The sequence below is a fragment of the Callospermophilus lateralis genome, chromosome X, assembly GCF_048772815.1.
Source record: "Callospermophilus lateralis isolate mCalLat2 chromosome X, mCalLat2.hap1, whole genome shotgun sequence".
Lineage (NCBI taxonomy): Eukaryota > Metazoa > Chordata > Mammalia > Rodentia > Sciuridae > Callospermophilus > Callospermophilus lateralis.
In genome coordinates, this window is record NC_135325.1 from 36,327,578 (window position 1) to 36,399,666 (window position 72,089).

The 72,089-nt window shown below is 35.2% G+C and overlaps 3 pseudogenes; all 3 read right to left on the minus strand.

Moving 5' to 3' along the window:
* Nucleotides 1-27,836: 27,836 nt before the first annotated feature.
* Nucleotides 27,837-28,744, minus strand: LOC143638441 (ribosome biogenesis protein NSA2 homolog pseudogene; annotated as a pseudogene).
* A 20,695-nt stretch (nucleotides 28,745-49,439) lies between these two features.
* Nucleotides 49,440-49,609, minus strand: LOC143639406 (small ribosomal subunit protein uS14 pseudogene; annotated as a pseudogene).
* A 1,012-nt stretch (nucleotides 49,610-50,621) lies between these two features.
* LOC143638464 (transmembrane protein 230 pseudogene) lies at nucleotides 50,622-50,981 on the minus strand (annotated as a pseudogene).
* Between the last annotated feature and the right edge of the window lie 21,108 nt (nucleotides 50,982-72,089).

Sequence of the window (72,089 nt, forward strand, 5' to 3'; positions counted from 1 at the left end):
TAAAAAGTATATAGTTAGATCTTGTTTTTCAATCCAATATGTCAACCTATATCATTTGATTGAGTTGTTTAGACCATTTACCTTCCATGTTGTTATAGAGAGATGATATTTTTCTTGCCATTTTGATTTACTTCTAATGCTTAATTGAGACTTGACTTTCCTTTAATTGATAATTATTATAGTGTAATTCATCCCCATGCTGGTTTTCATTTTTAATTTCATTTCTTCCACATGAAATATTTCATTGAGTATGTTTTGCAGGGCAGACTTAGTGGTTATGAATTCTTTAGTTTATGCTTTGAATGGAAGATTTTTATTTCATCTTCAATTCTGAAGGAATGTTTTTCTTGGTTGGCAATCCCTGTTTTTCAGGGCTTGTTATATATCATTGCATATCCTCTTGGCTTTTAAGGTCTGGGTTGTGAAATCACTTGAACTCTGAATTGGTTTATTCTAAATGAGACCTGCTGTATTTTCTTGTGGCTTTTAAAATTATATCCTTATTCTGTATATTAGCCATGTTTGTTATAATGTATCATCGAGAAGATATTTTGATCTTGACTCTTCAGGGTTCTAGATACAGCTTATATATTGATTTCCATCTTGTTCCTAAGATTTGGAAATTTTTCTTGTTAAGATTGTGCATCCTTTAAATTGTATTTTTCAGCCCTTATATACTCCAAGAAATCTTAAATTTGGTCTCTTAATGTTATCCCAGATTTCCTGAATATTCCAATCAATGTCTCCTAACATCTTTTGTTTAATGTTAACTTTATTTTCAAGATTAAATACTTTGTCTTTAAAGACTGAGAATCTGTCTTCAAAGTGATCTAATTTATTGGTGATCATTCTATCAAAGTTGTAATTTGATTTATTGAGTCTTTCATTTCCAGGATTTTTACTTTCTTTATCAGTGTCTCTCCCTCTATTGAAATTATCTTTCATTTCCTGTATTTTCTCTTTAAGTTCATTTCTTACAGCTTCTTTTAGCTCATTGAACTTTTGAACTTTAAAATTTCTAAATGCTTTTGCCAACTTTTCCTCCTCTGTGATGTCAATGGGATTAGTTGTTGAAGCATTATGGGCTTTTTGGATGGTTTATTCTCTTGCTTTTTCATATTTGTTGTATGTCTATCCATCTGCTGGTATGATTATTGCTTCTATTTTTATTCAAGGCACTATTTAGTGAGCTTCTTTCTCTTAAGCACCACAAGCTGGGCAAATATTCAGGTATTCATACTTTCATTCAATGTGTATCCTCTGCAATCTCCGGTATCAGCACCAATTTCAGAGAAGACACTGAATACTATTTTCTACAATAACTTCAGAAGAAAACCATTTACTAATCAACTTAGGAAAAACAAAAACTTGTTGATAATGTTATCCACAGTTTCTTAGTCTAGGTATAAAATTGTAGTTATATTCTGGAATAGGTTGAAAAAAATATTTATTAAATGTTATTACATTATATAAGGCCTGATATGGGGAGGGGAAAAATTAGTCAACAGAAGTGAGGAAAAACATTTATTGATTGTTTTTTTATGTTAAGATTTTTTAGTTCTTTATATATCCTAGAGATTAGTGCTCTATCTGATGTGCATGTGGTAAAAATTTGCTACCAAGATGTAGGCTCTCTATTTACTTCACTGATTGTTTCTTTTGCTGAGAAGAAGCTTTTTAGTTTGAACCCATCCCATTTATTGAAATGGGCCAAGGAATTGAACAGACACTTCTCAGAAGATTATATACAATCAATTAACAAATATATGAAAACATATTCAACATCTCTAGCAATTAGATAAATGAAAATCAAAACTACTCTAAGATTTCATCTCACTCCAGTCAGAATGGCTACTATTAAGAATACAAGCAACAATAAGTATTGGTAGGGAAAAAGGCATACCCTTACATTACTAGTGAGACTGCAAATTGGTTCAGCCAATATGGAAAGCAGTGTGGAGATTCCTTGGAAAACTGGGAATGGAACCACTATTTGACCCAGCTATCCCCACTCCTTGGTCTATACCCAAAGGACTTAAAAACAGCATACTACAGGCACACAGCCACATCAATGTTTATAGCAGCACAATTCACAATAGTTAAACTGTGGAAACAACCTAGATGCCCTTCAGGAGATCAATGGATAAAGAAACTGTGGTATATATACACAATGGAATACTATTCAGCACTAAAAGAGAATAAAATCATGACATTTACAGGTAAATGGTTGGAGTTGGAGAATACAATGCTAAGTAAAGTTAGCCATTCTTGGGCTGGGGTTATAGCTCAGTGCCAGAGTGCTTGCCTCGCAAGTGTAAAGCACTGGGTTCAATCCTCAGCACCACATAAAAATAAATAAAGATATTGTGCCCATCTACAACTAAAAAATTTTTTTAAAAGTTAGCCAATCTCCAAAATCAAATGCTGAATGTTTTCTCTGATATAAGGATGCTAATTTATAATAGGGTTGGGTAGGGAGCATGGGAGGATTAGAGGAACTCTAGATAGAGCAAAGGGGAGTCAAGGGGAGGGAAAGCACATGGAGGTAGGAATGACGGTGGAATGAAATGGACATATTACTCTAAGTAAATGTATGAAGACACAAATGGTGTGACTCTACTTTGTGTACAACCAGAGATATAAAAAATTATGCTCTATGTGTAATATGAATTGTAATGCATTCTGATGTCATATATAACAAATTAGAATCAAAAAACTGGAAAAAAGAAGTGAGGAAAAACAGGAAGGAAGGAAAGGAAGAAAGAAAGGAAGGAAAGAAGGATGAAAGGAGGGGAAGGAGGGGAAGAAATAAATAAAAACAAGAAAATAATAATATAAACCAAGATAAAAAGAAGGGAAAAAAGGTGGATGGGGGGCATTTGAGGTAGTGGTAGGTAAAGCTCCAGTAACCTAACTTCAACTCTCTCCAAGTTTCAGACTGTCTAGCATTGAGTCTTAGAACATTTATTCTATCTCATATCTTTCTGGTTAGCTGTTCCTTCACTGCCTTCTTTCTGGGCTGTGGAAGGGCCTGGGCTTATTGTAGCTGTACTCCACCATCTTCTCCTGCCCCAGGCTTCATCTTTTTTAAAAATCTTTTTTAGTTGTAGATGGACGCAATATCTTTATTTATTTATTTTTATGTAGTGCTGAGGATCAAACCCAGTGTCTCCCAGGTGCAAGGCAGGTGCTCCACCATTGAACCATAGCCACAGACCCTCAGGCTTCATCTTTGAGGCATATAAACAAAGGATATAGATGAGAACCTAAGATCAAATCCATCTAGACTCAGGCTTCTATGGCAACAGAGTGAAGGAGACCTCCTCTCAGTTTCAACAACTTATGACCCTCACACTGATCTTCCATTTTCTACCATTAACTATTGTATACCTTTGAAGAAGTCATCTGGCTTCTCTAACCTCCATTTTCATATTTACCTAAATAGAAATAATACTCCTACCCTTTGGTCGTTTCTTAGAGTACCCGGAATGGATCAAATAGTAAAGAACTTAAAACTCCTTGAATACCTGTATCATATAGACTCATATAGTCTCATGATTTGAACTAATTGACAATATGAGCTCGAGGTTTAAGGACAAATTTGGAGGTGAAGAGATGGCTTAAAGGATTCCTGTACCTTCCCTCTCCTTGGACCTTCACAGAGCTTAGTAAGTCCATTGTGCAATGCTTCATTAGCAGCTCATGTGTTCTAAAGGAATGGATGCTCTTCCATAGCTTTTCGTGGACCACAAATGAATCATTTTGGAATTAAATTACGAGGCACCAAAACTAACTAAATAAATAGTATATTACTCTGCAGAGAACTTCTACTTTTCATTCATTTCCAATGTTTTCATGTTTACTTCATGGAGCAAATATATATCATTTGGAGAAATTTATCTGTAAATCATTGATCAATTTTTATTTTTTTCTTGTTGAGTTATGAGAGTTCTTTACATATTCTAGATATTAATTCCTCATTAGATATATGATTTGGAAATATCCTTTCCAATTCTGTGGAACATTTTTTAATTTTCTTTAGTGTCTTTGGATACATGAAAAGTTTTCATTTTGCTAAAATCCAATTTACCTATTTTTTTCTTTTGTGCCCTGTGCTGTTGTGTTATTTCCAAGAAATAATGGCCCAAACCAATGTTATGAAGATGTCCCCCATATGTTTTCTAAGAGTCTTATATTTTTAGCTCTTACTATACGGTCTTTGATTCATTTTGAGCTACTTCTTATATGTAGTTTTAGGTAAGAACCAACTTCATTCTTTTTTTATTATTGTTTTTAGTTGTAGATGGACACAATGTTGTTATTTCGTTATTTATTTATTTGTTTGTTTGTTTATTTTTATGTGGTGCTGAGGATCAAACCCAGTGCTTTATGTGTACTAGGCAAGCCCTCTACCACTGAGCCACAACCCCCAAACTTCATTCTTTTGAATGTAAATATTCAGATTTCTAGGACCTTTTGTTGAAAAGACTGTATGGAGAGATGCAGCAACAGGATTACTTTCTTAGTATGGAGATAGGACTCCGTTTGGACCATATTTTTTTTTTTAAAGAAAGAGTGAGAGGTTGGGAGAGAGAGAGAGAATTTTTTTTTTAATATTTATTTTTTTAGTATTTGGCGGACACAACATCTTTGTTTGTATGTGGTGCTGAGGATCGAACCCAGGCCGCACACATGCCAGGCGAGCGCGCTACCGCTTGAGCCACATCCCCAGCCCCTGGACCATATTTTTTAACTCCTCATACAACTAAAGTCCTTGATAGTGGCAGGATTGCAGAGTTATATAGATGGTAAAAGCCCTGACAGATCTCAGTGTGGCTTCTATACCTTCCCTCTGTGGGTAGCTAGACTGTCATTCTAGGGTCAACTTTCTTCACACCTCATTCCAAACTAGCCACACAGGGAAAGACTTAGAACTTAGTCACTTTGTCTTGTGGGTGCATGAATACAGGCTAACAGAAAGTGTAGTGCTGTTTTTAACATGTGGAGGAGGGAAAATTTCTTTGGGACCTATATGTTCTGCATAGAGTCCCAGTATTTTTAAATGCCAATGATACCTACTTGATCTTTCACTAAGATTTCCCTGTATTTCCTGGGTATCTTTGTGATATAAAATGGGAGTGGCACTTAACACAGCACCAGTAGTTTACATGTATTTCCTCATTTAAACCTCATAACTTCTTGAGACATGTCTTACTTTCTTCCTGAGATTTATCTTACTTTCTTCTTCCTAATACAGATGGGGAATAAGTGGCTTGGAATTGTTAAGGAAGATCAGTATCTCACAGACACTTTTTGAACTTGGTGGTTTCAAAGGCAGGTATTGGACTCAAATTGCAGCCTGTACAAAGCACTTAGTCTCTGATCCTCAAATTCTTTACCTATCCAGTGAATATTATCATTCATTATAAGGTTGTATGGATCACATAAGATATTGCACATAAAGTGCTTTTAAATATGTCAAGCACATTTTGAGCACTCTATAAAATTTAGCTCTTGTGATTTTTAGTATCATTGTTATTGTTGATAATTTGGATATTTCTCACAAAGTGGCTATCATATTAATTTTATTACTCTATTTGGCTACCAGACATTGTTTCCATGGGATAGATAGTCACATCAACATTTATAAATGTTACAATAAACTAAAGACACTTGGCATTTATCTTGATGACATGCATGGCATTTAATAATTTTCTATCTTTCATTCTGAACAGTACACTATTAGTAATTGTAGCAACCATTTATTGATAGACTAGCATACTAGCAGTAGTAGCTAAAGAGGATTTATCTGGTTCCAAGGCCTATCTGCTCAAAACTTCCTCTCTTTCCAGTAATATACAATGACATTACAGACTTTTTTCCCCTAAACTCTAATTGACTAAAGTCAATGGCCATGATGTATCACTCTTGTATTTCATTCATGTACTCAGAGTAACATATGCTAAGGCAGAATTAATTGTGCAAGAAATCTCTTAAAGTAAAGGCCTGTGGCAGAAAATGTGGACGGAACAGAGAGAACTGAAAGAACTCTTACACTGTGATCCTAGATTGACCTGGAGTGAATGAGAGAGGGAATGATGGTCAAATAGAAGTAACTTAAACTGTTATGTAGTTCTAATGAAAGTTCAGTAAGTTATCATAGAAGCCTAGATCCCAGTCCCCCATTAAGAGGAAACCCATGTCTCTAAGAATGGCATGCCTTACTATTTCTGCCACACTAGTCATGGGCTGGGAGCAGCCTGCAGGAAGTATGGTTTCAGTGCAAATATGGGAATGGATTTGGAACACTCCAGATGCTATCATTGTTCATTTATGCTCCAGGAAGTTCAAGACCTGAAAAGTAAGTTTTTATGGGCCCAAAGTAATGGCAAAGATATAATAGGTGTTCAAACAGTACCTATTGACCCATTTATGTGGGGATTTCATTTATATTTTAAAAATAACCCTGAAGCTGAACACATCGGTGCACACCTGTGATTCCAGAACCTCAGGAGGCTAAGGCAGGAGGACTGCAATTTCAATGCCACCCTCAACAACTTAGCGAGGCCCTAAGCAATTCAGTGAGATAATGTCTTAAAAATAATAAATAAAAAGAGCTAGAGATGTAACTCAGTTATAAAGCACTTCTGGGTTCAATACCCAGTACCCCTACAAAAACAAAACAAATAAAAATAATCTTGAAAATAGTTTGGAAGCTGGGTGTGGTAGCACAAACCTGTAATCCTAGCAGCTTGGGAGGCTAAGGCAGGAGGAACACAAGTTCAGTGCCAGCCTCAGCAACCTAACGAGGCCTTAGCAAGACCCTCTCTCAAAATAAAAAATAAATAAATAAAAAGGGGCTGGGGATGTGGCTCAGTGGTTAAGCACCCTTGGGTTTAATCCCTGGTACAAAAAAAAAGTAAAAGAAAACAGTTTGGAAATTTGTATAAAACTAAATGTGCAATTACCATATGTGTTAGCTTTTTATTGCTGTGACAAAAAAACCTGAGGAAAATAAACTTAAAGGGAGGAAAGATTTTTTTTGGCTCATAGATTCAGAGGTTTCAGTCCATGGTCACTTAGCCTGGTTGCTTTTAGACCCATGGCAGTGTTGTACATCATGATGAAAATGCATGGTGGAGGAAGGCTACTCATGGTAGGCACCAAGAAAAAAAAAGAGAAAGAGACTGGAGTCCCAATATACCCATCAAGAGCATGATCCCAATGTCCTCCTTCTTCCAACTAGGACCCATATCTTCCACCTCACAATAGCACCATCAGCTAGAGACCTGACCTTCAACACATGAGCCTTTGGGAGACATTTAAGATCCAAACCATACCATTCCACCACTGTTGGTGACAAAGGCTCATGTCCCTCTCACAGTGTAAACTGCATTCATTCAATCTTCAAGAGTTCCCATAGTTTTAACAGCTCCAGCATTGCTCAAAAGTCCAAAGTCTTTGAGATTGAAGGAAAACTCTTATGTGTGAGCCCCTGTAAAAAATTTAAAATATATATATTTATATGTGTGTTTTTATATATGTGTGTGTGTGTGTGTGTGTGTGTGTGTGTGTGTGTGTGAGAGAGAGAGAGAGAGAGAAATATTTCCAACCCACTGGCACAAGGTAAATATTCCTTCTCCAAAATGAATGATTAGACCAAAGCAATATGAAAACACAGCAAAGTAAACATTAAATTCTCTATCTCTATGTCCAGCATCTGGAACACGTGATGGTATGATTTGAACTCCAAAGGGCTTGGCAGCCCTGTGATCTTGCTGTCAGCAACCCATATGGAATCTTGCTTTGGCTGGCTCTATTCACTGTGGCTTTCTTCAGCAGACATTCCTGTGTCATTTGCTTTTATGGTTTGGATATTAAATGGCCCCCAAAAGCTCATATATTAAAGACTTAGTCCCTAACTGATGGTGCTATTGGGAGATGGTGGAAACTTTTGTAGGTGACACCTTTCTGACTTCTTGCATTGAAGAAGTCAGAAGCATTGAAGCTTTGGTTTCCCTCTCACAGCTTCACATATCACTCTCTCAGGGACTTTTTGCAGGTATTATGACCCTGCCATGCATTGACTGACTTCCTAGGCTTCCCTTTGAAATCTCAGTGGAAGCCTCCATGACCCCCATAAGTCCTGCATTCTGCATGTCTGCAAAACCAGCACCACATGGACAATGCTAGTTTCTGCCACCAACCTGAAGAGTAGCCAGTCCCAGCTAGACCATGGCTGCAGCAATCTTTTACTGGCTGAATGGCTGAACACGGGAAAATGAATCCTAAAGAATTGGTAGCTCTGGGCAGACAGGGTGCCTGGGGCCAGGCAGGGTGCCTGGGGCCAGGCAAAAGTCTTTGATTCTGTGATGGGTGGGGTCTTGCTGATTCCTGGGATATGCTCAAGTCATCTTTCCTTTGGTCCCAGTGTGAAGTGCTTGGCTTCATTTTAATGACACTTATTTCTTTAGCAGTCATATACTCTTTGGCTGCAACTTTAAACTGTTATTTTTCTGGCAAAACTGCAAATTTTAAAAATCATTCTTTTCTTCACTTTTCCTCCAATTCTCACTATAAATCTGGCTGAAAGCAGCTCTCAGTACCTACATGGCTGCCTGAATGCTATGCTCCCTTGAATTTTCATCTCCCAGATACACTAGTCAATAACCTTTAAACTCAGCCTCACATAAAACTTCAGGACATGAGCATGGACAAAAAACTTCATGTTGTTTTCCCAAATTATAACATGAATGACCTCTAGCTCTATTTCCATTAGAGTCCTTATTTCCATCTGAAATATCATGAGCACAGCCTTTACTGTCTACATTCTTATCAGCATTCTCTTCTTCTGGGCTCACATCAGAATCACTCATTAAGTTCTGCTTATAATATTCTAAACTAACTTTCTTTCTTTTTTTTTTTTTTTTGGTACTGGGGATTGAACTCAGGGGCACTTAACGACTGAGCCACATCCCCAACCCTATTTTGTGTTTTATTTGCAGACAGGGTCTCACTGAGTTGCTTAGTGCCTTGCCCTCCAGAGCTGCTGGGAATACAGGCATGCACCAACATGCCTGCCTCTAAGCTTTCATCAGCCTGCTTCTCCAATTTTTTCCAAACTCTTCCTGCAAACCAATTCCAAAGGCTTTTAAACCATATTATTGGGTACACACATAGCAATGACCCCACTTCTTGGTATCAATTTTCTGTTATCTTTCCAACATTGTGAAAAAATACCTAAGAACAGTTATCATTGAAAAGGAAAGATTTATTTTGCTCATAGCATTTCAGCCAATAGTCACTTGGCCTAGTTGCTTTTAAACCTATGGCAATGCAGTGAATTGTGGAAAAAGCACATGGTTATGGAAGACTGCTTATATCATGGTGGTCAGGAAGCAAAAAATAGAAAGAAGAGGTCAGGTTCCCAATATACTCTTAAAGTACATGTTCCCAATGGCCCACTTCCTAAAGATAGGTCTCTCCTTATAACATCTCCAATACTTCCCAATAATATCATCAGCTAGGATCAAATTTTTAATTCATGAGTTTTTGAAAGATATGTAGGAAGCAAACCATAACACCATGCAGCAATTGCACTATGCATCATTTCTCCCAGAGAAATGAAAGCTTATGTTTATACAAATACACACAGATTTTCATCATAAGTATGATTCCATTTATATAATATTGCTAGGTTTAGAGATAAGGAGATTATGGAAAGAAGTGGATGTGGCTATAAAAGGGCAATACAAGGGATCCTTGTGATGATGAAACTGTTTTATATATTGACAGGTGTGGTGAACAAATGAACCCACACATGTAATTAGATCAAATGGAAGCAACACACATACACAAATGAGTATTAGTAAAACTAAGGAAATTATAATAAGTAGATCATATCAATATAAATATCCTTGTGATATTTCTCTACAGTTCTTCAAGATGATATCATTGTGGGGACTAGGTAAAGGGTGCACAAGATTTTTCTATGTTCTTTTGAGTGAGTATGTATCTATAATTATTTCAAAACAAAATGTTTAACAAAAAGTTGATTTTATGTGACAAAATCAAATCTGTAATGAGATCTTGTGACTCTAAACTTCCTTTTTAAAATTATAAAATGTATTATAAATTATAAAATGTATTTTATATTTATTAATACATTCTACTTTGGCATACTATTTTAAATTCTTTTTTAATTTATTTTTATTCTAATGTGTTATATATGACAGCAGAATGCATTACAATTCATATTACACACATACAGCACATTTTTTCATATCTCTGGTTGTATACAAATATTCACATCAATTGTGTCTACATACATGTACTTAGGGTAATGATGTCCATCTCATTCCACCATCTTTTTTAACCCCTTCTCTTCCCCTCCTACCCCTCTGCCCTATCTAGAGTTCATCTAATCCTCCCATACTCCCCCTAACCACATAAATTCATAAATCAGCCTCCTTATATCAGAGAAAACATTCAGCATTTTGTTTTGGGGGGATTGGCTAACTTTACTTAGCATTATCTTCTCCAACTCCATCCATTTACCTGCAGATGCCATGATTTTATTCTCTTTTATTGCTGAGTAATATTCCATTGTGTATATATACCACATTTTCATTATCCATTCATCTACTGAAGAGCATCTAGGTTGGTTTCACAGTTTAGCTATTGTGAATTGTGCTGCTATAAACATTGATGTGTCTATGTGCCTGTAGTATGCTGTTTTTGAGACCTTTGGGTATAGAGTGAGAAGAGGGATAGCTGGGTCAAATGGTGGTTCCATTCCCAGTTTTCCAAGGAATCTCCATACTGCTTTCCATATTGGCTGCACCAATTTTCAGTCCCTCCAGCAATGTAAGTGTGCCTTTCCCCCCACATCCTTGTGAACATTTATTGTTGCTTGTGTTCTTAATAGCTGCTTCCTTAACACAGCCTTTCTCTGGTATAAGTGTTAGAAATAAGTAAAAAGACTAGTAGCATTGATCATTGTAAAACTATTTCTGAACAAACTAAATATAGGAAATCTATTATAAGAGGAAAAACAGAGTAGTCAATTATAGATCTCTGGATTTGAATTCAGTTCCTGCCACTTACTAGATATGTAGTGTTAAGATATTTGTTTTAAGCTCTCTCTGCCTCTGTAAGACATTGATAATAACATCCACTAACTCAGCATTATAAATTAGAAGATTCATGAATTAATATGTACAGTTGTCTTAGAATTGTTCACAGAATTCAATATATGTTAAGCTGTTGCTATAGGTTGGCATGTCTATTTTTTTTTTAATTTTCAAAATACCCTACATGGTAACAGTATATTCAGGATAACTGGGATGCCTCCTCCAAGTGGCCTAATATTTGAAATGTAAATATAGCTTGATCTCTGGTGAAAAAAAAAACTTGATATATTCTAGTCTTTATGCAATTTGAAACTAGGAAAAAATCATCAGAAGATAAGTCATTTTCATTTGGACACATGTGGTAGAAAACATCGTACAACCAGGAAAACTTGGATATAAGTTGGATATGGTACTGTAAAGATTAACTACAAAATTAGTCTGGCTTGGTGCTACATGTCTGGAATCCAAGTTACTTGGGAATTTGAGAGGGGAGGATCTCAAGAGCGAGGCCAGCCTGGGTAACTTAGCAAGACCTTGTCTCAAAATAAAAATTTAAAAAGGTAGAGCACCCTTGGAATCAAACCCCAGTGCCACAAAAAAATTAATTAACTACATAATCAGAACAAATATATGCAAAATCACATTTGAAGATTAGATAAGCTCCCTACTGAAAGATATTACCATAGGTGTTTCTCAAACTTTCATGTACATAGAAATGTCAAAGGCATCTTTGTTAAAATGCAGATTTGGGTTCAAGAAAGAAGAGGGTAGAGCCTGAGATTCTACATTCTTACAAGTCTCCTAGGTGGTTGTCCATGGACCAAACTTTGATTAGAAAGGAGGACCAAAATGGCTTGAAGATCTTTAGTTATACTTAGGTTTAAGACAATATATTATATTTGATCAAAATGAATAAGAGATATAAAAACAAATGATTTTTAAAAGCCTGGTGTCATGAGCAAGCTATGTCATTGACATAGACTAAACACATTTGTATGTTTCCACAATGTCAGAATCAATTGAATAACAAACTTATAGGCTACACCTCTTTGAATGGTGGCAGTCCATGAAACACTTGTAGGTCACCTGGTAGTCATAAGCCAGGCAATCATATGTTCTTTCATTCCAGTCTTAATCTCTAATAGCATAACACATCGTACTTTACAAAAATATGTGTGGGTTACAGAAAGACTAAGGCATCCACAGGCATTTAGGACGATGAGCTGTGAGCAAAAAGAGAGCAGATAAAAATGCAAAGAGTCACTGTGGGAAATCTGATATGATTAAGAACCAGCCAAAGAACTTTTTCAGGGAGCCAAGCTGTCAAAGGACAGGAACTTATTCTAGGCCAGGATCCTAAAGTTTCAGTATCAACCTGGAGTGGCTCATGCATGGTCACTCTGAGTAAGAGAAACTGCATACTACTGAAGTCCAAGGTCAAAGATTCATAGGTTCATTGCTGTGACAATTTTTCTTGGCAAGGTTGATATTAGGAGTGATCTGGTGATGGGTCAGGATGCTCCCATGTCCAGGTTCAGGGTCCTTCTCTTTTTATGGACCTCAATTGAAGGAGTTGCTTCATTCAGTAGTCTGATGTTTTTGATAAGTTCTTGGGCCTGGTTTTTCTGCTATGAGTTTGGTGCACCCATGCATTCATGTTCTTTTGATTAATTTGATAAGTTCACAGATGGTCATTTTTATCGGCATGATTAATTTATTTATCATTTGTGCCTTGTGGTTGTACCAGGCAAATGGTGGTTGTTTACTTGTGTGAACAAGGTATAGAGGGGCTGGGGATGTGGCTCAAGCGGTAGCGTGATCGCCTGGCATGCGTGCGGCCCGGGTTCGATCCTCAGCACCACATACAAACAAAGATGTTGTGTCTGCGAAAACTAAAAAATAAATATTAAAAAATTCTCTCTCTCACTCACTCTCTCTTTAAAAAAAAAACAATGTATAGAGACATTCCACCTCAGCACTTTAACTTAAAATGGAGTATTTTATGGCAAACTACTGCATTACAAAATGGAGTAATACTTTTAAGTACAGCCTGAAAATTACTCTTATATACATTCTGGAATAACTCAGAGCAGGGCACAGCCTTCTCTCCACAGGGGGATATGATTTTTTTGTCTTTCTAAAGTGTTAGTACTTTCTGTATAAAATATGTGTTTATGATAATTCTCATTGACTAAATGGGAAACATTTGTCTAAATCAAGAAATATGACATTGAAATTCCCTGTGACGTGTGTATCAGTTGGAAGTTAATTGGATTGAAATCAAGGACAGCATTGTTTGTGATCAGTTCTCCCAGAATATAATATTTTAACTACTTAATTATAAACTTTCATGTCCATTGCTAAAATTAGAAGGTATTATTTATCCAGAATGTGTGTGTGTGTGTGCATGTGTGTATGCTTTTGTGTAAGTGCCTGGCCATTTTATGTTTATCTGACTGGATATATTTTCTAAGTGTTCTGCATTTCCAATCTTGTTATATTCTAGAGCCATAAATCTTCAGTGGTATAAAAATGGACATTTAGCACCTAAAAAGATAATCAACATCACCAATCATTACAAAAATACAAGCACAAGAAAACAAAATTAGATTCCACTTCACACTCATGAGTATGGCTAATATTTTTTCTTCAGTTTTTTATTAGAGCATTATAATTATGCATAGTATTTGAGTTCCTTTGACAAAAATCATACATACAAGGAATTTGATTTTAATCCCTATCTCCCCCCTTACTCCCCTCCTCACTCCCCCTTTCCCCCTCCTTTATTCTACTGATCCTCCTTTTGTTCCTTTATTTATTTATTTTTTATTGGTACTTTCTACATAAAGGAGAAATTTGCTTTGGTACATTTATGTGTGTATATAACAGGATCCTGTTAAATCATTTCCACATTTCTTTCTCTTTCCCTTCTGTCCTCCCACTCTCTTGTTTTCCTACTTTTATTCCGCTGATATTTCCTATCTCTTTATGATATCCGATTCCCTTCTGCAATGCCTTGTTTCCTTTATTTTGCTCTAGCTCCTTCATATGAGAGAATACAATGGACCCTTGATTTTCTGAGTCTAGCTTATTTCACTTAGCATAATTTTCTCTATTTCCATCCACTTACAGGTAAATGCGATTATTTCATTCTTCTTTAGGTCTGAGTAAAACTCTATTGTGTGTATATACAACAGTTTCTTGTTCCATGCATCTATCAATGGGCATCTTTATTGATTCCATAATTTGGCTATTGTAAATTGTGTGGCTATAAACACTGATGTGCCTGTATCACTAGAATATGACCATTTTAGTTTTTTGGGATAAATACTGAGGAGTGGATGAGCTGGGTCATATGGTGGTTCCATTCATAGTTTTTTTCAGGACTCTTCATATTGTTTTCCAAAGTGATTGCACTAATTTGCAGTCCCCACAAGGTATGAGTGTACCTTTTCCCCAAAATCCTCACCAGCATTTATTATTATTTGTATTCTTGATAATTGCCTTTCTGGCTGGAGTAAGATGAAATCTTATTGTAGATTTTATTTGCATGTCCTTGATTATCTTCTTAATATGTTTTTGAATGCTTTTTGCTAATATTTTATTAAGGTGTTTTGTATCTATGTTCGTCAGGAAGATTGATCTGTAGTTTTCTTTCCTTAATGTGTCGTTCTCTGGTTTTGGTCAGGTTTATGCTGCCTTCATAGAATGAATTTTGGAGTGTTCTTTCACTTTCAATTTCATGGAATAATTGGAGAAGGACTGGTATTAGTTCTTTAAAGGGCTGGTAGAATTCAAGTGAGAATTCATCTGATCCTGGGCTTTTCATTGTTGGTAGGTTTCTAATTGTGGTTTCAATTTCAATACTGATATTGGTCTGTTTAAATTTCTATATCTTCCAGAATCAATTTGGGAAGGTTATAAAAGTATAGGAATTTGTCAGTGTCTTCTAGATTTTCCAGTTTATTTGAGAATAAATTTTCAAAATAGTTTCCAGTGATACTCTGGATTTCAGAAATGTCTGTGGAGATATCTCCTTTTGCAATTTAATTTTGTTGATTTGCATCTTGTCCATTTTACATTTGATTAATTTTTCTTAGAATTTATCAATCTTATTTTTTTCAAAAAATTGACCCTTTGTTTATTGATCCTGTGTATTTTTTTATTTCAATAATTTTGGCTGTGATTTTTATTATTTCCTGTCTTCTGCTTTGGGTGTTACTTTGTTCTTCATTTTCTTAAGTCTTAAGGTGGAGCATAAGTTCAATCTCTGTTTTTTAATGTAGGCAATCAGTGGTGCTGTAAAGCTTCTTCTTAGAATAGCTTTCATAATGTCCCAGAGGGTTTTTTGTTGTTGTTGTTTTTTTTTTTTTTTGTACCCGGATTCAACACAGGGTTACTTAAACAGTGAGCCACTTCCTCAGCCCTTTTTATTTTCTTTTATTTTTTTACTTTGACACAGGGTCTTTCTAAGTTTCTTAGGGCCTTGCTAAGTTGCTGAGGCTGACTTTGAACTTGTGATCCTCCTGCCTCAACCTCCAAGCCTTGGAGATTACAGATGTGCATCACCACGACTGGCCCAGAGATTCTGATTTGTTATATTTTTATTTTTATTTGTTTCTAAGAATTTCTCGATTTCTTCTCTCATTTCATCTTTGATTCATTATTCACTTAAAAGAGTATTGTTTTCTCTAATATGAGGATGCTCACTCACAATTAGGTGGGGAACACTAGGGAAGAATAGCATTATCTTAGATTAGGTAGAGGGAAGTGATGGGAGGGGAGGAGAGGGGATGTGGGGATAGGAAAGATAGAATGAAACAGACATTATTACTGTATGCATATATGTGACTACATGACCAATATGATTCTGCAACATGCACACTCAGAAAAATGAGAACTTATATCCCACCTATGTATATCAAAGTGCATAAATGCATTATACTGTCATGTATAACTAATTAAAACAAATTAAAAATTTTTAAAAAGAGTATTGTTTAATCTCCTGTGTTTTGTGTTTTTTGTATTTTTCTTGCTGTTAATTTGGATTTTCATTCCATTATGGTAAATAGGATGTATGTGATTATATTATTATTTTTTTAGTATTTGCTAAGACATACATCGTGACCCATGATATGGTCTATTTTAGATAAAGATTGCATGAGCTGCTAACAATAATGTAAATTCAGCTATTTGGGGGTGAAATATTCTCTAGATGTCCACTAAGTCAATTAGATATTTTGTATTATTTATGTTAGAAATATCTTTATTAATTTTATGCTTTGATCATGTGTCTATTGGCGATGGGGTGTATTGAAATAACCCAATATTATTGTATTGGGGTCCATCTTGGGTTTAATGTCAAGGAGTCTTTTTTGATGTAATTGAGAGCACTGACATTTGGGGCACATAAATTTACTATCATATATTCTTGTTGGATTTTTCCCTTTACCAGGGTTTAATTGCTTTTTTGTTTCTTTTGATTAATTTTTTCTTATAATCAAATTCGTTAGATATGAGAATAGACTTTCTGGCTTATTTATGAACTCTCTTTGCATGGAATTTTTTTTCCTTCCTTTTACCTTCAGCCTGTGAGTATCTTTGTGCATGAGATGAGTCTCTTGCAAATGGTATCTAGTTGGATCTTGTTTTTGATCCTTTCTGCTAATCTGTATCCTTTAATTGGGGAGTTGAGACCATTTATATTTAGTGTTATTTTGGATATGTTTTTGTCATATTTTAGTTTTGTCATATATAAATCTTTCTTCTCATTTAGGTGATTAGTTTTCTATTGATCATCATCTATTTGGGAATTATTGGATTTGTTTTTGGGTTCCTCTGTGAGCAGTTTATCTTTGAGAATTCTTTGTAATGCTGGCTTGGTTGTCACGAATTATTTTAGTTTATCCTTTTTAAAAATATTTTAATTTAATTTAATTTATTTATTTATATGTGTTGCTGAGAATCAAACCCAGTGCCTCACACTTGCTAGGCAAGCACTCTACCACTGAGCTACAACACTAGCCCACTAGTTTATCCTGTTTGTGGAAAATTTTTACTTCCCCATCAACTATGAAAGAGAGCTTTGCTTGGTATACCAATCTTGATTGGCATTTGTTTTCTTTTAGAGCTTGGAGTATCTCATTCCAGGCCCTCTTTGCTTTTAGTCTCTGAATTGAGAAATCAGAAGTGATCCTTATTGGTTTGCCTCTAAATATGACATGTTTCTTTCTCTTTTGCAGCTTTTATTATTCTGTCCTTATTTTCTATCTTATGCATTTTGATTATAATGTGTCCTAGAGAACTTCTCTTCTGATGAGGTCCATTTGCGTTACTGTATACATCCTGTATGTGGATATCTCCTTTAATGTATAAGGGGAGTCTTGTGACTATCTCATTGAAAAAAAGGTTTTTAATGTCTTTATCTTACATCTCCATATTCTCTTCTATCCCAATGATTCTCACATTTGGTCTCTTACTGTTGTCCCAGAATTCTTATATATTCTGATCATGTCCTATTATTTTTCCCTTTATTGTATCCTATATTCAAATTCATATATCCTGTCTTTAAGGTCTGAAGTTCTGTCTTGAAGCACTGAAATTCTGTTTTCTATGCAATCTAATCAGTCAGTGATACTTTCAAGTAAATTTTTTAATTATTATATCTTTTATGTTCAGGAGTTCTGATTGGATTCTTTTCAATATTTCTATTTCTTTATTGAAATGATTTTTCATCTCCCATATTTACTTTCTTAATTCATTCCACAGATATTCTTTTAGTTCACTGAACATTTTAATGATCAGTTTTTTATATACTTTCTCTGTAATTTCATCTTCTCCCATATCCGTTGGATCCTTTGTTGAGAAATTGTGAATTTGGGGGACAGATTTGTTTGTCTGTTTCCTCATGTTTTCAGAGATCCTAGACTTTGTTCATTCATTAAGATGGATCTCCCTACCTCTTTTACACATGTATCCTTTCATGTGCAGTTCTTTTTATTCTGGGATTTTTCTTTGGTTTTGATACATGAGTAGACATCAAGGGGTGGGACCTGAAGTTCCTCTCCGTTTGTTTCTCCTTGGGGCCTGTTTTTTTTGTTTGTTTTGGGTTTTTGTCTCCCCAGTTCTATGTGTTCAAGTAATGTTTAGGCTTGGGTGTGGCTATGTCTTGTGTGGGGTGAGATGATTCACTTTTTCTTGACTGGATTGTGAGTGTTTCTTGGGAGCAGCATCTCTATTCTGTCATCTCAAAGTGTCCTAATAACATTCTGGCCCCTCTTAGAAGAGAGGGAGAGGACCCAGGAATAGCACTAATATTACAGAAGATTTATAGTTTTGAGATAAATGTCCAGGGTCTCCTTTGACATCTGCGACACTAAATGCAACCTATATGAGAATGGTGGGGTCAGCATTTAACATCAGTACCAGCAATACAAAACTTTGGGTTAGATCAAGTATTCAGCATCAAGTGATCAAGCTACATTCCCATCCCCCTTTTTACATTTTAGAGACAAGGCCTCACTGAGTTGCTTAGTACCTTGCTTTTGCTGAGGCTGGCTTTGAACATGATCCTCCTGCTTCAGTCTCTGGAGTCAGTGGGATTACAGGCGTGCTGGTACTGGTAGTGGTAGTGGTAGTGTCAGTGTACTGTCCGCTGGCTGCAGGAACTCAACTGATGACTGCTTTCTCCAGTAGTGCTAGCTCATGCTTCCATAACCACAGGATGGCAGTAGTGCAAGACCCTGGCTACTGGAAGTCATTGGGTGATTGCTTTCTCAGGTAGTGTCAGTGTAACAGGCAGATAGCTGCCTTCTCTGGTAGGGGGAAGCTCTTGCTTTCCCCAGCAGGGGGCAGTGCCACCCAAGCAGCTTTCCCAGGGAACCTGGCACGTATTTCCATACCCTGAACTCTTCTTCTGTGGGAGTTATTTTGGGAATTGTTTTCACTGATTTGCTTCCCCAACCAAGTTGGTGTCTGTTAAAATCAGCCTCCTTCTCTAATCCACAGGTTACCCCAAATAATTTTTGTTTATTTGCCTGCCAGCCTTGCTTTCTCCATTGTTTGCCTGCACTCCCCTTCCCCTTCACTACTGCCACTGGCAGTCATGCTGTTGCCCAAGCTGGTACTTCTCTAAGGCATTATTATGTTCACATTTCTGACTTCTGTGATGATGTAGAATTTTTTTTTTTTTTTTTACAGTTCAGTATTAGCTTTCAGTGAGTTTCCTCAGTTATGCACCTCACTGAGAAACCAACTTCCTGTTTTGTAAATCCAGTGTTGAGGAGCAGCGGGGATGCCATCTTCTATCCTGCCTAAGATTTTTCTAAAAGGTAAAATGACAAATATTGGTGAAGATATAGAGAAATCAGAGCCCTATACATTACTGGTGGGAAAGTGAAATTGTGAAGTTGCTGTGAAAAATCAAATATAGAATTAGCATATGATCAGCAATTCAATTCATCCATATATATCCCCAAAGAACTGAAAGCAGAATCTCAAACAGATACTTGTATACCAGTATTCATGGCAGCATTATTCACAATAGCCAAAAGGTGCAAACAACCCAAATGTCTACAACAGATGAATAAATAAACAAAATGTGTCATACATATGCAATAGAATAATTTTCAGTCTTAAAAATGATGAAATTCTGATAAATATTACAATGTGGGTAAACCTTCAAAAGTTGTACTAAATAAATAAGCCACACTAAGAGTACAAATTTATGCTTCTACTTATATGAGGAACCTAGAATAGGCAAATTCATAAAGACAAGATGTAGGAAAAAATGTTACCAGAAAATGAAAGATCAGAGGGAATGAAGAATTATTGTTTGATTGGTGGAGTTTCTTGTTTGGATTATGAGAAAGTTCTGTAAGTGGATAGTGGTTACACAACATTATGAATAAACTTAGGGTCACTAACTTGCACATTTAAAAATGGGTAAAATGGGGGCTGGGGAGGTGGCTCAAGCAGTAATGTGCTCGCCTGGCATGCGCGGGGCACTGAGTTCAATCCTCAGCACCACATAAAAATAAAATAAAATAAAGATGTTGTGTCCACCGAAAACTGAAAAATAAATATTTAAAAAATGGGTAAAATGGGGGCAGGGGTTGTGGCTCAGTGGTAGAGTACTTGCCTAGCATGTGTGAAGCCCCGGGTTCAATCCTCAGCACCATATAAAGATAAATAAAATTAAAGGTATTATATCCATCTATAACTATAAAAATATTTTTAATTTTTTTCAAAATGGGTAAAATGGTATAATTTATATTATTTACATTTTATCACAATGAAAAATACAATATCATTAAAATATGAATTAATCAAAGTATTCAATCAGAAGGAAAGCAGAGAAAAGGAACAAAAGAAGGATAGGAAAAACTGACAACAAATGTTAAGTTGATACATTTAAACAGCCATGTTAATAATGACATTCAAAGTAAATGATCTAAGTATCTCATTGAAAATAAATATACTATCTGTCTGGGTTAATAAGCAAGATGTAATTATTTGATATCCAGGAAAAAAGTGTTTTAGTTTTTAAAAAATAAGTACAAGAGAGGGCTAGGGATGAAGCTCAGTGGTAGAGGGCCCCTGTGTTCAATCACAGTACTGCAAAAAAAAAAAAAAAAAAAAAAAAAAAAACATAAATGTTAGCATAAAATTAATGAATTATAAAACAGAAATAGAGAAAATAAATGAAACCAAAAGCATTTCAGAAGATCAATAAAATTCAGAAACGTGGAGACAAAGTGATGAGGGGGAAAATGAGAAGGTGCTATGTTTTGGATATGTTCTGCCCCTCAAAGGTCATGTATGAAGACATGGTCCTGAATGTGACTTATTGAAAGGTGGTGGAAGCTTTTGAAATGTGTGTATCATGCATAAGGCCAGAAGTTTGATCTCAGCACCACAACAAATGAAATTTGGAGTCTGAAAGTGGGGCTTAAAAAGCCATAAGGCCTCCACCCTCATGAATAAAGTAATGCTGTTTTAATGAATGTAGGATTGGTTTTGTGTGAATGGATTAGTTCTTGCAACAGTGATCATATAGTGACTCCACTCTATATATTTGGCCCCTTATGCACCCAGCAGTTTCTCTGTTTCTCTGCCATGCTGTGATGCTGCCAGGAGGCCATTGCCAGGACATCAGCATAGTGCTGTTTAGATAGAACAGCCACCAGAATCATGAGCCAAATAAACTTCTTTTCCTTATGAAGTCTCCATCCTCAGATATTTTACTAGAGCAACACAAAACCAACTAAGATAGAAGACACAAATTAGCAATAACAGAAACAGGATTGGTAACATCATTTTGAGTTCTACAGATATTAAAATAAAATAAATGAGTATTTTGAACAAATTAATGTTAATAAATTCAATAGTTTGGATGAAATTGACAAAGCGCTTGAAAGAGAAAAGCATGAAACAAGACTCAAAAATAAATGATTGGGACTAAGGGTATAGCTTAGTGATAAAGCACTTGCCTAACATATGCAAGTCTCTGGGATTGATCCCCAGCACTGCAAGAAAGAAAATAAAAAGAAGAAAAAAAAAAAGAGAAAGGAAGGAAGGAAACTTAAAAAGCCCTGTATCCATTCAAAAAATTTGTAATTAATCTTCCCTGAAATTTGTAATTAATTTTAGGCTCAGGTGATCTTACTAGTGAATTCTGACAAATACATAAGGCAGAACAAATGCCTCCAGAAAAAAATCAAGGGGTTACTTTTAAACTCACTTTACAGAGCCAAAAGTACTCTCATACCAATTAAGTGAAAAACTACAGACTAACATCCTTCATGAGATGCAGGTACAATATTTTTTAAACATTTTGTTTTTAGTTATAGATGGACACAATACTTCATTTCAGTTATTTTTATATGGTGCTGAGGATTGAACCCAGTGCCTCATATGTACTAGGTAAACGCTATACCACTGAACTACAACACCACCCACTAGGTGCAATAGTTTTACAATAATTTTAGCAAATTGAAGTAAACAATATAGCAACATCATATCTCATGTATATCATCTGATAATACATCTTACCACCAATTATAATTTATCTCAGGAATACAAGAGGTTTTGACATTTAAAAATGAATTAATGTGGGCTGGGCTTATAGCTCAGTGTTAGAGCATTTGCCTAGCTAGCATGTGTGAGGAAGCAGATTTGATCCTAAGCACTACATAAAAAAATAAATGAACACAAAGAATAAAAGAGTAATAAAAATCACACAAAGATGCCTAAAAAATTAATTAATGTATTTCACCAAATCAACAAGTTATAAAAGCTGTCTCAGTAGTGGCAGGAAAGGCATTTGACAAAAATCTAAATTTGATTCCTCATAAGTCTCTCAGCAGTGTAATAATAGAAATAAACACCCTTAAATTGATAAAAGGAGTCTGAAAAATCTAAATCTAACATCACACTTAATGGCAAAAGAATGTTTTCCTCCTAGGTGAGGAACAAGAAAAAGATGTTAGCTCTTTGGAGATTCTAGCTAGTGAAATAAGGCAAGGAGAAATTGCAAAGGAATTTAAAATATAATGTGAGACAAATGAAAACAAATATATCCTCCACTAGAACTTATGTCAAAATGCAATATACTGTCATGTATATTTAGAAAGAAACACTGAGTAAACAAACTGCACTAAGTGGCTTTGGAATCACAGAGCTTTGGGCTCCATTGCCATGGAAATTCAAAAAGTCTCTTCTCCACTCTATTACCATTAACACATGTGCATAAGATCTTGAGTCCTCAGATGGCACTGAAAGGGCCAAGAAATCCTATCCTTTCATTAATGTTTCTTAGTTTGTGGGACTGTGAACCCAGACATTTTGAAGTCAGGTAGTTCTGCCAGGTAGCTTTTCATCACAAAACACCCGAGAATAACAACCTAAAGGACAAAAAATATTTTGGCTCACAGTTTCAGAGATTTTAGTTCATGGTCAACTGGCTCCATTGTGTCTGGGCCTGTAGCAAAGCAGAGCATCATGGTGGAAGGGCATGGTACAGCAAAGCTGCACACATCATGGTGGCTGGGCAACAGAGAGACCAAAGGATACCAGGACAAGAAATACCCCAGGGCATGACCCCTGTGACTGACTTCCTACAACTAAGCCCCACCTTCTAAACTGTCTGTAACCTCCCTTAACTCATAAGCTATGAAACTATCAATGGATTAATCCACTGATGAGGGAAGAATTCTCATAATATAATCATCTTCCAAAAGCCCCACGTCCAAACATTGACACATTGGAGACCAGGCTTTCAACACATGAACCTTTGGGGAACATTCCAGATCCAAACCACTGTAGTTTCTCATTAGCATTTTTGACAACTTTTGAAAATTCCTCCAAATTAGCATAAATAAAGGAGACATGTTTATTGTTCTTCAATATTAAGGGACTAGCAGAGCCTCCTATAGGTCCATTCAACTTCCAAGGGTGTGACATTGATATTTTTTTACCCCATCACTTCTACTCCATTCATCCCATTTCTGTTTGTGTGTGAGAGAGTGGGGGAAAGATTTTTGTGTGTGTGTGTGTGTGTGTGTGTGTGTGAGTGTGTGCGTGCGCACAGGGTCTCTCTATGTTGCCCAAGTTCCCTTTATTATCCAGGGCACAAAAAAATTCTCCTGACTCATCCTCCAAATAGCTGAGACTACAGATGCACCACCATACCCAGCTTCATCCCCATTTCTTAACAACCATTTAAATATTTTCATCTTGCTAGAACAAGCCTCTTATTTATCCAATTTGTCTTTCTCTATATGCTTGGAAATTACTCTATTTTTCTTAGGGGTTTTTTTTCATAATTTTTCCCCTTTGTAACAAGTCTTATGGCTAATAGATATACCTCAGTATAGATAGAATTCAAGCTGGTCCATGTGTCTAAGTCTTTCCCAACACTCTTTCTTAGGTATTGAAGAAAACAATAATCAAGGGATTATTTAGGTAATACAGGTTTAAAAAACAAGGAATTTGGGCTGGGGTTGTGGCTCAGTGGTAGAGCACTTGCCTAGCAAGTGTGAGGCACTGGGTTAAATCCTCAGCATAACATAAAAAATAAATAAATAAAATATAAGATTATTTTTTTAAAAATAAGGAATTCTATATTAAGCTTATTTCATGTTATCGTGCACTTTCTTATGTATTCAGTGATGTAACCCCTCAAGGATTTTATCCACAATTTTTAAATTTCATTGGTAAATTTTACCTCCAGTAACTGATCTCAGTACAGCTGCATTTTATAACATAGTTAACCCAGTGTCCCTCAGGGATCAATAGTTTATTAACTCCCGAACTATCATCCTTTCTGGTCTCAAAACATATGTTTCAGTGAGTCAGGATTTGTCTAGGGAATCACACTTTAGAAACAAACCTGAAAGTTATGGATGACAGTGTCTACTATGAAGTTCAGTAATTCTCTAGAAGGACATACAGGAAATCAATAATACCCATGGTAGTAAAGTTATAATCTGTTATAAAGATTAGATTAAAACTTCCCAAATTGTTTTGAGGAAGATATATATAGGCTGGAGTCCATGAAAGTTTCAAGTATGGAATTTCCAGTTTTCTTCCCTCAGTGAATTCATGGGCAGCACTACTTTTCCTGTCAAAGGATGTGTGAGAATATCCATAACATATTGCCAGCTGAGAAAACTCATGTAGGCCTTATGTCCAGAGACTTTATTGGGGCTCAATCATGTAGATGTGATTCACTGCCTGCATGGCTCCCTTGTAGCCTCCAACCCCTCCAGAGGTAGCATGCATACCATATGGCACAAAGCCCTCATCAGAACTCACATTGTTAAGTTATCCAGCATAGGTGAAGTCCCCTAGGTGAACAAAGACACTTATCAGGCAGGACATTTCAAAGGTCTGCATATCACCTCCTTAGAACCAAGAGAAATTGTCAAGCCTTTCCTTGGTGAAGATTATATCTTCACAATACAGTCCAGCATTTCTTTCTCCACTCCTTTAATTTTAACCTGTGTGTATATGTATTAGAACGTTTTCATTTACATATTTATCATCTTTTTTTCCAGAGAGTAATTGAGCAGATTACAGAGATATACATTTTCCAACAATATAATGTGAATTTAAAGTTGTTTCCCCCCCCCCAGCCCTCCACAAAATAAAACTCATAAAATTAGAGTGAAATAGAGCCATGGGAGCCAAATGTGTATGTCAGGATGATCCAAATTTCTTCCTTATATGATACTATGCTTTGGATCTTAAGTGCCTTAAATGTCTCCCAAAGTCCCCTGGTTGGCACTATTGGTAGGTGAGGGAAACTTTAAGAGGTGGAGACTAGGGGAGAGGTCTTAGTTTACAGGAAGCATGCCCTTGAAGGGGTATTGGGATCCAGGCCCCTGCCTTCTCCTCTTTCCTTAATGTCCCAGCCATAAGGTGAGAAGCTTTGCTCCACCTTGTACGCCCTGCTGTGAAGTATAGCCTCAAAAGTCATTTGGATGACCTTTGTTTCTTTTTCTTGCACAATTACTCTGACTAGGACTTCCACTACTATGATAAATAGAAATGGTAAAAGTGAGTATCCCTACCTTGTTCTGATTGTAGGCCCAAAAGCAACAGGGACAATTGATCATGGACTGAAACCTGTAAAACCATGAGCTAAAATAAATGTTGTCTATAAAGAGATATAAAGAAGTTGATTATCTTGGGTATTTGCTATTGAAAAGGAAAGCTAATATACATGCGTTTACATTGATTGTTGGATAGAAAAATGGAAACCTGATGAAATTTACTAGCAAGACCCAATATATTTCCCTTTTCAATTTATATAACAGATGACTTATACCTGTGGAATATAGCCCTTTGGAGGATCCAACTGTAGCCAGTTTGTTCCTCTTTATTCCATTTCCTTTGGCCCTCAGGAAGAAAGTATATGGGGACTTTGATAGGAATCTCATGGAATCTGAATATAACTTTGAGTAGTGTGAATGACTTAACATTAAATCTCCCAGTTCATGAATTAAGGATGTCTTTTCATTTGTTTGTGTTTTCTTTAATAATTTTCAGCAAATTTAAAAATTAATTAACTTATTTTAATTAGGTATATATGACAGCAGAATGCATTTTGATTCATTGTACACAATTACAGCACAACCTTTTATTATTCTGGTTGTACACAATGTAGTATCACACCATATGTGCAGTCATACATGTACATACATGTAATGATGTCCATCTCATTCCACCATCTTTATTTTTTAGCAATTTTTATTGTTTTCAGTGTATAGCTGTTTTGCCTCATTAATTAAGGTTATTCCTAAGTTTTATTCTCTTTGATGATACTATAAATGGATTTTTCTTAATTTACTTTTCAGATAATTTACTGTAATATATAGAAATACAGTTGATTTTCGTATGTCATCTGTGAACACAGATAATTTTACTTCTTCCCTTTCAATTAGCATGATTTTTTCACAATTATTCTGTCTAGGACTTTCAGTACTTTGAAGAATACAAAGGCTAAAATTGAGTATCCTTGCTTTGTTCCTGATCTTAGAGGAAAAGTTTTCCTTTTGGCACCAGGGAATATTATATTATCTGTGGGGCTTTTTATATGTGGCCTTTATTGTGTTGAGGTAATTTCCTCTTAGTCTTAGTTTTTCAAATAAGTTCTTCTTATGAAAGGGTATTGAGTTTTGTTCAAATGTTTTTTCTGCATCACTTCAGACATCATGCATTTTTGTGTGTTCTTTATCTGGTTAATACACATTGATTGATTTTAGTTTATTGAGGTATTATTGCATTTCAGGAATAATTTCTCCTTGGTCATGGTGTATGATCCTTTTAGTGTGTTGCTGATTTCTGTTGCTAGTGGGTTTATTTTTATTTATTTATTTATTTTTGGTTGGTTATTTTTTTTAGAACATTTGCATCAATATTTGTATCTGTAGTTTTCTTGTAATGTCTTTGACAAACCCTAGAAAGGTATAATTAAGCACAAATGCTGACACCATAAAAAGAGTTTGCAGATATTTTCCCCTTTTCAATTTTTTTGGAAAAGTTTAGCAAGGACATGGGCTAATTCTTTAAATGTTGGTAGAAGTTGCTGTGATACCATTGGATCCTGGGCTTTTCTTTATCGGGAAGTTTTTGATTACTGATTCAATCTCCTTCTTAGTTACAGATCTCTTCATGATTCAGTTTTTATAGGTTGTATGTTCCTAAGAATTTATCCATGTCTTCTAGATTATCCAATTTGTGCATAATTGTTCATAACAGTCTCTTTTTTGCTGAATATCCACTCTTTAACCAGATATTGATATTTGAAGGTTTGCTTTTTCAGCTATTCAGTCTTTTTTAAAAATATTTATGGGTTTTTTTAGTTGTAGTTGGACACAATGCCTTTATTTATTTGTTTTTATGTGGTACTGAGGATTGAACCCAGGGCCTCGCATGTGCTAGACGAGCGCTCTACCACAGAGCCACAACCCCAGCCCTGTTCAATCTTACTAACATTTAAGCCCTCAACAGACCCCCAAATAAAGAATTATTTGTAAAACTGGGTCATTTTAATGTTTTTTTTTTTACAATTTAATAAATAGTTCTCTTGATGATTACAGATATCTAAGGCTGTTTGATAGTGTTCAGAAACATCACAGTAATGGTAGTTTGCCTAACTGGTTGTAATCTTCAATAATTATAAGGAATATGAAACTGCTGTCAAACCAGTAAGACCATATTTATGTATGCATCAGTTTCAGGATTGTTGGCAACCTGGGCATATTTCCCCCAAATAACTTTGCCTTCTTGTATTACAAGCCTGGACTCACTCATGTTCATTTCAATGACAATACCTTTAATAATAACATCCAAAGTTTTGTATAGTGAGGATGAGAAATTCTTTTTCACACCAAGTACTTGCAGGCAAAATATGGCTTTCAGTTCAGGATGTGTTCCCTGGCCCTTTTGGAAACATAATCCCATCTGCCTAATGAATCTTTCATATTTAGGTGTTTTCTCCTAAAGTCATCTCCAACAAAGTAGACTTTAGTAACCATCCTCTTCCACGCCTTCCTTTTTCTCTTTCCTTTTTTGAATAACTTTAAAAAAACTTTTTGTTATTGTTGTAGATGGAAATAATATTCTTATTTTATTTGTTTGTTTTTATTTGGTGCTGCTGAGGATCAAATCCAGTGCTTCACACGTGCTAGGCAAGCACTCTACCACTGAGCTACAGCCCCGGCCCTTGAATCACTTTTAATACTTCTCTTTCTCCCTGCACATGAACTTTGGGCAGAGTGACTTCCCATTTGCCTACCTTCCCTTGTTGTTTTTGTTTAATCATGTTGAATTGTTCTTTGGCTTGGGACTCACTCTTTCTGCCTAGCAGATAGACAGTTACTGCTGCTGCACAATCTTTCATTGATCTTTTATGTGGTTTTTCTCTTTTTGTGCATCTTGATAGTCTTTCTCATTTATATTTTCTCAGCATGGCACTGTTTATGGTAGAGCTTAGCCTCAGGCTTTTTTCTTTTTTTGGCTTTCTTTGAACATTCAAGAGCATCTCTTTCCTTCCTTCTCTTTTTCTCATGGTAATCCACATGGTATCCATAGCTTTTAAGATATCATTCAATACATTAATTTTACCAACAACCGAGAACAAGAAAGCCATAGTAGTCTCTTATATGCCTTGGTTGTAATATCTCCTTTCACTTCTTTTAGTTATTTGAATCTTCTCATCTTCTTTTGTAAATTCAGATGTTTTTCAAATTTGTTGTTCTTTTTAAAAGAACCCACTATAGTTTTGTTGTTTAACATTATTGCTGTAATATTTTTGGGGGAGGTACCCAGTTATTTTGCTCTAATCTTAATTATTCTCTTCCTCCTGCCAACTTTGAATTTAGCTTGTTTTTCTCTTCCCCAATTCCTTGTAGTGTAGAGTTAGATTGTTGATATAAGATCATTTTCTTTTTTAAAAATATTTTTCTTTAGTTGTAGATGGACATAATGACTTTATTTTATTTATTTATTTTTATGTGGTGCTGAGGATCAAACCCAGTGCCTCACATGTGCTAGGCAAGTGCTCTACTGCTGAGCCACAATCCTAGCCCCATTTTCTTTTTAATATAAGCATTTACTACAAAAAGTTTCCTTTTTGTGCTTCTTTCACTGCATTCTATAAGGTTAATATACTGGGCTTTCATTACTCTCAAGATATTTTCTAATTTTCTTTCTGATTTCTTCTTTGAAGAAAGAAGTTGGAGAGTATGGTTGTCGGAGAGGATGTTTAATTTTCACATATTTGAGTTTTCTGATTTTTCTTCTGTTGTTGTACTGTACTTTCATTCCACTGAGTCAGAAAAAATACTTGATATTTATTCACTATTATATTTTTATTGATTCTCTTTAGTTATATATAACATTAGGGTTCATTTGCACATAAGTATAAAGTTATGGAATATAATTTGCTCTAATTCATTCCCCAGGACTTCCCCTTTCCCTCCCCATCTCACTCCCAGTTCCGTTCACTTTGTTCTACTGATTTTTCTTTTGATTACAGAGTTTAATGCATTGCCATTTAAAATAATTACTGATAGGAAAGAACTTTATGATGCCATTTTGTTAATTATTTTCTATATATCCTTATCAAAAGCTTTTTTGTCCCACTTTTCCTTTCCTGCTATCTTACCTTTACATTTTCTTTTCTGTATCTTCTATGGGTACTTGCTTTGTGGTTACCATGGGGATTACATAAGATATTTTAAGGTTATAACAGTCTGTTTTTTAACTTTTTGTAACAATACATTTTAAAGTGAGAAAAACTTAAGTTTTATTGCAAAAAAAAAAACTCCTTTACATCAATGTACTTGTCCATTTATGTGATTGATGTCAGGTACGCATATTTGTTTTGTGTATCTCTACTAATATAGATTCGGGGGTTTTCTAAGTTTTTCTTTTGAATTCTAGCAGAATTTAAAGTTGTTTATGTACTAATGTTGTAATAGTATAGGATTCCATGTGTATATTCTGTATTTATCTCTATCAGAGAACTTTATTTTTCAAATGCTTTCATTTTGCTATCTAACATTCTTTATTTTAAGTAACTGGAAGGACTCCTTTTAGGATTCTTTATAGGGCAGGTCTGGTAGTAATGAACTATTTCAGATTTTGCTTCTCTGGGAAAGTCTTCATTTCCTCCTCATTTTTTAGTACCCAAAATATTGGATTTTATTTGAAAATGGTAAAAAGTCATTGGAGTCTTTTATTAAATTATTTTGTTTCATTGTGACAAGAACATCTAACATATCCTCCTAACAGGTTTCAAGTGTTTAATAAATTATTGTTGGGATAAGGCACTATGTTGAACTGCCCATATCTAGAGATTATTTATCTTGCTTTAGTGAAATTTCATTCCCATTGTTTAGTAACTCCCTATTTCTGACCTCAACAGATTCTCAAAACAAAACTCCTCAACAAAATACTAGCAAACAAAGTTCAAATGCACATTTAGTTGATCATCCACCGTGATCAAGTGGAATTTACCCCAAGGATACAAGGATGGTCCAACATACACAAATATAGAAATATGATACACTACATTAACACAATGGAAACACAAATTATATGACCATCTCAATAGACAGAAGAAACATTTGATAAAATTGAATATCCTTTCAGGATTTTAAAATACTCTTAATAAATAGGTATGGAACAAATGTACCTCAACATAATAAATGCCTCATATGATAAATCCAGACATAACAGCATACTCAGTGGTGAAAAGTTGAAAGATTTTCCTTTAAAATCAGTACTGGAAGTCATATGCAGAGCAATTAGGCAAAATAAATATATAAAAGAAATACGTGTTGGAAAGGAAGATATTAGATTATCACTTTTTGTACATGACATTATCTTAAATACCCCAAATCCCAAAACCACCAAAAAACTGTTGGAATAAAAAAAATTCAGTAAAATTACAGAAAATAAAATCAACATACAAAAATCTATACCAATAACATTGGGCTATTCAAAAAAGAAATCAATAATACAAAACCATTTAACTACAAAAAAATTACTTAGGAAAAATTTTAGCCAAAGTGGTAAACAGTCTATACAATGGATACTATAAAACACTGTTGGAAAAAATTAAAGAAGACACAAATAAATGGAGATCTATCTATGTTCATGGGTTGGAAGAATTAGTATTGTTAAAATATCCATAGTATCCAAAGTAATTCAGAAAAGAACCCAAATAACCAAAGCAGTATTGAGCAAAAATAACAAAGTTGGAGACATCACCCTGTCTGACTTAAAAATATACCTCAAAGCTATAGCAGCTAAAATAGGATGGTACTGACACATAAGCAGACACATAGATGAATGAAACATGACAGAGGTTCTAGAAATAAACCCATGCATTAATAATGGTAGTTTGCAACAAAGATACCAAGAACTAACAATTGAGAAAGGATAGTCTCTTCAATAAATGATATTGGATAAATAAAATAGCAACATACAGAGAGTGAAATTGGGTCCTTATTTCACATCACACACACAAAATCAAATCAAAATGGATTAAAAACTAAAACATAAGACCTGAAACTTTAAAAATACTAAAAGAAAACAAGAGGGAAAGCTCAATAGTATTTGTTTGGACCCTAAATTTGGGGTATGACTTTAAAAGCACAGGCAGTGAAAGCAAAAATAGACAAATGGGATAATGTAAAATTAAGAATCTTCTCCACTACCAAAGAAACAATCAACATAGTGAAGAGACAACATAAAGAATGGGAGTAATATTTGCAGCCATACATCTCATAAGAGGATAGTATCTAAAATATATGAGGAACTCCATAGCAAGAATACAAAAATATGATTTATAAATGAGCAAAGGGCCTGAATAGACATTTCACAAAAGAAGATAAATTGTCAGTAGGTATATGAAAAATGTTCCACATCACTAGCTATCAGAGAAATGCAAATTAAAACCTTAATAAGATATCACCTCACCCCTATTATAATGGCTATAATCAACAAAACAGAACATAAGTCCTGTCAAAGTTATGGAGAAAAGGGAACTCTAACACACTGTTGGTGGGAATGTAAATATGTACCACCATTTTGGAAAACAGTATGGAAGATTCTCAAAATTTCAAAAGAAAACTACCTTTCCCTTCCACCATGTGAGAACACAGTGAAAAGGCTATGAACCAGAAAGTGAATTCTCACCAGATACCTCATTTGCCAACAACTTCATCTTGAACAATTGCCCAGGTTCCAGAACTATGAGAAATAAATTTCTGATTATGGCATTTGCCAGTAAATGCATGGAGCTGGAGAATATCATGCTAAGCAAAATAAGCCAATCCCAAAGAACCAAAGGCCCAATGTTTTTTTCTGATATATGAATAGTAATTCACAATAGGGGAACACTAAGGAAGAATAGAAGTACTTTGGATTAGAGGGGAATGAAGGGAGGGAAGGGGTTCTGAGGCATTATTACCCTATGTGCATATATGATTATATGACCTGTGTAATCCTATGTCATGTATAACCAGAATAATGAGAAGTTATACTCCATTTATGTATAATGTGTAAAAATGCATTCTATTGTCATGTATAACTAATTAGAACAAATAAAAAGAGAAATTTCTATTGTTTATAGGCTACTTAGTGGCATTTCTTTATAGCAGACCAATGAACTGAGACCAAAATTGGTACCAGGAAGCAGAGGTGCTGCTCTGTCAAATACTAACATGTGGAAGTAGCTCTAGAATTGGGTAATGGGTAGAGACTGGAAATAGTATTTGAGGTGGATGTTAGAAAAAGCTTACATTGTCACGAATGGAGGAGAGCTGTAGAGAAAACCTCTGTCTTCTTAGAGAATATCTGAGTCTTCTTGAGCAGAATTTTGGTAGAAATATAGACGATAACATCCATTCTTATGAAATATCAGGTGGAAATGATGAATATATTATATATATATTAATATGTTAAGCCCAGAGTGCAAGTACCTTGCAGGCAGAATGATTTCAAAAGAGCCAAGGGCACACATGGGTTCTCAGGGTTTGCTTAGTAGAACCTCAAGGCTATGCTCTTTGATTTCTGGCTCAGTGCTCCTTGGCCATCCCAGGTATTGCTCCTGTGGGTCCAAGTCCATTATTGTCTACAGTGGCCACCCCTGCAGAGAGCACAGGCAGTAAATCCTGGTAGTACCCCATGGAATCACCTCTACTGGTACTCAGAGTACATGAACTATGGAGGCATGACTACCTCTACCTAGATTTCAAAGGTTCGATATCTCACATACATCTAACGTGGGCAAGGGAATGGGTACACATTGTGGGATTGGGCTGGCTGTGAAATAAAAGCTATGAAAGTACTATATCCAAAAATAAAGTCAAAAGGCAAGAATATTTTTAAAGCAGGGGCAGAGCCGACCAGAGGGGTTTGGCTTCTAAGAAAAAGCCCTTGCTTGCTTGATATTATAGCAGTTACAGATCAAAGGGGATCAATAGGTATAAGACTTCAGTGTGGAAGGAGTCTTGTTTCCGTGCTGGCTTCCCAGTGTGTCAGAGGTCTTGTAGTAAACAGGTTAGTTGGCATTTTTCAGGCTACGCCCACCTCTGGGAGGCTGTGTTTAAACTTGGAGCTGTGAGCTAGGTTTGGGCATTCTCAAATAGTGGATTCCACCCAGGAGTTCCCAAAGGAGCAGCTTCACTGCCTGATGGCTTGAATGTTACTCAGTTCATACACAGCTCATAGATAGCTCCCAACAGATGGAGCCACCTGGAACCCAGAGCATGCAACCCAGGCAGAGGGCTACTATGAGGCCAGGGTCAGTGCAGAAAATGCACACCAGGACAGTGCCTAGTGGAACTCTGGGGATAGGGCTACTTCTATGATCCCAGATCAGTAGTACTACCAAAATGTGATTATGGGGAGCCACAGGCACCCAACTCCAAATCATGGGGATGGGGCTGCTCAACCTCCTGGGGTAGGGCTGACCTGAACCTTAATGGCCCAACTCCTGCCAGCAAACCTGGGAAGGTGAGACTTCCAATCCAGTGAGTCTGGAAGACAGACTCTCAAATAAAATAATTATTTGTAAGTATTCAAATTTTGGACTTCTTTGTGACCTGTTACCAATTTCCTCTTTCCCATTTCAAAAGGGAAAAATGTTTATCCTTTGCCTCTCACACCATTGTATTTTGGAAGCACATATTTTTTTTCCACATGTTGTGTTGGTTCATTATAGTTGTAGATATCAATGGGATTTGTCATTACATATTCGTACATGCACACAATTTGACAATATAATTTGGCCAACATTACTCCTTAGCACTTCTCTCCTCCTTCCCCACCTCCTACCTCTTGGTCCCTTTCCTCTACTGATATCCCTTTGATTTTTATGAGATCTACCTTCCCTCACCTTTCTTTTCCTTTTTCCTCTCTAGCTTCCACATGAGAGAAAACATATGACATATAACGTATAATATTCTGAGTTTGAATTATTTCACTTAACATGATGGTCTCTAGTTCCATTCCTTCTTCTGTAAATGCCGATTTTATTTTTCTTTATCAATGAATAAAATTCCATTGTGTATATATACCACATTTACTTTATCCATTATTCCATTGATAGACATCGAGGCTGGTTCTATAGTTTGGCTCTTATGAATTGTGCTGCTATAAACATGGGTATACATGTATCAGCGTAGTAAGATGCCATTAATTATTCAGGGTAAATACCAAGGAATGGTATAGCTGTATCATATGGTGGTTCCAAGCCTAGTTTGTTGAGGAACCTCCATGCTGATTTCCATAGTAGTTGTACTAATTGACAGTCCTACATAGTTTGCTTGATTTCACAGGTGCACAGCTGGAAAACAGTTTGTCTCAGGATTAACTGTACTTTGAATGGAATCTCATGCATATCTGATCAAGATGGTATTTAGATGAAATGTGTGACTTTTTTAGTTGATGCTGGAATGAGTTAAGATTTGCAGGGATCCTAGGAAATAATGAATGCGTATTATATGCAAGAGGCATGAGTTTTGGGAAGCTCTGGACACAATGCTATGGTCTGAATGTTTGTGCCCCCCAAATTCATATGTTAACCACCTATCTACCAGTGTGATAGTATTAGGAAGTGTGGCCTTGAGGAGGAGTTACTAGGATTGCAGGCATATGCCATATTTTTTAAAATTTTTCATTGGTGCATTATAAATAATATTAGGATTCATTTTGACATATGTGTACATGTACACAGCATAATTCAATCAATTGCATTCCCCAGTACTTTACCTTTCCCACTGTTAATCCCTCCCACCTCATGAATGGTATTAGCACCCTATAAAAGAGGCCTCAGAGGGCTGCCTTGCCTCTTCTGCCATATTGGACATAGCAAGAAAGTCTTGTCTGTGAACCAGAAAGAGGTCACTGATATCCAGAAAGAGATACTGAATCTGCCAGCACCTTGGTATGAATTTTCTAGCCTCCAGAACTTTGAGAAATAATATCAAACTTGTTGTTTATAATCTACCTATTGTAAAATATTTTATTATAGGACCCTGAGTGGACTAAGACAAATGCTAAAATGTATGCAGATGTGTTATATACCAATAAAATAAATTATAATAATATATCAACAAAATCATAACTTGGCAAGAAGGGAGGAAAAACTGAAGTATAAGGGGCTGGAGTTGTAGCTCAATGGGAGAGCACCTGCCTACCATATGTGAGGCACTGGGTTCAATCCTCAGCATAACAAAAATAAAATAATAAAACAAAGGTCTTGTGTCCATCTACAACTAAAACATATTTTTAAAAATCAATAAAAATAAAGCATAAGTATGCTACTTATCTTTCACAAGGAGTTACATAGACACTATCAAAAGATGAAATGTAACTTTAAAAGTAAAAAATTCATTCATTGTTTATTCTATTTTGTAAGGGATATTGTGAGGAAAAGAAGGACATACCTTTTTGTACAAAGAAAGACATAACTTGAATAATATTTGGTCATTCTGAATAACATAGAATATGAAAGTACATAACTGCCTTAAAAATTTATGCCTTCTCTCCTTTACTTATTTCTTGACAGCATCAATTTAATTTTTGATAAGTATATTATATACTTTAGTAAGCCATATTTATGTATGTCAATTTCTTATTTTTAAAATGGGAACAGTATAGTTATAGTATTTCATTTTGCCAGTATTTAATTCTTTGTAAAAATCTTAATTTGTGAAATAATAATAATTGAATATCTGGTTTATATTTATTTTTTGGCCTGTAGAATATTTTATTCAATTTAAGAACTATATGTAGAATGATATTGATGACCATACTCTCTCTTTTTTTAGTTGTAAATGAACACAATACCTTTATTCTATTTATTTATTTGGTGCCGAGGATCAAACCCAGTAACTTGCACGTGTTAGGCAAGCACTCTACCACTGAGCTACAACCCCAGCCCCTGACCATAGTCTCTTCACACATTAGGCTCTTCCTCAAACTTTTTGGGAAACTAAGAAGTTCCAGGAGAGGATTCTAGATTTTATTTATTTTTTTTAAATCTTTTTTTAAAAATTTTTTTCTTTGAGAGAGAGAGAGAGAGAGAGAGAGAGAGAGAGAGAGAGAGAGAGAATTCTTTAATATTTATTTGTTTATTTTTTTTAGTTTTCGGCGGACATAACACCTTTGTTTGTATGTGGTGCTGAGGATCCAACCCGAGCCGCACACATGCCAGGCGAGCGCGCTACCGCTTGAGCCACATTCCCAGCCCCGATTCTAGATTTTAAACAGAAAAAAAAATTCTTAACACATTACAATGATCCAAAAAGATAGTTGGGTGACACAAAAGGTATTTCAACAATATTTAGGAGACATTATATTATCTAGGTCAATCTATAAAATAGGAGTAATCTTTTGATTCCAATACAATCTTTAAAAAGTGGCTTTCCTACTAGGCATGATAGCACATGCCCATAATCCCAGCAGTTTGGGGTTGAGAAAGGAGGATTGCAAGTTCAAAGCCAGCCTCAGTACTTTAGCAAGGCTCTAAGTAACTTAGTGAGACCTTGTCTCTAAATAAAAAATAAAATAAACTAAGAACAGAGCAGGGAGGAAGAGCATGAGAAGAAGATTAACATTAAACAGGGATGAGAGGTGGGAGGGAAAGGGAGAGAGAAGGGAAATTGCATGGAAATGGAAGGAGACCCTCATTGTTATACAAAATTACATATAAGAGGAAGGGAGGGGAAAGTGGAAAAAAACAAAGGAGAGAAATGAAGTACAGTAGATGGAGTAGAGAGAGAAGATGGGAGGGGAGGGGAGGGGAGGGGGATAGTAGAGGTAGGAAAGGTAGCAGAATACAACAGTCACTAGTATGGCAGTATGTAACAACGTGGATGTGATTCTGCAATCTGTATATGGGGGAAAAATGAGAGTTCATAACCCACTTGAATCAAATGTATGAAATATAATATCAAGAGCTATGTAATGTTTTCAACATCTAATAATAAAAAAAAATTAAAAAGGCTGGGAATGGGGATTAGTGGTTAAGTGCCTTTGGGTTCAGTCCTTGGTACCAAAAAAGAAAATGTTTTTTTCTTTTACCTTATATTCAGATCTGGCTTAGGGAAGATAGAGTTCTAGAAGGGAGATCTTTGTATTATTAGATGGGATTCCTTATTTCAAGCAAGTGCCAATCCTAACATAGGATCCTTAATTTGACACCGGCCAAAAATTGTTGTGTAAAACAACATATATATCCACAATTTTTGTTTATTTGTACATAGTACTAGGGATTAAACCCAGGGGCTTTCTACCACTGAGCTAATCCCCAGTCATTTTTATTTTTTTTATTTTGAGACACAGTCAGAGTTACCCAGGCTGGACTGAACTTACAATCCTCCTGCCTCAGCCTCCTGAGTTACTGGGATTGCAGGTGTATGCCACAGTTTTTAAAATTTTTTCATTGGTGCATTATAATTATACATAATACTGGGATTCATTTTGACATATTTGTACATGACATAGCACAATTCAATCAATCACATTCCCCAATATTTTCCCTTTCCCACAGTTAATCCCTCCCCCAGTCCACTTCCCCAACCATCCATTTTCATGAGATCATTTTTTTTATCTTTTTCTGTCTACCTTCCAAATATGAGATAAAACTTATGACTCTTAACTTGCTGAGTCTGACTTATGTCTCTTAGCATGATACTCTCCAGTTTCATTGATATTCCTGCAAAGGACAAAATTTCTTTCTTCTTGATGGTTGAATAAAAATTGTGTATATATAACACACTTTATTTTTTCTTCTGTCATTGGATACCTAGGCTGGTTCCATAATTGGCTATAATGAATTGCACTGCTACAAACATGCCTGTAGAGTATGCTGACTATAACTTTTCTGGATTATACTGAGGATTATCTGGATCACATGGTACTTCCAATCCACAGTCATTTAAGTAAGTGGTTCAGGTGTCCTTATGGTTTAAGAAACCTGTAACAGCTGAATATCAAAAAAAGCAAACTGTACTCAATTGGAATATAACTCAAGTAGATATCTTGACAGTCCTGTGACTAATATTGGTATTGAATTTGTCATTTAAACTCCTTTTGAAAATAAATTTCTAAATAGAGATGGTTTCCCTGACAGATATCATTTCTACAAAAGAAATTCAAGAAAATAAAAGCATATTGAACATTTTCAACATCATTTTAACAGCATAAGATAACCTTGATAAGAAACTAGAAAAAAAGCATTACAAAGTAAGAAAAATGTAGGCTATTTTTCTTAATGAACATAGATGCAAATTTCTTCAGCAAAACTGTTAACAAATAGAATCCATCAGTAAATAAAATAATAATGTGCTGCAACCAACTAGAATTTATTTCGGTTATGCAAGACTAATCCAATATTAGAAAGCCAATCAATGTAATCGATCATATTAAAAAGGTAAAGAAACATGATCCGATAAATTGATATAAAAATTTTGACAAAATATAATCCCTTTTCATCAGGGAAAAATCTCAGTGAAGAATAAATAGAAGATAATTTCCTCAACCTGACAAAGACCATATACCAAAAAAATCCATAGGTAATCTCATACTTAATATTTTTATGGTTTATATCTGAAATTTCATGTGTCAGGCAATGTAGCAGTGTTCAGAGGTCAAAATATTAGATGACCAGGGCTCTGACCTCATCTGTGGATTAATCCATTTGATGGAGTCATAATCCCAAAGATTCTTTCTTTCAAAAACTGCTGGTGAATTTAGCAAGGTCCCAGGTTATAAGATCAAGAGACAAAAGCAAAAGTGATGTCAATGAACTTTTAAAAAGCAGACTATCCTTCTTCAAAGAAAGAAACACAACATGTGGAAGTCAAAAATTTAAAAACAAGGACAAGGGTATAGTTCAGTGGTAAAGAACAAGGCCTTTATTTCCAGACACAGCACCACCCAAAACTCACTTATAAACATACTTCAAAATAAATTAGGAGCCAGGTGCAGTGGCACAGTCCTGTAATCCCAGAGGCTCGGGAGGCTGAGATAGGAGGATCATGAGTTCAAAGCCAGCCTCAGCAAAAGCAAGGCACTAAGCAACTCAGTGAGACCCTGTCTCTAAATAAATACAAAATAGGGCTGGGGAAGTGGGTCAGTGGTCGAGTGTCCCTGAGTTCAATCCCCAGTACCTCCCCCAAAAATACAGAAATAAACTCCCATAAATACAGCTAGATAATTATTGAAGGAGTTACAAAAGTCATTCAATAGAGGATGAAAAGTATTTTCACTAACTCATCTTAGAACAATTGCACTTCTATAGGCCAAAAATTTAACTCAAAATGGATCGTAGATGTAATTGTAAGGTTATAAAACTTTTAGAGTTAATTAAGAATATTAGAAAATATTCCTAAACTAGGTTTGATGAAAAGATGTTAGGTGTGACATCAAATGTATGATCTAGCACAGAAAAAAAATCACTTCATCAAAATTAAAAATAAAAAGTTCCCCCAAAAAAACATTATTAATAGGATGAAAATACAAGCTTTAGACTGGGAGAAAATGTCTGTAAACATACATCTGACAAGGGACTCATATCCGGAATATATAAGTAATCTTGTAAGCTCAAAAAAATTTTTTAAATGTGATATCAATGGAAAATAAGCAAAAAAGAATAGACACTTTATCAAAGAGTATATACCAGTCAGGCATGGTGGTGAATGCCTATAATCCTAGCAACTTCAGGAGACCGGGGCAGGAGGATCACAAGTTCGAGGCTAGCCTTGGCAACTTAGTGAGACCCTGTCTCAAAATTAAAAAAAAAAAAAAAATCTGTCTGGGGATGTAGCTCAGTGGTAGAGCACCCTGGGTTTAATCTCCAGTATTGGTGGGGGTGGGAGGAAGAAAATTTTAAAAAGAGCAAATATAGAAGAAGAATACAAAAAGCATGGAAAGAATTGTGGATGTAGTCCAGTGGTAGAGTGCTTGTCTAGCATGCACAAGGCCCTGGGTTTGGTCCCTAGCACTGCAAAAACTATTAGGCAAACAAACTGAAGTCACAGTGACATAACCCTGCACACACATCAGAATAGAGTATGTATATATGTGTGTATGTATGTATATCACACAAAATATTAAGCACTTCTGAGAATAATGAGCAACTGGATCTCATATATTTCCATTAAAATATAGAATAGTATAGTAACTCTGCAGTTTCTTATAAAGTTTGAGAGGTTCTCATAAAATTTAACATAAACTTACCATACAATCTAGCAATCATTCTTCTTGATATTTATCCAAGGAAAACAAAAATGCATATCCACATAAAAACCTATATGTGAATGTTTATATCAGTTTATTTTTATTAGCCCCAAAGAGGAAACAAATGTCCTTGAGTGGGTGAATCGATAAGTAATCTGTGGTAATTCAAATAATAAAATACTTCTTATCCATTTAAAAATGAACTATTGATACATATAACACATTTGAATGAATTTCAAAGATATGCTGAGTGATAAAGTCAATCTCATAAGATTACATGCTACATGACTTCATTTATGATATATTCCTAATAATAAATTTATGATAAATATAGATAAGTGGTTTTCAGGGTTTAGGGTTGGCAGGGGAGGGCCTTACTCTTAAGGAGTAGCACAGAGGAGTTTTTCCATGATGATGGAATAATTTTATATCCTAATTTTAGTGGTGGTTACACAAATAAATACATGTGATAAAAAATTTATAATACTGTATACCAAAAAGGACACATGAAAAACTAGTGCAATCTTAGTAAGTTCCAGAATTTAGTGAATAGTATTGTACCAATGTCATCTTTTACTCTTTTTTGAAAATGTAGTTATAGATGTGAAAAAAATTATCATTAGGGCAACTTGAATAAAGGGTACTCTGCTATTTTCAGTAGCTTTATTGAAATATAATTTACAAAGGAAACGTATACCTCTTAATAATAATCACTTTCTAATTTCCTTATTCTAGACCTAGAGGACCACTAATATACTTTCTGTCTCTCTAGATTTGCATATTATAAGCATTTCATATAATTGAATAATGCAATATGTGGTCTTTGATAACTGGCTTTTATCTTTTCATAAGTGAAATGTTCATCTTTGTCTCAGAAAATATCAGTGATTCAATGTTTTTTATTGATGAATAAAAATCTGTTATAAGAATATAGTACATTGTGTTTATCCACTCACCATTAATGAACATTTAAGTGGGTTGAATGTTTGCCCATTATGAATCATGCTTCTATGAACATTTATATACAAATCTTTGTGTTCTAAGATAGTATTTCATTTCTCTTGGATAGATACCTAGGAGTGGAGTTGCTGGGTTACATGGTAACTCTAATATTTTGAGGAACTATCAGTTTTCCAAAGAGGCCTCACCATCTCACATTCTTACCAGCAATGTTCTTATTTCTCCAAATTCTCACCAACACACTTAATTGTCTGTATTTTAAATTATTTTCAAACAATTCTGTTGTTTATGAGTTTGCCTCTTCGTGTTGGTTCAATTTATACTTCCCTTACACTTAATGATGTTCAGCATGGTTTCAAATAGTTGTTGGACATTTGCTTATTTTTTCAGGCTGGGTTTTTCTGGTTGCCCTGACTAGTCTTGAACTCTTGGGCTTAAGTGATCCTTTTAAACTCCAAAGTAGCTGGAATGGCAAACATGTGCCACCACATTTGGCTTTGAAAAAAAATATAGATAGATAGATAGATAGATAGAGAGAGAGAGAGAGAGAGAGAGAGAGAGAGAAAGAAATACCTATAAGATCCTTTGACCATTTATGTAATTATTGACTTTTAAAGTTCTTTATAATTTTGGAGACAAGTCTCTTATCAGATATATGATTTGCAAATATTTTTCTCATTCTGAGGGGTGTCTTCACTTTCTGGATGATCTCATTTGAAACAAAATTTTATATGTAATCAAATTTTCAAATGCATGCACATTTGGTATATATCTGAAAAGTCTATGATCAACAAAAGGCCAGGAATTTTTATTCCTATGTTTTCTTCCAAAATGTTATTTAAGTGTTTTTATTAGGGCATTATAGTTACACACAATAGTGGAGTTCATTTTGACACAATCACACATGTATGGAGTATAACTTGATCCATTGCAGTCTGTCCCCTGTGCTTTCTCTTTCCCTCTCCTCTTCCCTCCTTTTTCCCTTCCTCTACTTCACTGCTCTTCCTTCTATTTATTGTTTTTAATTGGTGTTTTCTAGATGTAGATAAAGGTAGAATTCACTGTGGTGTATTCATATATGCACAGACCATAATGTGGTCAATTTCATTCCATGGTCACTCCCTTTCCCTTCCCTCATCCCTCCCCTCCATCCCATTTGACTGTGCTCCCCTCTATTCTCATGACATTTGCCCCACCACACATTTTGTTCCTTACTTTGCTCTTGCCTCTGTATATGAGAGGAAACATTTGACACTTGTCTGAGTCTGGCACTTTGCACCTAGCATGATGTTCTTCAGTTCCATCCATGTCCTAACAACTGCCACTGTTTCATTGTTTTATTACTATTTTATATATATATATATATATATATATATATATATATATATATATATATAGAGAGAGAGAGAGAGAGAGAGAGAGAGAGAGAGAATATATATATAGAGAGAATATATATATAGAGAAAATGATTCTATGAAATATATATATATAGAGAGAGAGTATATATATAGAGAGAGAAAATGATTCTATGAAATATATAGAGAGAGAGAGAAAAAAAAATGATTCTATGAAACATATATATGAAATATGATATATATCATATTTTCTTGATCCATTCATCTACTGACAGACTGACAGATTTCTATCTGGTGAGCTAGTTCCATAATTAGGCTACTGTGAATTGTGCTATTATAAGCATGGATGTGGCTCTGTCACTATAGTATGCCAACTTTAGTTCTTTTTGAAACATATCAAGGAGTTGGATAAATAGCTTGGTCTATGGTGGTTGTATTTCTAGTCTTTTGAGGAATTTCCATACTGCTTTCCAAAGTGCCTTGTACTAATTTGCAGACCTACCAACAACATACATATGAGTATATCATTTTCCTCATGTCTTTACCAGCATTTGTTATTATTTGTGTTCTTGATGATTGCCATTCTAACTGGAGTGAGATGAAATTGCAATATAATTTTTAAAAATATTTTTTAGTTGTAGATGGACACAATAACTTTATTTTATTTATTTATTTTTATGTGGTGCTTAGGGTAAACCCCAGTGCATGCTAGGCAAGCACTCTACCATTGAGCCATAACCCTAGCCCTCAATATAGTTTTTTAATAACTTTATTTTGTTTATCTATTTTTATGCAGTGCTGAGTATCAAACCCAGTGCCTCACGTTAGTGAGGCAAGTGCTTTGCCACTAAGCCACAACCACAGCTCCTCAATGTAGTTTTGATTTGCATTTCCCTGGTTGCTAGGAATGTTGAACATTTTTTCATGTATTTGTTGGTCGTTTTTATTTCATTTTTAAAGAAATTCTTGTTTAATTCTTTTGCCTATTGATTGGAATATTAGTTTTTTGTGTTAAGCTTTTTAGTTCTTTATGTATTCTGGGTATTAATTCCCTGTCAGAGAAATAGCTGGCAAAGATTCTCTCCGGTTCTGTAGATTCTTTCTCCATTCTCTTGTTTAATTTACCCTGCAAAACCTTCATAATTTGATGATGTCCCATTAATTGATCATTGATTTTATTTCTTAAGTGTTAGGGCTCTTGTTAAGAAGTTTGGTCTTGCTAAGAAGTTATACTTAGTGTGGTGGTACACACCTGAAATCTCAGTGAAGTGGGAGGCTGAGGCAGGAGGATCACAAACTCAAGGCCAGCCTCAGCAAGTTAGTGAGTATCTTAACAACTTAAGAGACTCTGCATCAAAATAAAAAAGACTAGGAATGTGGTTCAGCATTTAAGCATCACTGGATTCAACCCCTGGGAAGGAAGGAAGGAAGGAAGGAAGGAAGGAAGGAAGGAAGGAAGGAAGGAAGGAAGGAAGGGAGGGAGGGAAATAAGAAGTTGGGACCTATGCCATTGCATTGGAGTGTCAACCCTATTTTTTGTTTGTTTGTTTCCAACCAGTTGCAAAGTGTCTGGTCTCATCCTAGGTCTTTAATCCTCTTGAGTTGACTTTTGTTCAGGGTGAGAGATAGGGATCTGTTTTCATTCTTCTACATATAGATTCCCCGTTTTCCCAGCATCATTTTTTAAAAAAAAGCTATCTTTTCTCCAACATATTTTTGGCACCTTTTTTTAAGAATCAGATGATTGTATCTATGTGAATTTGTCTCTGTGTCTTAAATTCCATTGGTCTTCATATATGTTTTGATGCCAGTGACCTGCTCTTTTTGTTACTATAGTTCTGTAGTGTAATTTGAGGTCCAGTATTGTGATTCTTTCAGCATCACTTTTTTTACTCAGGATTGTTTTGACTATTCTGGGTGTTTTATTTTTTCAAATGAATTTTAGAACCTCTCTCTCTCTCTCTCTCTCTCTCTCTCTCTCTCTCTCTCTCTCTCTCTCTCTCTCTAAGCTTATGAAGAAATTCATTGGTATACTGAAGGGGATTTCATTGAATCTGTATAATGCTTTTGGTAGTATGGCCATAATTCTGTCTATCTAAGAACATGGGAGGTCTTTCCATCTTCTAAGGTCTTCTTAGATTTCTTTGTTCAGTGTCCCATAGTTTTCATCATAGTGGTCTTTCATCTTTTGGGTTAGTTTTTTTTTTCTTGCTTGGCAAATTCATAATTAGAGTATTGGAAAGCTTTTGATTTATGAGTGCTGGTCTTGTATCCTGCTGTTTTGTTGAATTTGTTTATCAGCTCTAGAAGTCTTCTGGTGGAGTTTCTTTGGGTCTTCTAAATATAGGATCATGTCATCAATAAGTAGAGATAATTTAACTTTTTTTCTCTATTTGTATCCATTTAATTTCCCTTTGTTGCCTGATTTCTCTGACTAGAATTTCAATAACTATACTAAATAGAAGTAGTGAGAGTGAGTATCTTTATCTGTTCCTCATTTTAGAGGAAATATTTTCAGTTTTTCTCCATTCAGTCTAATGTCGGCTTTGGTTTTATTGCATATAGCCTTTATAATGTTGAGATTAGTTTCTTCTAACCCTAGTTTCTCAAGCATTTTTAATATGAATATGTGATTGACTTTCTTAAGGCTTTTTCTGCATCTATTGAGTGATCATGTGATTCTTTAATTATATTGAAGTAGTGAATTACATTTATTGATTTGCACATGTTGAACCAACCTTGTATCCCTGGGATGAAACCCACTTTATCATGGTATATTATTTTCTTATTGTAAATTTTTGAATGTGGTTTGCTAATATTTTACTAAGGATTTTTGCATCTATGTTCATCAGGGATATTGGCCTGTAATTTTCTTTCCTTGATGTGTTTTTGTCTGGTTTTGGTATCAGGGCTATACTGGCTTCATAAAATGAATTTGGCATTGTACCCTTCTTTTCTATTTCATAAAATAATTTGAGGAAGACTGGTGTTAGTTCTCTCATGGAAATCTATCTGGTCCTAAGCTTTTTTTTTTGTTTGGGCTTGTGCTGCTTTAATCTCATTGGTTGATATTAGTGTGTTTAGGTTTCCTGTATCTTCCTAGTTCAATTTGGACAGGTCTCATGTGTCTAGAAATTTCTCAATGTCTTCTAGATTTTCCAGTTTTTTGGAATATAAATTTTCAAAATAGTTTCCAATGATCTTCTGAATTTCAGAATTATCTATGGTGGTATCTCCTTTTTCATCTCTAATTTTGTTGATTTGGATCGCCTTTTTTAGTTGGTTAGTTTGGCTAAGTGTTTATCAATATTGTTTATCTTGGAAAAGCAAAAGTTTATATTTTTAATTCTTATAAATATGATCCTAATGCTATGAAGTATGGGTAAATATCCATTCTTTTGCATATTACATCCAGTTATCCCTACATCATTTGTTGAAATGCAGTTGTTGCACCAAAAAAAGTGTATTTTCCTCATTGTTCAATTATTAATTATTTTATTTTCTGGGATAATTTGTGAAGGATTGACATTAATTAATATTTAAATGTTAATTAGGGTTTATCACTAATGTCATCTGGACCTGAGCATTTTTTTGTTGTGGGAAATTTTGAATTATTAATTCAATCTCTTATTTATTTATTTATTCACTTTCGATTTTCTTACACCCATATTGGCAATTCGCTTTTTGTAGGAATTTGTTAATATAATCTGTTATGCAATTTGTTGATTACAATTGCTCATAAATTTCCTAATGATACTTTCACTTTCTATAAATTTGCTAGAATTACTATCTGTTCCATTTTCAGTCTTGTTAATTTATGTCTTGTCTCCTTTTTCTTGTTCCATCTAATGAAAAATTCGCCAATTTGATAATCATTGTTAAGAAACAACTTGGTTTTCTAATTTCCTCTATTATTTTAATTTTCTATTTAGTTTATTTGCACTATAATCTCAATTATTTCTGTCTCATTTTGTTTTTTTATCTTTTTCTAGTTTATTAAGATGAAAGTTCCCATTATTGATCTGAGAACTTTTGTAGCCTTTTGCAGCAAATAATTTCCTTCTAACACTGCTTAAGGTACATCTCATAAGTTTGACATTATTTTCACTCATCTATGATGACTTCCTTTGTGATTTCTTCTAAAATCTATTGATTGGTTCAAATTGCATTGCTTAATTTCCATACATTTTTAATTTATAAAATTCACTTCTGCTGTTGATTTCTAATCACATTCTATTATGGTCAGAGGATATGTTTGTGTAATATCTATAATTTTAACTTGATTATGGGTTATTTTATGGCCTTGCCTATGGGAATATCCTGGAGAATGTTTCATGTATACTTGATAAGAATATTATTCAGCTACTGTAGGGGAAATTATTCTATAGGTATTCATTAACTATAATTGGTTTATATTGTTATTCAAGTTTTCTGTACTTTTGTTGATCTTTTGCCTAGATACTTTATCCACTATTAAAAATTTGATATCAGCCAGTGTGGTGGCGCATGCCTATAATTCCAGCGGCTGGGGAGGCTGAGGAAGGAGGATCGTGAGTTCAAAGCCAGCCTCAGCAACAGTGAGGTGCTAAGCAACTCAGTGAGACCCTGACTCTAAATAAAAAAATAGAAAATAGGGCTAGGATGTGGCTCAGTGGTCAAGTGCCCCTGAGTTCAATCCCTGGTACAAAAAAAAATTTAATTCTTGACTGTAATTATTGAATTATTCTATTATGCCTTTTTTCTCTTCATGTATTTTGGGACTTTGTTCTTATATGAATATGCTATATAATTGTTATATCTTTTGGAAGCATTGACATTTTATCATTATACAATATCCTTTCAGCAATCTTTTTTGACCTGAAATGTATTTTTTTCTGATATTAATATAGCACTTCCAGCTCTCTTACAGGTGCTATTGCATAACATGTCTTATTCCCTCCTTTTACTTTCAATCTATTTGTGTCTTTAAATATTAAATGTGTCTTTTGCAGACAGTATAGTTAGAATTAGATCTTGTTTTTCTATCCACAAAATCACTGCCTTTTTGAATGAATACTTTGATTCACTCACATCAAATGCTATTATTGATATATCTTGATTTATGCTTGTAATTGTGCTTTTGGTTTCTATTGACTTCATTATAATTTTTGTTTATGTTCCATTTTTTCTGTCTTTGTATTAAGTAGATATTTTCCAATATACTTTTTAAATCCTTTAATTATTCTCCCAACATTTTGGGGCAGTTTTCTTTTTCATTGCTTTGTCTCACAGATAAAGCAACCTTTGCCCCTCTCACAGACAAAGTAATTAAAAAGAAAATTTGTCATATATATCGTGTGTGTGTGTGTGTGTGTGTGTGTGTCTGTGTGTGTCTGTGTATGTGTGTGTGTTACAGTTCTGGAAGTCAGAAGGTCAACCATCTTATGCGAAAATCAAGATGTCAGCCAGGCTAATACTCCCTTTGGAGGGTATAAAGAAGAAAAATAAATGAAAACTTCTTTCCTTGCCTTTTCCAGCTTCTAGAGGTTACCTGAATTCTTTGTCCCATGAGCCCTTCTCCCTTCTTCAAAGCCATCACCTCAGCCTCTGAATTCATAGGTTACAAGGTTTAGGACTTACACATATTTGGTGAGCTATTTAAGTTTACTGATTCTTTTTCTGCCACCTTAGATCTACTGTTGAGTACCTCCTGTGATTTTTTTTTATTAAATTATAGTTTGGATCCAGATTTTTTTGTTGTTGTTTTTTGAAAAATTTCTATTTTTTGAATTGTATTTTCCGTGATGAGTCATTGTTATCTTACCTTCCTATAATTCTTTAAACAGAGCTTCCTTTAGTTCTATGAACATACTCATAATAGATATTTTACAACCTTTGCCCCTCTCAAAGATAACTTCTAGTACCTGTTCTTTCCTGTGTATGAGTCACACTTTCCTGTTTCACTGTCTGTTAAAAATTTCCTTATTGAAAAATTGGACATTTTAGTTAATATATTGCAACATCTCTTGGTACTATTCGTTTTCTGGGGAGGGTTATTGTGGTTTATTTTTATAGTGACTTGGCTAGACTAATTCTGAAAAGTCCATTTCTTTTGAATATTGAAGTGCTGATATCCTTTCCTCAGATTGTTCTACTTGGTTTTTTGAATGACTTTTACACACTAATTAGCTAATGTGGTTTCTTGCATTGCATGGATGTCTTGAAAAGTTCACTCAAGGAAGATCATTTAATCTGACTCAATGAATCCTATATCCTTTGTGTACTGACAGAAACAGTGGTGGCACATGCTGAGGCCATACTTCTGAATGAAACCATTCTGGTTTGAGCAGATGCTGCAAGAGCAATAACCCTAGTCAAATTTTGCTGGTGGCTCCAGTAGAGCTCCTAGTGACCCATCTTGCTATTAGGGGTGCAACAAGGCCAAAAGAAAGGATTCTATTTTGTTATTGTTGTATGTTTTTGTTTCTCCTTTTTTTGGATTCTGACATTTTAATTTATTTTGAATATAAGTCATTTTTTTTCAAGTGAAGAAACAGAATCAACCTAAGGATGTGGTCTTCCAGGGATACAAGCCAAGTCTTGAGATCTTCAGCAGAGGACACTATAGTACCAGGTGCTAGCAATAGGGTTACACACTCTAAATAGCAACCACTTATCTTCATTTTTCATTAGGAAATAGCCAAAAGTCTTTAAAACCATGATATATAGAACATCTTGATCCACAAAGGCTAGAATGACCCAAGTTATATGCAAGCCAACCTATTGGGAAACAAGATTAGAGCTGGCCCAGGATTGGGTATCAGAGACAGTGCTTATGCTTTAAAAACATACTCCATGGCTTAAAAAGTTCCTGAACCCTTGTCACTAAGAAACAAAGTAAAAAATATTACAGATGGATCCACACTAATATGTGATTTTATGGAGGTCTTCCACCAGAATGTGAAGGTAGAGATAAGTGTAGGGAATAAGATCTTTTGATATTTTAAAAATATATTACTCAGTAACTAAGAAATTAGACATACTACTCTCTTTCATTTGCTGTAATAACAAATTGACAATGAAGGCTATTTAAAAGAAATGCTCATCTTAAAGAAGGAGGGAACAGTAACACTTTACACTACAGAATAACGTCCTGCTTTTCCAGACAGTTAGCATTGTTATTCTTCCATGATACATATTCATGTGGAAAAACTTGTTGAGTTTTGCCAGGGCCAGATGAAAAACAGAGTGTTTCCTGATTAGATAATTAACCTTAGTGAACATTTTTGAGATGGACCCATGAACTCTGGCCATTATTCTGTCAACATCTGCAAACTGCATAATTCCTCAACCCTTAGTCAATAGTTTCTGTTCAATGTGAACATCTTAAAGCTGGGTTCAGTCCCACTGTGACTTATCAAAGTAAATGTTAGTCATCAAAGTCTGGAATGTCGTCATAGGAATAACCCTGGTAGCCTTTAGGTGCATAGTAGGCAATGCACAGATGGTAAAATCCTGACAGGAACACCAGAATGCCAAGGATCAGGACAGGAACAGCCGTTTTCCCTGCCCCCTCTCTTTGCTGATGTAGCCTGACAGCAGAAGGGAGCCTGTGATAATGAGAAAGGTGCCAATCAAAAACAGCACAGTGGCAAATGGCTTTATAAGGGATCTTAGGAGGGCTTTTCTTAAACTGAACACCAATGTAGCCATCATCTGTGTGGAAAAGCCTTGAGTATTTTACTTTATTCCTGGGGGTTCCAGTAGCCAGACTAGTACAAGATGGCATCAGAACACAGTAACACAGTCACAGTCCGAGCATAGCACCAAGACTGGGGCTAGTGGGGAACCCATCCACAGCTGCCTGCCAAGGCGTCCCAGGCCTCACGGCACAGCCAACCTAACTCCCTGCTCCCCAGAAAGCACCAGCCTGACACCAGAACTCTTTTTTGTTTTCATATTTAACCTTTGCTAACCCTGGTTGTCCTTGGGTCAGAGTAGCTTATGATCAGTCACTGATTGGTCAGAGATTATGCTTAAGATTCCTGAGCCACCAAGGATTTCTGACTTTGTGTTACATAAGTGTGTGATTTAGAGATGGCCTTCAAAGTTTATAAATTAAGCCAGCCAGGGGATGGTAGTTCTTAGCTCAGAAGTTCTCACACTATTTATTCCTGAAAAAGTGCTAACTTGAACAGGTGCTCTGTCCTGTAGGGTTTTCACATGGCCTTCTTCAATTATCTTTCACTGAACTTCATTTTAGATTTCAGGCTGACCTACTCTGATTATTAACTGATTGTTCTATTGTCTTAAAAAGTGACGTAGGCCTTAAATTCTGCCATTCTCTTATCCAAATATTGTCAACTCTCTTAGGCAAGGCCAGAAAGGTGTAATACTTCTTGGTTTGACCTCTGATCCCTTGTCAGAAACTTTGCATTATGGAGTGAGAGCTGGAGATGAGTGGGTGTATTGGTGTTGCTACCTGATTTTCTCCATTTGCCAAGGATAGATTTTCTACAGAGATATAAAGGTAAATACAAATCCAAAAAAGGAAAAAAAATTTTTCATGGCCCCTAAAGGGAAGAAGACTCTAATTTCTTAGAGCATATTCTTTAGCCCACATTAAATTGTGAATTATTTCAATGCTCCTTTGTGATATATGTAAATATTTTTAAAAGTGGTTTAAAGTCATCATACAAAAAACCCACTTGCATACCCATGTTTATTGTAGAATTTTACACAATAGCTAAGATATGGAATCAGCCCACATGCCTTGTCAACAGATTAATGGATAAAGAAAATATAGGAAGAGTCCTGAAGACGGCAGAATGGAGCTAGGTAGCAATTCCTAATTTCCCTACAACATAGAAAGGAGGAAGCAAAAGAACAACTGATCTGAGAGAACTTGACTACAACTTTATACCTGGATTAAAGGAACTATGGAAAATAATATCAATAACTTTTGCTTTTCATAAGGTTGATTTTATGTGACTTGGCTCTGAAGTGTTTGTAATTAATAGGGTTCAGTGAGTCCTCTCAAAGTGGTGCTGATACTGGGATCAGCAGAGGCCCCACATTGAGTTAAAGTATCAATACCTGAATAATCACCCAACCCAGGGCTCTGAAGAGAAAGAATCTCATGAAGTAGTTCCTTGCTTTAAAAAAAAAGCAATAACCATCCCAATAGATAATTACACATCCAAACAATATGAAAAGGCAGGGTACAAGCCATCCCAAACAGCACATAATGCTTCAACAACTGACTCCATCAACACCACAGTGGAGGAATTGTCAGAATTCAGAAAGTTCATAATTAAACTTATCTATGAGGTAAAAGACAATATAAGGAGTCAAATTAAGAGAAAATATAGGAAGTGAAAGATCATTCCAATAGAGATAGATTCTGAAAAAGAACCCAAGAGAAAGGCTAGAAATGAAAGACTCAATAAATCAAATTAAAAATTCAGTGAAAAGCATGACCAATAGAATAGGACATGTTAGAGATAGATTTTCATGCCTTGAAGACAAAGTATATAATATTGACAATAAAGTAGACTAACAAAAATATGTTAAGAGCCCATGTTCAGAATATTCAAGAAATCTGGGATAACATCGAGACCAAATTTAAGAATCATTGGGGTAGATAAAGGCTCTGAAATACAAACTAAAGGGATGGGAATGCACAATCTTTTCAATGAAATAATTTTAGAAAATATTTCAAATCTTAGGAATAAGATGGAAATTCAAATATAAGATGCATTCAACACTCCAAATATACAGAATTACAATAAATAAGCCCTAAGACACAGTATAATGAAAATTCTTAGTATTCAAAATAAATTTAGAATTCTAAAAGCTGCAAGTGAAAAATGGCTGGTCATATTTAGTGTTAAACCAATTCAAATTTCAACTGATTTCTCAATCCAGACTCTGAAAGCCAAGAGGGCTTGGAATAATATATACAAAGCTCTGTAAGAAAATGGGTGTCAAACTAGATTACTATACCTGGAAAAATTATCCTTCCAAATTGAAAACAAAATACAAATCTTCCATGATAAATGGAAGCTCAAGAATTAATAACCTCAAAGTTTTCAGTACAAAGCATACTCAATGAAATATTTCATGAAGAAATGAAAATAAAATGAAAACCATCATAGGGATGAACTGCACAAGAATAGTGATTAAAGGAAAACCAAATCTGAATTAAACATCGGAAACAAACAAAATGGAAAGAAATAAAAATCATATCTATAATAACATTGAATGTAAATGATCTAATCTCTTCAATCAAAAGATATAGATTGGGTCAGGTGCAGTAGCACATACCTGTAATCCCAGTGGCTTGGGAGGCTGAGACAGGAGGATTTCAAGTTCAAAGCCAGCCTTGACAACTCAGCTAGGTGCTATAATCTAATATTATACCTCAAGGCTGTAAAAAATGAAGAACAAACAATACCAAAATCAGTAGAAAACAGGAAGCAATTAAAATTAGAGCTGAAATTAAGAATTAAAAAAAAATACAAAGGATCAGAAACAAAGAGTTGTTTTTTTTTTTTTAAGGATAAACAGGATTGACAAACTTTTAGCCAAACTAAATCAAATAGAGAGAAAATTTAAGTAAACAAATTAGAGATGAAAAAGGAAATATCACCACAAACACTGCTGAAATTTAGAGGATCATCAGAGAGTATTTTAAAAATTTATACTCCAATAAGCTATAAAATCTTGAAGATATTGGCAAATTCCTAGAGACATATGACTTACTCAGATTGAACCTGGAGGATATAGAAAGCTTAGCCAGATCTATATCAAGTCATGAAATTGAAAGAGCTATCGAAAGTATTCCAACAAAGAAAAGCCCTGACCTGGACAGATTCTCAGCCAAGTTCTACCAAACCTTTAAATAAGAACTAATACCAATCCTCATCAAAATATTCCATGAAATAGAAAGGAAGGAAAGACTGTCAAATTCATTCTATGCAGCTAGTATCACCCTGATACCAAAACCAGACAAAGACATATCAAGGAGAGTATTTAGGCCAATATCTTAAAACTCTTGAAAAAAATATTGGCAAACATATACAAAAACACATTAAAATATAGTGCATCATGATTAAGTAGCTCTTTTCCCAGGTTCAACATATGCAAATCAATAAATGTAATGCCACATAAATAGAGTTAAGGACACAAATCACATGATTATCTCAATAGATACAAAAAAAGAATTTGACAATATGTAACACCAATTTGTTTAAAAAAAAATTAGAGAAATTATGGATAGAAGGAACTTACTTCAACCTTATAGAGGCTATATATGACAAACCCAAGACCAACATCATACTGCTTGCATAAAAACAAAGTGTTTCATTTAAAAACAGGAACAATCAGGTATACCCATTCTCATCACTCCCTATTCAGCATAATTCTTGAAACTCTAGCCAGCATGAGAGAGGGAAATTAAAATGATACATATAGCACAGGAAGAGTCCAAATAATCTCTGTTTGGTAACTATGTGATCCTATATTTAGAAGACCCAAAACTTCACCAGAAGACTTCTAGGGCTGAGAAACAAATTCAGCAAAGTAGTAGGACAGAAGATTAACATACATAAATCAATAGCTTTTCTATACTCCAATAATGAGTCTGCTGAAAAAGAAATTAGGAAGACTACCCAATTCACAGAAACCTCAAAAAATACATGAATATTAATCTAATGAAGGATGTGAGGGACCTCTACAATGAATACTATAGAACACAGAAGAAACTGAAGAAAACCTTATAAGATGGAAACAGCTCTTTATGTTCTGAGATAGGAAGAATTAATATTATCAAAATGGCCATACTATTAAAAGTAATATATAGATTTAATGCTATCCCCATCAAAATGCAGAGGAGGACTCCTTAGCCTAGGCATCCATGAAAGAATTTTCAAGGGAGATAATGCTTATGAATGGAGTATTGTTACGAGCCTCAACATGAGATTAGAAAATTGACTATCAGAAGTAACTTGTCCAAGATAATATGGGTACTAAAAAGTTGAGTTGGTTCTCATTTTTACATGGAAATAGCCAAGGATGTAAACCCAGTGATCCACCAAATTGTCAAATACAGGTGAGTGCTTTCCTTTTAGTAGATTTCATTGAATACAGTTTTCTCAATCAGTATAAGCCCTTTTGGTTAATCTCCAAAGACTCTTTTTTTGGAACTTTGTTTAATAGATTTTTCTCTAGAGGAAAGGATTTGCCGAGCTCTTCACACTGCCATTCCAGAAGTTCCATCACTGAACTATTTTTTTCAACCTCTTGTGAATCCTAAATTATTTCAAAATAAAGAATTTTTAGCTGGATGTGGTGGTGCATGCCTATAATCCTAGTGACTCCAGAGGCTGAGGCAGGAGTATTGGATTCCAAGTTCAAAGCAACTTAGGGAGGCCCCAAGCAACTTAACAACATCCTGTCTCAAAATTAAAAGGACTGGGGATGTGGCTCAGTGGTTAAGTGTCCCTGGCTTCAATCCCCAGTATGAAAATAAAATAAACAGTTTTTACAATAAAATAAAAAAATCCAGTGATGCTTAGAATGAGTCAGGCAGTGTCCTAGGTGCACTTATGGTCAGGCATGGGAGACAAATGCATATGTTGAAAAACACAAAAGACTGCTACAGGTGCAAACTTAAGACATCTGTGAAAGTAATAAGAATGCAAGAAGAAACAAAATACAAAAGTAGTCAGTAAAATAGAAAAAAAACAACTGTCTAAATGAAAAAGAAAAAGCAGGGAATGAGGGAACTATGTCCTTTTGAGTATAAGAGCACTCAGCTATGCTTGACAATTCAGTGCATCATTGGGTTTACATCTGTGGCTATTTCTAGGTAAAAATGAAACCCCGCTCAATCATTTACTATCCATATTATCTTGGACAAGTTACTTCTGATCGCCAATTTTCTAATCTCATGTTGAGACTCGTAACAATTCTCCATTCATAAGCATTATCTCCTCTGAAAATTCTTTCATGGACACGTAGGTTAAGGAATCCTCCTGTTTCCCATAATCCTCTAGGCTTATTTTCATCATAGCACTCCTCACAATTTCATTGAATCATCAACCTACATGTCAATTTTTATCTACTTGGACTCCCAAATCTTATTTTTTTTTATTTGACTGCCACCTCTCTAATTTTATGTGGCTCTGCTTGCTTCAAAAAGTTTTTAAACCTACATATTATAATCTACAGGTAAGTCAAAAAAAGAATCTATATTTTGTTTTTTTGTTTAAATACACCTACACAGTTCTAACAACTAAGCCCTGGAACTGTACAGGATTCTGAGCACAAAATGACAACTATTGAATTATTATTTTTTTCTTCAGACTAACAAATGCTAAATTGTCATTTCAACCTTTGGTATAAAATATTTTTTGTCCAATGTCACCCAAACTTAAAATTACTCTTAACTAATGCTTTCTCAAAATTCAATAAAATAACATTAAATATGGATCATTTATTCTTTTTATTTTTAATATGGCTCTATGTAAGCATACCAGAATTTCTAACCATAAAACACCATCCAATTGATTGTTCAACAATGTAAAATTGGAATGTTTTTAAATTTCTGCTCAAAAGCAATGTTAAACCATTGCCATTTTCTAGCAGGTGCAAAAAGATTTTAATTAAAAGGGCCAGTTAAAGGCATGCTTTGCCAGGCACAGTGGTGCATGCCTGTGATCTCAGCAGCTTGGGAGGCTGAGGCAAGAGAATCACAAGTTCAAAGCCAGCCTCAGAAAAAGTGAGGAATTAAACAACTCAGTGAGACCCTGTCTCTAAATAAAATACAAAATAGGGCTGGGGATGTGGCTCAGTGGCCATGTGCCCCTAAGTTCAATCCCCAGTACCCTCTCCACAAGGAAAAAACATGCCTCTCATGGGACTCCTGGATGGATTCCCCCTACATTTTTGGTCATTAGGAATCAACGGCCCAGAGGTAGTGTTTTTATCTCAGAATGAAAACATACACAAACACACACATTAAAATTCCCCAAAATTTAAGACTAAAAACTTTGTTTTTTCTTTTTTACCTCTAGTACTGTCCATCATGAGAAACACTGCGATAACCAAAAAATCTTATAAGTGTGTATGTGTGTGTGTGAGTGTATGTGTGTGATTGAATGGTACATTTTCAATCGTATAAGATCTTTGTCTGTCAAAAAGTTGTTCAACCTGATTCTTGGTTTCCCATTCTGTAAAATGTTGAGAATAGCAACCACTTCTCAGAGATCATGTGAGGATTGGGTTTCATAATAATATACATATAAATTCTTTTGTGAATAATAAAGGGCCATATATGTGTTTTAGTTAGCTTTTTCATTGCTGCAACCAAAATACCTGACAAGAACAATTAAAGGAGGAAGAGTTTATTTGGGGGCTCACAGTTTCAGAGGTCTTTCCATAGACAGCTGGCTCCATACCTTGGGGCCTGAGGTGAGGCAGGATATCATGGCAGAAGTGTGTGCAGAGGAAAGCAGCTGGGGACAAGGCACCAAGAATCAGATAGAGACAAAACTCAGCTCACAAAATACAAACCCTAAAGAAGTATGCCACCAGGAAACCACCTCCTCCAGGCACACCCTACCTGCTTATAGTCACCACTCAGTGAATATCTATCAGAGAATTAATGCACTGATTAGGTTACAGCTCTCATAACCCAATCATTTCACTTCTATGCTTTTTTGCAATTTCTCACACTTGAGCTTTTGGGGGATACCTTATATCTAACCATAACAATGAGTTATACACTCTCTGGAAACTTTTTGGCACACTATGAATACAAAAGGCAAGTTTTATAAAAGCAAAGAATATTCAAGCCCAATTCCTACTATACAATACAGTATTAAATATGTTTTATTATACCAATGAGTTTATGCAATCTTAACCCATTTGGAAATCATAATAAATGATGTCTGACACTACACTGGGAATTTGAGATTTAAATGGATAAAACATGGTCTTTCTCTCAAGAAACTCATAATCTAATAGGGAAAAAAACCTGAAAACAAATAACTACAAGGACTGTGACAGAATACTCGGTAGAAATGTATGCCTAGTACAATTCAGACAAGTACTCCCAAGTCCTTTTACAGTCTCAGGTTCTTATTCCATTAATTACTACATCTTCCAATGTCTTCATCCTCTCTCTATCTTCTGGCTCCTCACTATTAAAAAAAAAGCCATGCTGCCTTCTCTGCCACAGTTAGTTTAGTGAGTGAATCAGACAAGTTCTTCGTGGACCTGAAGGATTCACAGTGGAATTTCATTTTAATGTTAAATGGGAAGAGATGGCAATAGAGTATTGAAATAGTGAAGTGTCTTGCTTCAGTTGCTGAGAACCATGGCAGTGTCTTTCACCAAAACAAGGATCCAAGGAGGAGGTAAAGTATTAGGGAAGGGAGGCAGACTCCACATGTAAGTGAATAAATCATAATAATGTCTAATGCCTTGTATATGGCATGAAGTGGGAAAAATAATTATGGAAGAAAACAGTTTCTGTCATTCCAAACTCAGCTTAAATCCTCATCCTACTATATTTGAGCTTTGTGACCTTGAGAAATTATGTCTTTTTTAATTAATTTTTTATTTATATATGACAGCGGAATGCATTCAATTCTTATTACACATATAGAGCACACTTTTTTCATATCTCTGGTTGTATACAAAGTATATTCACACCAATTCATGTTTCAGTAATAAAAGAATAAAATCATGGCATTTGCAGTTAAATTGATGGAGTAGAGTAGTGAAGTTGGACAATCCCCAAAAACCAAATGTCAAATATCTTCTTTGATATAAGGAGGCTGAGTCATAGTGGGGTAGGGAAGGGGAGCATGGGTGGAATAGACAAACTCTAGATAGGGCAGAGGGGTTGTAAGGGAAGGGAGGGGGCATGGGGTTAGAAATGATGGTGGAATATGATGGACATTATTATTCAAAGTACTTGTATGAGAAATTATGTCTACAGACACCATCTCCTCAACATTATTGATCAGATTAAAAATATTATAGCCAGGCATAGTGGCATATATGTACAAGCCCAGCTATTTGACAGGCTGAGGTAGGAGGATTTCTTGATTGTAGGATTTTAAAGCCAGCCTTGGCAAATAGCAAAATTTCAACCTTGAAAATTAATTCTTTTCATCCCATTTTACTCATGCTTTAAAGTAATTTTAACTAGCAACAAGCAGTGACAATACCTATAATCCCAGTAGCATGGGAGGCTGAGACAGGAGATTGCAAGTTCAAAGCCAGGTTCAGCCACTTTGTGAGCCCCTAAGCAACTTAGCAAGATCCAGTCTCAAAATAAAACGGCTGGGAATGTGGTTCAATGATTAACTAAACTTGGGTTCAATGCCCAGTAAGAAAAATAACAGTAATTTTAAATTAATAACTTTTCAAAATCTAACCCCCCAAAAAATCTGTATCAAAAATTTTTAAGACATAGCACAGTGATTGAGGGCATGGATTCTGGAGTTTTGAATCCTTGGGTATGAAACTCAGTGCTTACTACAAGAGAATGAGCAATTTTTAACTTCCCAATTTTCTCATCTATAAAAACCCATATTAAATTAGTAGTACCGACCTCACAGGATTTTTATGAAAACTCAATGACTTAATATTTTAAGTATTATAATACAGTATCTAGAATATAGGAACTGTTAACTGTTTGCAGTTTAACATATTAAAATATGTGCTTCCATATATCAGAGAAAGCATTCAACTGTTGACTTTTTGGGACTAGATTATTTCACATAGCATGATAGTCTCCAGTTCCAACCATTTATTGGCAAATGCCACATGTCATTCTTCTTTATGGTTGAGTTGCATATGGCTCCACTGTGTATATATACCACATTTTCTTGATCCATTCATCTGTTGAAGGGCATCTGGTCTAGTTCCATAGCTTGGATATTGTGAATTATGCTGCTGTAAACATTTATGTTGCTGTGTCACACTAGGGTGCTGATTTTAAATCTTTGGAGTGTATACCTAGGAGTTGAATAGCTGGGTCATAAGGTGGTTCTATTCCTAGTTTTGTTTTTTATTTTTTCTTTAATTTTTATTTATTTATTTATTTTTAGGATCTCCACACTGCTTTCCAGAATGACTGCATCAATTTGCAGTCCCACAAACAATGTATGAGTGGACCTTTTCTCCCGCATGCTCACCAACATTTATTATTATTTTTATTCTTGATAACTGCCATTTTTACTAATTAGAAGAAACTTCAATGTAGTAATTAATTAATTAATTTGTTCTACAGGACAGCAGAATGCATTTCAGTTCATAGTACACAAATGGAGCACATTTTTTTTCATTTTTCTGGTTGTCCACAAAGTAGAGTCACACCATTCGTGTCTTCATGTATGTACCTAGGGTAATGATGTCCATCTCATTCCACTGTCTTTCTTCTTCCTTCTTCTCCCTTCTTCTTCTCCCTCCTCTTTGCTCTATCTAGAGTTCACTAATCCTCCCATGCTCCCCCCACCCCCATTATGGATCAGCATCCACTTATCAGAGAAAACATTTGGCCTTTGTTTTTTGGGGATTGACTTACTTAACTTAGCATGATCAATTTACCTGAAAATGCCATAAATTTATTCTCTCTTAATGCTGAGTAATATTCCATTGTGTGTGTGTGTGTGTGTGTGTGTGTGTGTGTATATATATATATATATATATGTATATGATATATATATATATATCACAGTTTCTTTATCTATTCATCTATTGAAGGACATTCCTAGAGATAGTAAACATATTTTTCTACATTTGTTGACCATTTCTTCTTTTCAAAAGTATCTGTTTAGTTCTTTTGCCCATTTATTAATTGGGTTATTTGTGGGGGTTTTTTTTTGGTGTTAAGTTTTTTGAGTTCTTTGTATGTTCTGGATATTGATAATACAAAATAAAAAAGTGAATTTTAAAAAGAGAAGAAAGAGAGAAAAGCAAAGATAAAGAAGGAATTTCATCAAAATACAGAAAAATCAGTAGACAAAATAAAGGGGATTGAGGACAATGAAGGAGGGACAGGAAAAAGGAATAATTGTGGATATGTAATAAATCTGACTTTTTTATGTGCATACTTATATGTGGCATGGTGGGTCCTGACATCAGGTGTATCCACAGGACAATATTTTAAAAAAGTAAACCATAAATGGAATTTATGGAACAGACGAATGGATCAAGAAAATGTGGTATATATACACAGTGGAGCCATACACAACCCAGCCATAAAGAAGAATGACATTGTGTCATTTGCCAATAAATGGTTGGAACTGGAGACTATCATGCTATGTGAAGTGGGATTGGTGGAGTAGAGGGAAGGGAGTGGGGGTAGAGCCAAGTGCTGGAGACTGAAATGGAGTGGGTTGTGTTACATACTTTTGTGATAATGTCAGGGTATATCCTGGTGGTCTATATACCTAAAAAGAATTTTAAAATAATTAATAGAAGGAAAACCAATAGAATAGAGGAAGAAGAACTGGAGGAGGTAGGAGAGGAAGGAAAGTGGAAGTACTGGGGATTGAATTGGAGCAATTTATATTCCATGCATGTGTGACTATGTCAAAATGAACTCCACTACTATGTGTAACAATAATGTACTAATAAAATATTTAAAAACGTGTGTGCCAAAGGGCAATGAAATGGAGAATAAAAAAAGAAAGGAAGGAGAAAAGGAAAATAAAAATATGTAATTAAAAGTTTATTGCAGGGCTGGGGATGTGGCTCAAGTGGTAGCGCACTCGCCTGGCATGTGCAGGGCGCTGGGTTCGATCCTCAGCACCACATAAAAATAAAATAAAGATGTTGTGTCCACCGAAAACTAAAAAATAAATATTAAAAGTTATCTCTCTCTCTATCTATCTCTCTCTCTCTTTAAAAAATTTTTATTGCAAATCTCACAGAATATGAAAATAAATAATAGTTGTTATTACATAAGTAGTCTCTTACAGAGTTCTGATTTTTAAAAATATGCTATGACTTATTTAAATGGTTTAGAATTAATTTTTAACTTTAAAGTAAAAGTCTGCTGTTGAGTACTGAAGTTCCTTGAAATGTTGTCTTACTTGCCCACTGAAGAGTGACAATGGTAGCATGGCTTAGTCAAGATGGCTGATCTGTAGGTATATAATATTTCAGGTGTGGCCTTTGACCTAGGTTAGTTTCCTGTGGCCAGAGGAGCACAGCAGCAGCTTCAGAGCCCTAGTACCATGTATTGTCCTGTTGAGATATGACCCCTATTCTGAGTTTTTAAATATTTTATTAGTACATATTGTTACACATAGTAGTGGAGTTCATTTTGACATAATCACACATGCACGAATGAAGTTGTGAGATCACAAAATTTATTCTTATTTCCTTGGGAACTTCCCTCTACATTCCCTTCATCTGATATTATTCTCTATTTCATTGTCCTTTAGCGCACACATGTTCCATCTTCTAGCAGGGTGCTATTAAGACTATTCATGAGAACGGTCTTTGAATATGTGGGTTTTTGAACTTCCCAACATAAATGAAGTGCAAATTTCAAATAAAGGATAAAATATATTCAAATAATGGTGTTTCTTTTAGATAGGAAGCAGGAGAGTTTCATTTACTTTGTGTCAATTGACTGTCAGAAGCAGGGTCATGTTAAATAGAGCATCTGTGTGCCTGTAGCCACTTTTCACCACACAGATGTTTTCTACCTTCACCTGAGTCCCTCACTGCTGCCTAGAAATCTTGCTGTTTCCTCTGCCAAATTCTTCCTATTCTCCACAGAGCTGTAATACTGCTCCCTTTTCTCTTAACCTCTTATCTTCCCTATGCTTTCTCACCTCATATTCAGTGAATAACTTTGACTCTTTAATCTCCAAGAAAAATAAAGCTGCAAGTTTTAACATACCTCAGTTTAATAACGTAAACCCACAATCTTCATTATATCCTAATTCTTCCTTTTCTTTTTCCCTCTGGTACAGTGAAGGAAGTAGCCTTCTCCCCATCTAAGATGAATTCCATCACTGGACTCCACATCCCAAGTTCTTCCACTTTCTCAGACTGTATCAGTCAGCTTTGTTGCTACTGTGACTTAAAGGCCCGACCAACACAATTGTAGAGGAGGAAAAGCTTATTTAAGTCTCATGGTTTCAGAGGTCTCAGTCCATAGACAGCTGGCTCCAATCCTCAGTTCTGGAGGTGAGGCTGAACATCATGGTGAAAGAGTGTGGTGCAGGGATGCAGCTCACATGATGACCAGAAAGCAAAGACAGAGACTCCACTTGCCAGAGACAAAATATATACGCCAAATGTATGCCCCCAGGGATCCACCTGCTCCAGCCATACCCTACCTGCCTTCAGTTACCACTCAGTTAATCCCATCAGGGAATTAATTTGAAGATTTTGTTAAGGCTTTCATAGCCCAATCATTCGTCATCTAAACCTTCTTGTATTGTCTCACACATGAGCTTTTGGGGGACACTTCACATCCAAACCATAGACTATTGTTCCATTGATTACCACATCTTCTTGTGTCTTCAGGCTTTCCCTTGTACTCTCTCCTCCCCATCAAGAACAAAGGTTCACAAATCTGTGACACCTTGAAAATATTAAAACTCTCCTTCAATCTGATGTCACCCTTGAGTTACTATCCTGTTTCTCTCCTCTCCTTTACAAAGTATTTGAATGGATTATTTAGACTCATTGAATCCAGATCCTCATCTTCCACTCATTCCCCAGCTCACCACCATCTGCCTCACTAGCCTGCCCTTGTATTCATCCTTCTCATAATTTTGCATCCATCATGATCATCTAATTTTAGAACATGTTCATCATCCTTCAGTTAAAAAAAAAGAAAATGTGTACCCATTAGAAGTCAATCCCCATTTTTCTTCCCCCTACCTATAGGCAAACATTAATCTACTTTCTGACTCAATAGATTTTCCCATATTAGACATTACATATCAGTGGAATTCTATGTGATATATCTGACTTTGTTCACTTAGAATGTTTTCAAAGCTCACCCATTTTAAAGCATGTGTAAGTACTTAATTCCATTTTATTGCTTAAAATATCCCATTGTATGGGTATAGTACATTGGTTATCCAGTGGTAGCTGCCTCATCTACACTTTTCATTTCTGCGTTTCAGTTGCCCATGGTCAACTAAGGTCCAATAATATTGAAAAAATTCAAAAAATAAATAATATATGTTTTAAATAATTTTTATTATAGTGTACTGTTACTGATATAAGTAGTCTATTTTATTATTATTAATTACTTTTGTTAATCTCTCAGACTGCCTAATTTATAAACTTTAACATAGGTGTGTGTGTGTGTGTGTGTGTGTGTGTGTATATATATATATATATATATATATATAGAGAGAGAGAGAGAGAGAGAGAGAGAGACATTATATGCAGTTTCATGCTGGGATTTTGGAATGTATTCTTTGAGGATAAGGGAAGATTACTATTCATTCATAGTATATGGACATTGGAATTGTTTCCATTTGGGGTTATAGTGAATAATTCTGCCATGAATATTCATGTACAAGTCTTTGGAATATGTCTTCATTTCTTTTGGATAATATTTAGCATTTGAATTGATGGATCATATAGTAAGTCTGTTTAACATTTTAAAGAATTGTCAAACTATTTTCCAAAGTGATTTGTGGTATTTTCTTGCCCCCTCAGTAATGTATGAGGTCTTCAAATTCTCCACATCCTCACTAATGCTTATTATTTTTCATTTTTGATTATGGTCATTCTAATGACCATAGAGAAATGGTTTCTCGTGATGGTTTTAATTTGTATTTCCCCAGTAACTAATAATCATTTATTATTAGTTCAGCATCTGTTCACTTAGTGAGCATGTTTCACTATAGTTGTCCACTTGTATATCCCTTTGGAGAAAATTCTATCCAAATCCTTTGCCCGTTTTAATGCTACTATTTGCCTTTATCTTATTGAATTATAAATGTTCTTTACAATCCAGGTGGTTGATTGTGTGTGTGTGTGTGTGTGTGTGTGTGTGTGTGTGTGTGTTTTGCTGTGAATTGAACCCAGTTCCTTAGGCATGCTAACAAGTGCTCTACCACTGAGCTATACCCCAACTCTTCCTTCCTTCCTTCCTTCCTTCCTTCCTGCCTTCCTTCATCTATCTATCTATCTATCTATCTATCTATTTATTTATTTAGAGGGTGCTTGAGTTAAACATAGGACATTGCACATGGTTGGCAAGGGCTCTACCACTGAGCTACATCCCCACCTCCTTCTCTCTGTTTTTCTATTATGTTTCATTAATTTTCATTCCAATCTTTAACATTACCTTCCTTCTGCTTGCTTTGTGGGTTTTTTCTTCTTTTGTTGCAATTTATAATTATCAGTTCCCAGTAAGTACTGAATAAGCTACACCTCAAGTTTTATTTTTTATTGTATCCAACTTGAAGTATTTTCTGATTTCTACTGTGAATTCTTATTTTCCCATAGATTATTTAGGAATGTTATTAATTTATATAGATAGATAGATAGATAGATAGATAATTAGTGAGTTTCCCACATTTCTTTATGTTATTGATTTTTAATTACATATTCTATTTAAATGTCAGGAGCTTATTCTCAAATGTCCAGTAGGAGGCAAGGTGCCGTTGCTGGAACCACCTGTTAAGAATGATTTTGCAATTTTCTATCTTGTCTTTGTAACACCCAAGAGATGAGGCTTAAGTTTTAGTAGATAATAAGAAAAGAGAAAATTGTTACCAACCCTACCCTGATGCCTCTGTCCTCTCAGCACTGGCCCCAAAGAAGTCTAAACTCCCAGAGGTACTATTAAACTTCTTCACATTGCTGTGTACAATTACATAGAACACAGGCTATAATCAGTCATCTTGGACCCTGCTGGGTTTTTTGATTCCCCATGTTGTTTACCATCCCAGAAAGAGGAGTAGCACTGAGTTTACTGTAAGGTATTGTCAATCCTGTTATTTTTAATCTTCATCTAAAAAGCATGCAAGTTGGAGGAAGATAAAACTGATTTCTTTCCCCCACCATTTTAGCTCTTTAATTCATTTCATTGACTTCATGTTTATATCTTGGATTCTGAGAATATAAATTTGAGATATTTCAAGTATTATATGGAGATTGGGTTTAGGGAGCTGCTTTCCATTCATGATTTGAGTTGAAACCAAAAACTAGTTTTCATAGTGAGCAGTGTTTTGAGGTGGAGGGACTTTCCTAAGCCATTTGAAGTCAACCTTTATTAGGGAAAAAAAATCTAGTAAAGGAACCTAAAAAGGATCTGATCCTTCTAGTATATTCTGTGCATTAGTTGTAAACTGTGTCCATTTTGTTACATTTCCCTCACATAATCTGGTTATCTTTAGTAAAATCTCATTAAAAGTCATGGCCTGGTTGCTCATATACTATAGGAAATTAGGGAAGGGTGAGAGCACCTTTTGGGATAAAAATATAGATGAGTTATAAAGTAATCAGTGTGTAAATAATCCCTTATTAAAATCTTATATCATTATTTTAAAATGTAGAAGGAATTCATGAGGTCCTAGGTTTGAACCTCAGCATTGCATTAAGAAAAAAAAAGGGGGGGCGGTATAAGGGGAGAGCAGGATTCCTTTCCCTGAATGTAGAATGGTAGTGTCCTTGTTTACTCATTGGAAAACACTGCTCAGAGGGGTCAGAGGCTACAGCAGGGCAGGGATATGGTAGCTTACTGAGGATCTAGTCAAAATGGAACATTCTGTAAATAGGTAATAGCAGGTCTACTTTTAGCCAATTATGTTTAAACTGTGTTACTTGCAAAGAGTCTGAACTGATGCCTTACCCCAGCCTACTGCTTAATGAGTAGAAAGTATGTGTGGGAATTAGGAAACAAAAGCAAAAGAAAACAAGTTTCTTTCACCTTGCATGAGGACTTGGTGAATAGAATAAGGTCTATATTTCAGAACCAAGTTTTCTGTTATGCTTTCTGCATTTGTCCAGACAGGGCAGAAATAGCACAAATTCCACAATGAGCCTGAGTGTTAGCCTAAAAATGATAAGGAATAGCAAAGGTGCCTGTGTGGTGAGTGTTTAACAATAAAAAAAATCATGGATTTTTTGAAATATTCTCCTTGTTTAAGTTACATATTTTTTTATGTTTGCAAATCAAACAGACTAAAAGATATGTGTATACACATCATATGTATGTGAAAATTTATTTAGTTTTTGTATTGCACAAATTTTCTGGAGATGAATTAATTTTGTAATCAGAGAAAAACAGTGTCTTTTAAAAAATATATTTATTTTTAGTTATAGGTAGACACAATATATTTATTTTATTTTTATGTGGTGCTGGGATCGAACCCAGTGCCTCGTGAATGCTAGGCAAGCACTCTACCTCTGAGCCACAACCCCAGCCCCAGCCCCAGCATTCAGTGTCTTTTTAAAAATAAATTGTAGGGGGATGGGGTTGTGGCTCAGTGGTAGAGCACTCGCTTAGCACATGCGAGGCCTTGGGGTCCATCCTCAGTACCACATAAAAATAAATAAAATAAAGGTATTGTGTCCAATCAACTACAAGTAAAAAAATAAATATTAAAAAATTAATAAATTGTAGGATAAGGAGTGTTGTTCCATTGGTAAACCTCAACTTATGTCCACTACTAGAGTTGAAAGATTGCTGGTCATGTATGGCATAGTGGTGGTGCTAAAATATTTTGCATTTGTCATGGGGGGTGGGGTGCAGGGAGGGCACCTCCAAAGAAAAATTCACACTAAGGGAAGAGCACTCTGCCAACAGGTTTGGCTCAAGAACAAAAGGTAGGTTTTTGGAGAAGAGAAATGAGTTTTCTTGGGCTGTGGATTTGGTTTCCTCACCAGCCTTCCATACTTAAATTCTAGAAAGAGAAACTCTGAGGAATGTTTTTTTTTCCTTCAATTTTTATTATGGAAAATTTCAAACATATACAAAAGTATAGAGAATAGGATAGCGAATTCTCAAGCATCCATCATACAGCTTTAACGATTATGAAGTCAGAGCCAATCTTGTTTCATCTATGCACTTGCCTACCCCACCCTCGAATTATATTGAAGCAAATACCAGTAGCATATCATCTAGAAATTTTAGTACATTTCTCTAAAAGATAAGCATTTAAAAAAAATAATCACAGTACCATATCACAGCTAAAATAACCAATATATCAGAAATATGTGTTTTTATTTCAAATTCTGTAAAATCTGGGGACACAATCAACACATTTCACTGGTACCATGAGGAAGGATGTTAACACTATTACAGAGTCCAAGCTTTTCCCAATGTAATTGTTTTATAATGCAAAAGAATAATAAAGCAAACCATCACATTACAGCCATATTGGGACTCTTGTAAGGAGCTGGGGAAGAGTGCTGATGTCACACACTCCATAGCAAAACACAATGATATTTCTCCTCTAAACTGTCTCTGTCCTAATGTTGTTCTGGAAGTGGCTGACCCAAGTCTTCCCTTTAAAATCCTTCATACTGTGTTCCCTTATTACAGATGTCTCTTTCCCAAATGCCTTTTCTAAGTGACAACAGTGTGGTCTCTCAACACTGCAGATGTAGAAACTAGATGGGATGAGGAGTTAGCTGAGTGTACTGGGAAAGGAATGAAAACTATGACCAACTGAAACCGTGAGAGGCAAAAGAAATGTAGGCAAACTTCATGGCATAATTAACTTTGGAAACGGGCTATGCTGTGGTCTTTCTTGGCTCTGGCATCAAATAATAGAGAATATTGAATCTGTAAGAAGAGAAAAAAAAAGCTTTTCCTCAAAGAGATGTTAAGATGACATGTAACAAGTGGTTAGGGCATTGCAAAAAAATTAAATGTATTATGTGTATATTATTTTAAGATCTATTTTTATAAAACTCACAATATTATCTTGTGTGCATTGTATTTATTTTTACAATTACCTTTATAGCAAGTGATTTTCTGAATAAAATGTTAAGCAAATTAATAACAGTACAAAAACACTGAAGTTGTTACATGAAGGACTGATTCTACAAAATGTTTCTCTAAGCGATGGCATAATTGTAAAACTGTGCCAGCCACTGTGTGGTATGATATAGAAATATGATTAACAAATATGATTAATTCTTGGCCTTGAACATCTCACAACTGCCTGGAAATGTTTCTGAAACACCTGATACACAAAAGCTACACCATGGTGCCTAGAACACATGTACTCTACTAGCACCAGATTGGAAGGGGAATGTTTTGCCACACAGGGATTACAAAATATTAATTGAATCAAAGACCTTCAGTGAAGCCAACCATATTTCAAGTAGTGTCTCAGATGCAGGATATGCAAAAGAGTAAGGAAAAATAGTCTTCGCTCTCAAAGATATAGTCTAATGAAGAAGGCAGACACATCAAAAAAGCACAACAAAAGGCTATAGGTGCTGAATTAAGAGTCTCTTCACGTACAATAGTACAACAACCAGAGCAAGAAGAGTCAGTAGAATAGACAGAAGGAGTGTCTGTCCCGAGACGCAGGAGAAAAACCAGATGAGCTGTCTCCTTGGGAACATTTCAAGTGCTCACCTGCACTTGACAATTTCACTGAGCACTAGGATCACATCAATGATTCTTTCAGAGCAATCCTGAACATCTTTACTGTTCATCTGGAAAAAGAAACCAACATACAATTAGCAAGCTTATATTAACAATTCTCCCAACTGACAAATTTAGCGAGGGCATATTATGTGTGTCAATCACTTGGCATTTGGAAAGCTTTCACAGAATTATCTAATGCAGATGCAATGTGAGTCTGGATAAACAGCTGAGGAATTCACAGGCCAATATGACACAAAAAAATTCAGGAAACCTGATTCCAAAAATTTTGCAAAAGGGGAATGAGTATGTAAGATATTTTTAAAAAGCCAGGCACAGTGGCACACACCTGTAGTCCCAGCAACTTGGGAGACTGAGGCAGGAAGATCATGAGTTTGAGACCAGGCTGGGTGACTTAAAAGAGATCTTGTCTTAAAAAGGGATGTGGATGTAGCTTACTGGTAAAACACCCAGGAGTTCAATCCCCAATACAAATAAAAGAAAAAAACCCACAAATCCTAAATTCAGGCTTTGGATATAGCTCAGAAGTAGACTACTAACCTAGAATGTGTGAGGCACTGAGTTCATTCCCCAGTACCACAAGCACAGACAAATCCTAAGTTCCATGTTGTGGACTCTAGGTTTATGGAACCAAATCAGACTATTCCCAACCACCAAAGGATTTGTGGACCTGTGGACGCCTAGCTTTGCAAATAGATTAAGCCCAATAAACTATGAGAACCATCACACAGGAGGGGCTTTTTTCACATGGTCAGAAAAGTGTTCTCACCAGAGATATACATGAAGTACCTCTTTTTATTCTCTCTAATGACAGATTTCAAAAACAACTTGAGCATCAGATAATTAGATAACGTGGCTGAAGTTAGAGTGACTAAGAACTGGTACTATGTCTGTCTGACTTCCAAGTCCTGATGTAGTTTCTATCACATCAAGCTCTCTATCATAAAAAAAAAAATCACATTTAGGTACAGTCAACATAGTGACTTCTGTTTCTCATAGTGGTTTTGAGCCAAAAACATCTAAAATCTTCTAAATGCAGTACAGTTGTTTATTATGAGACAACTACCAGGAAAATACTGAAATTTTTTTGGTAGTACCTGGCAGATCCCCCACAATAAGGGAAACCTAGAGGCGAAAGCTCTGGTCAGGTTAACAAAAATATGTAGCTATTTATTATATTTTATGAACAAATTGGCATTTGTATATGAATCTTTTCAATGAAAGTCATGCAAATTAATTAAAATCTTTGTATCCATTATCTTGAATCTATTCAAAGTAAAAGAGCAACTGAATTGTTTTATAACAATTTTCTCCCTTTAGTTTGCTTCTTAAAAGTGTGGCCAACAGATTTTTTTTTAGTTTTTTTTTAACCTTTTTTAAAATTTATTTTTATGTGGTGCTGAGGTTTGAACCCAGTGACTAACACATGCTAAGTAAGCACTCTACTACTGAGCTACAACCACAGCCCAATAGATTTTGTATCTACAGTCATACACAAAATTTCTTGAAAAAAATTATACAGTATTATGTTTCTAGGAAATCTACATATCTATATTACAGTTTTCTCTTTATACATTTATAAAAATAAAAGCACTTGACTAGGGGGCTGGGAATGTAGCTCAATGATACAGTCCATGTTTAGCATGCATGAGGCCCTGAGTTCAATCCCTTGCACCTCAGTTGGAGGGTGTTGACCAGCTGAAAATGGATAACGTAAGCTATTTATTAACCATGTAGAAAATAAGTTTCTGATCTATAGCTGCAAACTGCAATTATCTGCAGAAACTATTCTTTTTCTTTCTTAATGGGGACAGGGGAAGGCTATAAAAATCTAGCTGCCTATGTTTAGTGAAATCATAAAAATAATATTTAAGTGACTTGTAACACTCTTAGAAGGAAAAAAATTCCAACAGTACATCATCTTTTAGAGCACTGAATTGGTAGAAATGTCTATGTATTAACTCTGGTTACCTGTTGTAGCCTAAATCTACTGATTTAAGTCTTTTAAAAATGCCACTTATTTGAGCTTTTAATTATTCAGACAAGACTGTGTTCCACAGAATATCTTATTTAAAAACACTCAAGTGATCCTAACAATCAATCCTTAGGATCACTTAAAAATATTATTCTAGACATTTCTGGTTAAATAAAGTAAGTACATACAAAGGAAGGAAGGAAGAAAGGAGGGGCACAACATATTTATAGGCTAACAATTCTTAAGGACAGGTTATCAATGCTGTACATTCTTGCCTTTATCAGACCTGT